General features: G+C 38.9%; 1 protein-coding gene across 10 annotated transcripts; it reads left to right on the plus strand.

The window, feature by feature from the left end:
• Positions 1-1,996: 1,996 nt before the first annotated feature.
• On the plus strand, positions 1,997-60,458 carry PPP6R3 (protein phosphatase 6 regulatory subunit 3). 10 transcript variants are annotated; one of them, XM_082760718.1, is made up of 26 exons: positions 1,997-2,107; positions 17,677-17,841; positions 18,251-18,360; positions 22,769-22,954; positions 26,995-27,227; positions 28,707-28,893; positions 29,601-29,738; positions 30,084-30,149; positions 30,607-30,719; positions 31,444-31,557; positions 32,249-32,378; positions 33,909-34,061; positions 35,303-35,452; positions 35,986-36,050; positions 37,123-37,238; positions 37,635-37,720; positions 40,391-40,477; positions 43,759-43,856; positions 45,902-45,956; positions 46,607-46,737; positions 47,838-47,956; positions 49,357-49,510; positions 50,694-50,800; positions 51,744-51,894; positions 54,308-54,430; positions 58,937-60,458. In XM_082760718.1, the coding sequence occupies exons 4-26, from the start codon at positions 22,943-22,945 to the stop codon at positions 58,986-58,988; spliced, it is 2,640 nt and encodes an 879-aa protein (XP_082616844.1). In that variant the 5' UTR covers positions 1,997-2,107; positions 17,677-17,841; positions 18,251-18,360; positions 22,769-22,942; the 3' UTR covers positions 58,989-60,458. The 10 variants fall into 10 exon arrangements, with proteins under 10 accessions (XP_082616844.1, XP_082616842.1, XP_082616843.1 ...); XM_082760716.1 differs by having other exon boundaries at positions 22,827-22,954; XM_082760717.1 differs by having other exon boundaries at positions 22,827-22,954; positions 43,810-43,856.
• The last annotated feature ends 11,631 nt before the right edge of the window (positions 60,459-72,089 follow it).

Genomic DNA, 72,089 nt, shown 5'->3' on the forward strand with positions numbered 1-72,089 from the left:
AAACAAACGAAACAGATACAATGAAAGAAGAGAGAAAGGACACAGCTAAAAAGTGGAACAGTCTATAGAGCCTTCTGGGCTGAGCATCAGCTGAAATAATGAATGAAGAAACAATGTCCCATTTAACCCATTTCACATTGATGGTCTTGAGGATGCATTTTTTTTTTACTTACTTATTTATTTCTTTTACTAAAATAAATATGCTTGCATGAAAAAGAAAACAAAACCAGGCTCTATGCCCAGAGGCCTAACTGCACAATTCTATGGCTCAGCAAGTGCATTGCATGCTGCTGTGTTTTGACCATATGTTAGTGACACATTAAGATCACATGCATCTGTAATTACTGCAGCTGTACTGACTTATTCAGGCAGAGTAAGATGCTCGTGTGCCTGACCCAGCAGTCACTAATCGCTTTCTAATAGAGGCAAACCACCAACCCCACAGCTTGGATAGGGCTTCTGTTCACAGAGGTTTTGTAAAATAAGGATGTACCACTATATGCTGAAGAGTAAAATGAGCAAGGGTGGCTCCTAGCAGTGTAAAGCTTGTTGTGACTCAATCCTTGGGAGAACCACTGAAGCCTACAGAAAGCAGAGGAAACTGTTGCCAGAAGTTGGTGAACTGGTAGGAAAGATGTAGGAACAAGAAGAAAGCTGACACTGCGTCCAGCCTTTTATGCAACTGGAATTATGAAACCAAGTACCTGAGCAGCTGGCAAGAGTTTCTGCTGTATGAGTGTGTGTCTGAAGTGCAAAGGTCAGGGCATGTGAGCCTGTTTGCAGCTATTATGTGTATGCTATGACAACAAATCTGCTGGCTCCCTTTTCTTTGGAAGCAAGCATCTTCACCTAGCTTTCACAGATGTATTATAAACCACGGCTCTCTGCCTCCGTTCAGAGAAAGCACATGCTAATGGAAGCACTCTTTTTTCTTTTTTTTTGCCCCCAGAAGTGTCACCACAGGCAAAGGTGCCCCAGAGGGGTGTCATGCCAGGGCCTTTGGGAAACGGGAAGGCTGCCCGGGGGGGTGAGGGGGCAGCGGTGGTCACCAGCAGCCTGGCCAGAGGCGGTGTGGGAGGTTGTGAGGGAAGGCAGCAGGCGCCCTGGCTGGGTCTGTGCCTCAGAGACAGCATTTGGGGCTTTTCTCTGGTAAAAAGTTTGTCAGGGCACAGGGCAGGAAACTGCAGTGGGCCCAGGGGGTGAGATGTGGTTTGTAGTGTCGGGTTTAGCTCCCTGATCGCCCTTTCTCCCCTCTTTTTACACTTTGATTTATTTCGTTGCGACGCCTCAAAATCTCGGGCGAAATTCACCCAGTTCCGGGTAAGAAAACAAACCCCCTGGAGAATGCGGGCATCGATCCCGCTACCTCTCGCATGCTAAGCGAGCGCTCTACCATTTGAGCTAATTCCCCGGCCCTGCCGCCGCTCCCTCCCCGCCCTCCCACACGGCCTCGCCCCACCCCTTGCGCGCGCGCCGCGGGCTTGTTGTCAGGCAGTTTGGCGCCCGTGCGGCGCGCGGGGGGGGCGTGGCTCCGCGCGCCGGCCAATGGCGAGCCGCGGGGGGCAAGGCCGAAGGGAGAGCGCCAGCGCAGACGCCCGCCCCTCCCGCTGTGGCCCTCCTGCCGGGTCCCGGCAGCTCAGCTCCGGATTGGACGGAAGGGGCTTTTTATTTTTTTTAAAAAGAGGCAGCCGCTCTTCTGATTGGTCGAAGGGAACGCCTGTCACTGCGACGTCACCGTGTTGCTAAGCGGGGAAGGTGGGAAGCGAGGCGCACCCGCCCCGTGCGCTGACTGGCCGACAACAACCCGAGAGCCCGCCCCCGCGCCCCGTCGCACCCCGTCACAACGCCGCGAGCGAGCGACTGACACCCGCGAATCCCCCAATCAGCGACGGCGCCTCGGCCGCGGCCCAATAGCAGCGGCGTGTGGGGCGGCGGGGGGCGGTTCCGGGGCGGGATGATTGGCAGGCGGGGCGGAGGGAGGGAGGGGGGGCTGGCAGGAGCTGCTATGCCCGCCATCTTGGAGCGGCGGTGATGGTGGCGAGCGGAGCCCTGCCCGCCTGAGCGGAGCCAGCCGGGGCCGTGAGGCGGCGGGACGCGCCTCGCCGAGGTACGGCGGCTCCGCGGCTCCCTCCCGCCTCCCTCCCGCTCCCCTCGGGGAGCCGCCGCCTCGCTGCTGCCTCTCCCGCGCCTGCCCGGGCCTGGCGCCTGCCCCGCTCCGGCACAGGGGGGCTGCGGGCGCCCCTCAGGCGGCGCCGGGCTCGCCTCAGGCTGCGGGCCTCGGGCGGGCCCCGCCGCGCGCTCGGAGCCCAGGCCGGGCCTGGCGGGACGCGGCCGGGGGGTGCCGCGGGCCTGGGCGCGGCGGGGAGGGCCCGGGCCGCGCCGGGGGGAGCGGTGCCTGCCCGCAGCCCGCCGCCGCCACGGGCTGCCTCAGCGGCCCCTCCAGGGGTGGTGCCGGGGGCCGGCCGGGTTCCCCCCGCGGCTCTGGAGGGGGTGAAGGGGCCCCCAGCAGCGGGGGAGGTGCCCGGTGCCCCCCTGCAGCCCCTCGTCCCGCTGCTGTTGCTGCACAACTTTACTCGCGCTTCGCTGCTAGCTCTCGGTGCTGACACAGAAACGCCGTGCTGGTACCTGCCTGCGCTTTCCTTCTCTAAACTCAGCTGCTCCAGATTCCTGTAAACATATTGTGTAGTTACTGTTTTTTCTATCTCTCTCTTTTTTTTTTTTTTTTTGGCAGCTTTTTCAAAATCAGAATTTATTAAGATTGTGGCAGTGTTTGGGGAAGCCTTAACTGCTGTTCAGTGCCTCTGGCAAAATCTGACTTTGACCCAGCCGGTTCTGGTGTTCTTGTTTTACTTTAATGGCTAAAATGAACCTGCCACTTCTCCTGTTCTTGTGTTACTTTAATGGTTAAAATCTTCTCTAAGCACGAGAGGGGGTTAGTGTTGTGTCTCATGTCTCTGTGACATAAATACAGGTGGGAGGAAAGTCAGGATCTGCCCTGTCAGGACAAATGTTATTTAAGTAGCAACGCACCTATTCAAAGTTTCCTGCTGTTCTAATTTAGGAAAAGTCTTGTGAGTGGAAGAATACAAAAAACTTAGGGGTGGTCTAAAAGTTCTAGGAGATCTACCTTGAAACATGTTGGCAACTTAAAAGTGAAAAGTTGTATTACTTGTTGCTTGTAGCAACACTATTTATAAAGTGTAATTCAGTAAAAGGAGTCTAAACGTACTCTAAGAGTATGCATTGTTTCTTTTAAATACTGAATGCTAAACTGGTTTAGTTTCCATGTAGTAAACATATTCAGTAGATTGTGAACTGTACAAATACCAAATCCCTTTTTCTTTTGCTGGCATGCTGAAAGGTGGGAACTCTCCCTGTTGCAGTAACTACCTGGAATCCCAAAGTTTTTAAACCGCAATGCGTATCTTCCGGACAGCGTGTATCCTAGTAGGAATCTGTGTGATTACTTAGCTCCGTGTTACTTCTTTGTGCTCTCATTAATGAGGCATAGACTAACTGTAGCTTGCGAGAGTCTTTATTATGCAAATCTAACAGAACACTACCGAATTGTTTCAATATATAACTTGTTGATGAGGCTCCATGCAGATGTGGTAGCCAGTTAGCATGGTAAGTTCTTCAGTTTGTAATTGTACATACTTGTTTAAATGCACTTATTGGTTAGTTTCCTTCATCTATGATGTTGCTTGAACATAGGTAATATGGTTTTATCTGCTTTCTGTATGAAAAACAGAATTCTTACGCAGTATTGAATGCTGTCATTTCTGAGTTACTAAAGGAATTTATCTTCTAATGCTAATGGAAGACTTTATTTTGGACAGAAGAACTGCTGAAGAGTTCTGTTAACAATGAAATTAAGGAAAACACTGAGCTGGAGTGAAACTTACAGTTCAGAAACTGAGTAAAAGCAGCCTGTTTAATGGTAATGTCTTTAAGCAAGGTAGAGTGTTACAGCTTCTTAGAAAGCAGAGTAGATTTATATGTAAACTGCGGTGGCTGTAATGTCTCTGGAATCTTTTAAATATAAATTAGCCATTGTTATTCTGTTACGGAATTAAAGATATTTAATAGTCTGTGTGCGTTTTCAGAGTTGCCTACAAACTGTTCATTGTACTTCTACAGCCTAGATACCAATCAGAGAATCAGATGATGATCAGAGAGTGATATTCAAGTGGCTTAAATAGAAGGGAATCTGAATTTAGCAGTATTATAGCAGAAAACTATGTATGTAATTTTAGTATTAACAGATGGTTAGAGTGAACTCTATTGCTGTGGCTCAACAGCTTTGCTTTTCTACTCAGCTTAAGCTTGAAGTGCACGTACTATGATGCACTAAACAGCTGGCTCAAAAACAACCAGTATGGGACTGAAACATTAGTCAGAAGAGAGAAATGCTTTGAAGAGCAGTTTGGTCCACTTGCCTTTCTCCCCACTGATGATGTCCTCTTTTGTCCAAGTCCTCGAAAAGCCTTGAAATATATATATTTTTTAACCTCAGGAGGTAGTTAAGAAAATCACTATATCATTATATTGAGATATTTCATGTTCTAGCTTTAGTGTTCCAGCACACTGTGCAGCATCCTTGTAGGTAGTAGGCTTGACAATGAATTTCTTACACTTAACTGGGCTCATTCACAGCCTTTGGAAGCTGTGATGGAAACTGCAGTTTCTGTTTGAGCAGCAGAAGAGGTGCAATTACGAATGTAGTGGTCCTATTCCATAAGCTAGGATGTTTTAAGCGTATCATCTGTCATCTAGGTCTGGCACTTTTGTCTATGACTGCTAAGATTTCCACGTATTGTATTTTACTTCACATGGCAGGTTTAGGAGTCCTGCATTATCATGAAGTAGACGCCACATCCATGTTCGTAGAAGACTGTGTGTTTGGTTGGGTTTTGTCAAGAGCAAGATGTGGATACGTTGTTTTTGGCAAAACTTTCCCCAGTAATAAAACAAGCAGGGGTAGAGGAAAAATAGTATCTTTCTTGTCCTAACTTTTGTCAGGTTGGAGGAGAAGAACAAGAGGCTTGGGAAATTATTGATCATGTTAGATAGTGATATTTTCAGGGTGGGAGGCAAGCCTGAAAAATCAACCAGAAAATATGTAGAGAGTATGAATGTAACATTGGAAGCTCTGCATCTCGTGTTTAAGCATTTTCGTGATGTGTCAATGTTCCAGCATCTGTTGTAGAAACCATATGCTACTAAGCAACTGAAGTAAAATGTTTTCCTGCCCTTGGATATTATGCGTAGCTCTATAGCTAGCTTGGGACACTTTTCAGGAATCTGGGTAGACTGAATTGATAGGATCAGGGTGACGTTTGGTACAAGCTGCTAACATCTTGCTCATGGCCCTTCTAGGCCTAATAGCATTTTGGTAACGGTACTTCATGCTAAATTGGAGGAAAAAAAACCACACTGTTATTGTCGAATACAAGAACTGTCAAGAACTTTTTTTTTTTTTAATAGCTTCCATAAGGTGCAGAGAAGCATATTTGAAGTGGTGTATGTAATTTGGAGGGTGTGGGGAAAGTGCCTGCAGTATGTAGCAGCCCTTGACTGTTGTTTTTGTGTTGCTCTTCCCTTGTGTAGTCCTCCCGTAGTCCCGTTAAACAGACCTATCTGCTCCTCTTCCACAGGACTTAAAAACTGGGGGTGCTCAGTGACAGGATTTGTGCCTTTGGCAAAGAGAATACCGCGAGGACTTGTTCATACAACTGTACGCTCTGTGAAGCTGTAATACATGGCACTGAGATGAGAGTGTATGCTGTCTCTGCCTCTAAATATAACTGAAAGAATCGAAACTATTATTTGATAGTACCAGCAATCTGTTGTTGCAGGGGGTGAGGGACTGAGTAAAAGACTGCAGGGTTATTTTAGGCTTTGTTGGCAAAATGGGTAAGAGCATCTGTGAAACCGATAGTTCAATCTTAACCAAATCCCCTCCGTGTTGTAAAGGGAGGCAGATTTAAGAAAGAAAAAAAGCAGAAACTGCCTGATAGTGAGATTTGAGGGTTAATTTACTTGGATGAAGTCCTGAGACTGTTCCTGTTCCATTTTGGGTGAGATGTTTCCAAGCGTTTGTACACAAGTTTGTATACTTTTGCAGGGCGATGGAGTACACGGCCTAGTGGTCTCCTTTCTGTGCCCATTGGGTCTTCTGGAAACTGAAAGGCTGTAGGCCAGCTCTTGTTTGTTGTGCCAAAAGATGCTTCTAAAAGCAAAGTAAACTCTAAAGCCTTTTTACGACAACCGAAGTCCCGGGTGAGACTTTGTGCAAGGGCCCTGTAATTCCCTGTGGGGTAACAATCGGGTTGGGATTGAGGATGAAAACTTTCAGGTGTTTTCAGCAAAAATTAGTGGTCATTTATAATGAGGTTATTAAACATATTCCAGAATATAGCACTTCCTGTTTTCAAAGCATCCTCATTGTTACAATGTCTTGAGTGAATCCTAGATATCATTTTATCCCTACACAGTGATTTTATCATACACAGTGCCGCTGTCACCTCCTTTGGCGGAGATAGCAGAATCTCCAACCAGATCCTTATATGCAAGTAAGAGTTTTTTGTGCAAACTTAGCTTCTTAGAGAGGTTTTTGGAGCAGATCTTCTAATTTGACAAACTTGTGACCTATAAAATCACAGAATGGTTTAGGCTGGAAGGGACATTAAGGATCATCCGGTTGCAGCCCCCTGCCATGGACAGGGACACCTTCCACCAGCCCAGGCTGCTCCCAGCCCTCTCCAGCCTGGCCTTGGGCACTGCCAGTGATGGGACGTCCACAGCTTCTGTGGGCAGCCTGTGCCATGCTATCTCCACTGGAGGAGGTGACAGCAGCACTGTGTAGCAGGGATTAAAAAAAAAAAAAAAAAAAGCCATTAGAGGCCCCAGAGCTGAACACAGGGCCCCAGGTAAGGTCTCACAAGAGCGGAGCAGATGGGCGAAATCCCTTCCCTCGCCCTGCTGGCCACACTTCTGATGCAGCCCAGGACAGGGTTGGCTTTCTGGGCTGCAAGCACATGTTGCCAGTTCATGTTGAGCTTCTTGTCAACCACCACTCCCCCAGGTCCTTCTCCTCAGAGCTGCTCTCAATTCATTCTCCACCCAGCCTGGATTTGTGCATGGGATTGCCCAGGCACAGGACCTTGCCCTTGGTCTTGTTGAACTCCATGAGGTCCACACAGGCCCGCCTCTCCAGCCTGCCCAGGTCTCTCTGGATGGCATCCCTTCCTTCCAGTGTGCCAACCACACCACGTATATTGGGAAGGTGCCTTCTGTAAGCGTACATTAGGCTCCTCTAGAAGAGTGAAGCATGGGACCCTCATCTGCTGCCAGGTGATGCACACTTGTCACTTACAGCAGTGCCCTAATTGAGAAGACAACACATTCACATTTTTCCTGTGAAATACACTGTAATGTTACCTTTAAAATAGACCAAGGGCTGTCTTGGTGTGTTCTTCATACTTATATGATGGTATTTTGATCGGTTTTCAATCTAAAATGCTCAGCTAGGAACTTCAGGACTGGCTTGATCTATAGTAGTTGACATTATTTCTTTCACTACTGCCTTGACAGACTTGTCATATAGCTGTGTCTTCACAACCCATCCCATCAGGAAAATATCTAGAGGATTACATTTGCTTGAGTAGTTCAGCTATTCACCAAACACCTTGAAAAAGATGGAAAGTCTCAAGACTGCTGAAATAAAGCCGTAGCTGTGGCAGGTATAGACCCGGTTCTGGGTGGGTGGGTTTCCTGCTGATGGTGGAAGTGGCCTGCATCTGCAGGAGAACTGCCTTGCCCTTTGCCTGCCTATCTTCCAGGTGGAAGTCTGTTTGGAAACTGTAACAGCACAGGGATTGCATTCCCACCTTCCGTGTTATGAAGGCTGGGTTTGTCACTGCTCATGGTGCTCCCTAAGGGTTCTCAGTGTTTTGGTAACTTTTTTCCTGCCTGTGAGCGACAGCCGTAGAAGTTACACTGAGCCTGGCTGCGAAGTAGGCAGTTCTTGGCTGGGGCAATCAAGCATTCATCAGAGGATCCTTCCGTGTGTGTACTTGTTGCTGATGGTGGGCTCTTTGTAACTTCAAACCACCTTGTATTTAATGGCAAAAAGATGTTGTGTGCTGAACATTGTGCTTATATTAAATTCATCCTATCTTTCCCAAAATCAAGTGGGTAGTAAAGGTGCCATTGGCATGAGGTCCTTGTTTCTTAATGGTCAGCATGAAACTAAAGGTGGCTCTTGATGCTGCCTGCCCTTACTGTAGTGATGAACATGCTGGTTTGGTTTTAGCAAGTGGGGCTTCAAAGCAGGGAAATGGATGAAGTTGTAAAGCCAAAGCAGATAGGGGTCTGGTAGTTGGTGAAAGGTGGTATAAGACCACTGCACAAGTTGGGCTCTGCAGGTTGTAAGAAAGAAGGTAATTGCTGTCACAGCTGTTAGTTGGCAGTAGCATTTAGCACTTAGCTGCAGGATAGTCATAAAAATTAAAACCTTACAATTGTTTTAATGTTACCGAATCCTTCCTGTTACTTTACCAGTGGTTATGGGATGCCTTTCTTCATTTAAAAAGGAATATATTTTGCTATCAGACCATGAAAGTTGTCTTATATCTGTAGTTCTTTACCTGTATTGTTGTCCAGGTCAAGACTGTCTCAGAGTCTCAATACAAAAAAAGCTCATAAACTTTGTAAGAACAATACTGTGTGACTGGGGACTGAACTTAAAACTTGTTCTCAACCTGTTACAAATATTTGATTGCTTTTATTTGTCAGTTGATGTGCCGGGTGCACAGTCATGGGTGGGGACAGACACTTTCTTCCCATGGAAGCATGTTTAAGTGTGCTCTCCTGCTGTCCTTGCATCTCAAAACATGTATATCTGAAAAAAGAACCTTGCCATGGCTGGGTGGAGTACTAGCTACACCTAACCTGGGTGCTTTGACTCAAAAAAGCAAATTATAAATCCAAATTAATCCCTAACTCTTTACTAACCAAATAGGAAATTATTTCTGAGATTGGACTTGTAGGCATGGGATATCAAAGGTAAACAGTCTTAAAAATAAAATAAAATTCTGCACCTCTCTGTGGTTGTCTGTGACAAATGACTCAAATTCCACAACCCCTGTAGGTTGCTTCCTATCTTTTGTAGTATAGGAAACACCTGTGTGTGTGTGACATGTTTTGCAGTATAGGAAACTGGCTTCCTTCTAGGGCACAACAGAATGCAGTGATGCTGAAGTTCTTCCATGGTAGGTTTTTCTTTGAACTACACTGACCCCATACTCCTTTACTCCACACTCAGATATTCTTCAAATTAACTCCAGCTTTTCAGAGAAACGTGCAGGCTGTAAGGCTGCAGACCAGAATGCAATGGAGTTGTTTTTTTCTCCCCTGAGGTTGTAGCCCTGTGCAGCCAAGAATGCAATTGTTAATGGATGTAGGAAACGTAACCGCAGCGCTGATCCTCACCATCATGACAGGGCAGGTTGCAGGTTATGTCGGTGTCTGTAACGTATTTGTTGGAAACGGTGAACGTTATGGTCATGGTGATGAAGGTGGTCTTTGGAAATGTGAATTAGGATAGGATAGTTGGGTTGGAAGGTGCCTTCGGAGATCATCCAGTCCAACTGCCTGACACTGCAGCATTGAATTGGTGACCGAGGCTATGTACTGGATCTACTGAGCAGCATGATGCAAGTAAAAATGATAGATTGATTTTACTGTCCATGTCTTTTTTAGAAAAAATGTCTCATCTGTATTATAGAAAACCTGAAAGAACAGCTAGTGAATCCAAGGTGGTGGTTGAAAATACAGAAATGAAATATGGAGGGGAAATAGATGGTGTATTTTTTTCTTTTTTTTTTTTTTTTTTTTTTGAATTGCAGCTAAACCTGCTTCAAAGCTTTGTTCCTAGGCTTTCAAGCATTTCAAGTTAATTTCTGGGGATAGTTTCAAAACTGTAATGATCCTTAACGAAGTTGCCTTGCTGCTTGTTGCACTGCTGGTGACTTAACTTTATGGGATGGTACTAGAATTTGCCAAAATCTTTGTGGTAGTATAAAAGACTCGGGTTAGAACTTCTGTAAACTGATTTCTGAGTTTTTAGTTAGCAGAAAATATTTTTTTGGGGGGTATGTCTTGTAATGCTGTTATGAAATGGTAAAGTATTTAAGTTCTGGGTTAGTAATTTAAATGGTTTGCTTCTTTTGAAACTCTTTTCTCCAAATGCGTAGAGTAGGCCTATAGGCCAGAAGCATCAGTGCTGCTTTCTGTAATTGTTTGCCGTGTGTTTGGGTTAATGTTAGCATTAATTCAGTGTTTCCTACTTACGGAACGTAAAGTAATGCTTATAGGGTGGAGTTGAGGCCTCTTCTTGCGCTGGGAGAAAACAGAGATGTGTTGGCAGCTAGAGAGAAAGCTGCTTGGAGGAAGGAAAGTGTGGTAGAAGTATTGTAGGTACTGTGTTGGAGCCTAGTCTTGAGGGGGAGAGGAGCTTGTAGAAAATCAGAGAGGAGACAGCCAACTGATATATTTCCTCAAGTATTTCAGTTAGGGCCATGGCAAGAAAAACTTTGTATCCCTAGCCTGTGGCATGTTGCTTGAAAGGGCTTATTTTATCTGCCTGCACTTCATGAAATTGCTCAGTTGATCACTTCAGTGTCAAGATTTGTGAGTATGAAAATAATCTCCCTTTGGAAAAAAAAAAAAAAAAAACTCTTCTAAATGACTACTAGATCTCTGAGGAGGGCTTGCCCTGTACTCTGCTGGTTGCTACTGTGACAGGGTTCTGAAAGGTGCCAGGTAGCAACTAAACTCTTCTAATGATCCAATGAGAAGAATTGAAACAGCCTTAAAAAGATTTTGAAGACCCCTGAGGAAACAGAGTAGGCTTTACATTTTGCTTTACAACTGTGGCTTTTTCATTTGACATAGGATGTGTGTTGCAGGTGGAAGAAGGTGCCTTATTCTGTTTGGCAGTGACAGTTTTTCTAATGGTGTCAAAATGGAAGAGTTGCATGGGGAAAGCATATGTTCCCTCAGTGGAGGCACTGACTGCACCTGTGTCTGGAAAATGTGGTGTAACTTCAATGTGCACACCCTGTAAAAGCATGGTGTGCTGAAACTCAGGTTACTGAAGTGGCTTGCTGTAAAATATAAATTACCTGGGGAGTAGGGGCAAGGGGAAAGAAGGAGAACTTAACAGCCACTTCAAACCTTGTGCAAGATGCCTTTTCAATGATTGTCCATTATTTTGTTGGTTTTCGAACTTCTTCTAGAACTTATTTTTGGTGATTCTCCAAAAAATAGCCATTCATTGAACATAGATAAGTGAGATTTGGTGGTATCTTCTAATTCAAAGCAGTTTTTCTTAGTTTGTTAAGTTGAATCTCAGCAAACTCAAGCTAATCATGCCTCTATCTGCACTTTCACTGTGTAGTTCTAAATGCCTGCAATTTACATAATGGGGGGGAAGGGGTTGTGCTAGTACTTTTATATTACAAAAGTTGGTAGTAAAATGCTTGTGGAGGATATTGAACTTCAGTTATTAATCCTTGTGTGGTAAGGTAACCTATCTATTTGCATCCAGTGCTTCACTGGCATTCTACATGCAGTGAAATTATTTTCCCTCTTCCAACTACTTTACTTCCAGTATATCCACAGAGACAGAAACACAGTTCTTTAGGCTGTACCCCTGTATATACGTAGTTCTGTGACGGAAACGAGGGTGTTTGTACTTGGGGTTAAAGGTTGAACTACAGCTATAATGTCAGCACTAAACTGGGAAAGAGTCCAAAAGGTGCTAAAGCCCTTGTCTAAATGCAGATACCAACATTTAGGTAAGCAAATGCGGTAAAGTAGCATTCCTTGTATCCAGGTGACTGCCACTGTATTTTATTTCCCTTGCTTGACAGATATGTTGGAATAAGTTTTTTTTTTGTTTTTTTTTTTCTTTTTAACTTTTTGCACTAGGGGCTGTGTTGATAAACAAGGAAACCGAAGGGATTGTAGAAAAAAGCATAGAGAAGACCCAAGCTTTTTGGTGCATAAATTCAAGATTAGGAATCCACTTCCTCAAGTGGAAGTAAAAATCAAGGATTTATTTTAACCTGCCTGTATTGCAGATTAAAAGAGGAAATATCTTCAGCTCTTCTTGTCGTGCTATCAGACCTGCACAGCCTTTGAAGGGTGATAGGGATTCCAGGCTTCGGTTTGAAAAGCAAAACATGTTTGTTGTGATATAGCCATGTTAGCCTGGGTGTGTGCGCAGGGTGGATTGGTTAGTTCTGTCTGTCCTCATAAGATATGGTAGCACAGAAATTAAAAAAAAAAAAAAAAAAAATGCTACTTAGGGGCTCAGCTCTTGATATCTTTATTAAAAGGCAGCTGACTGGAGCTTCATGAAGCCAAGCAGTGCCACGCTGCTGGAAGCTGCTGCCAACTTCTGCTTCTGAGCTGCAAACAACATTAACAAGACCAAGATGTTGCTTAAAAAGAAAACTTGTAATACTTGGTTATGCTGTCCATACAGAAGGAATACTTTTTGCTGCCCTGGTTAGAAATTACTGAAGCAAGCAGCTTTCTTCTGCCTCTGTATTTTCATGCACCTCAAAATTCGATTTGCATCCGAATTTAAAGGTTTAATCAGCATGGTGAAAAGGAGGATGAGCTTACCTGAACAGTTAAGGGTTATCCTGATGAAGTGGGCACGTTTGCGTTATACTCGGCAGTGGCACATTAGAAATGGCCAAGCCAGTTAGGCTTATGCTTTGATGTTTACAGTATGCCATGCCAAGTACAGATTTTGGTTCAAAATCTGCGTGACTGGGTAGCCTGCAGTTGTACTCAGGTTAATTAAGGCAAGCAAGGCATAGGTCTGAGTAGTGTTAATGCAACAAAGTGACTGACACAACTATATTGTCTTCTCTTAACGCTGCTTTTGGTACTATCTTAAACCTTTGTTTCATACTGTTGCCTAATGCTGGTAAGCATGTTCAAACAATAGGCTTCTCATCCCTTCCCTGCTTATTTTCAGCAGTGTGCCATTTGGTTGGGACAGAGTGAGGCAGATTAAGTGAAAAGTTGACCCAGAACCAGTGCAGCCATGATGGTAAATATGTTGTTGTTTTTCTCCTTTTAAGTCCTTTTTATCCCTGCTCATGGCAGAGGGTTTGGAGCTAGAGGATCTTTAAGGTCCCTTTCAGCTCCAGCCATTCTGTGGTTCAAAGTTTAAGAAATTGTTGGAGCATGGACAGGCAAACCCTTATACATGTACTTGTTGGGAGTACCGAAGAAGAGAATAAATGCATTTAAGAAAACACTTCTAAAATTCAAACTAACTGTAAGGCTGTCTCCTTAATTTACATTTTTTTCTTCAGCGTTCAAACAACCAGCGGTACTGCTGAAGCAGTAAGTTAGTAGTACTGGTTTGTGCATTTCTGGAAAAGTAGTGCAGGAGTCCAGGATCAGTGTTGCAGGTTTTCATGTACTGGAGAGAACCGTAGAACTGATACAAAATTGTGTTATTTTAGCCTTATGTCTTGTTCTTGTTTGTAACCAGATCTAGAACTTGTGTACTGCAGTCCTGCAGCAGCCTAATCCTGTGTAATTTGGGGCAGAGATGATAGAGATGAGTCCTGGTTTCCCTGTCCCTAACGGTGTTCCCTGCTTCTTGGCCACGCTCGCCCTGGTGCTTGGCAGACCCTTTGAGCTGTTCTAGCATGTGGACTTGGCAGAAAAACTCCTTCCCTGCTTCCACTGCCAGCTTCATTTGTCACTTCTTAAAATGCATTTTCACTCTGAAATGGCTTGGTGGAAGGTTGACAGGTGAGGTGTTGGGAGCCAGCAGGGAGGGACTGTGCTGCCTAGGGGAGGGTGGCACTGCTTAGTCTGCTGCAGCACTTGTCTGAGACCTGATGGGATTGTGTTTTTCATCCTTATTTTGGTCGTGAATGGTGACATGGGAGCATATATATGTACTCTTAAGCAAAATGCTTGGAACTGATAGTGTAAACCACTTTTAGTCCTGGCGTAAGTGAGCCATTTCTTAAAATGTTTAAAAGTCACCTTGGGTATTTAGCAGATTTCTTTTAAACTTGACTAGTTCACAAATTAGTATTCTGGGCTACATCAGTTGTACTTGCTTCTCTGCCCTTCAACCGTCTGTCCTACAGAATTCATGGTGGTGGACAAAGTTTTTAGGCCTCTTTTCTTTGAGGACTATCTTTTTCAATTTTTAAATACGGTTTTCTGGGGAGGAGATGTTGTTGATTTACTTCTGTAGTAAGCTGTAAGATAACCAGAGCTCTGAGGACATATCTGGATTTTTTTCCACCAGGCATTTGGAGAGAGATGGTAAGGAATGATGATGACGCTGTTTAGTCTCTTACATGATGATTTTGCACTGCTCTGCCTTGAGCATTCACACTTTACAGTCTATCGATACAAAACTGTTATTTCACTGGAAAAAGGAGAAAGATGTACCTTACAATCTTGTTCTTAAGTGCAGTGTTATATTAAAAATGCTTGCACTTGATCTGAATGCAGGATGTTCCAAATACGGAATAAAACTAAATGGCATAGTGGCACATTACTAATAATTAATTGTGATCCAAACACCTTCATTGTTCCCAAATTGATGCTGGGGCTCTGCTGGTTGTGTCAGGCTGCTTACCCCTGCGGTAAGGGTGAGGCTACAAAATCAGATTGGAATTTTTGGCAATGCCAACGCTTGGAACAAGAGCTACTGCTGTGTGATGATGTATTTATGAATGTTTCTTACATCACACACAAAAAGAGATGTTTACTTCAAGTGCACTAGGGCATACTTTGGGTATAGTAAGTTGTGTAAGTCACTGTTTTAAATGCAAGAGATGAATTACTGCAAGAGCAGCATTATTCAGTGCCTTGCAGTTGTGCACCCTGATTTAAAGAAAGTGCAACAAATGTTGCATTGGTCTCTATAAGCAAAGAAGAGATTTGAAGAGACCTCATTAGCTTTGCTGTGTGGTCAGTAAAGCTGTATGGAACTGTTTTACAAATAGACCGTGCCCCAGTCAATGCAGCATTAATACAACCTGTTTAGTCTGTTCATGGCAGCTGGTTGCAGAGTTTTTAACCTCTCTATCTTAAAATAAATAAATAAATAAAATAATAATAAAGTTCATCGGGTAATGCTTTAGGACAGGCTGTACCATGCTGTTCCATGTGAAGAGTGATGCCACTGTAGATAGCTGTGCATTGCTTTATTTCTCAGGTAAATCAGCTGAACGTATCACCACGTGTTCTCGTGGTTAGTTCTTATGGTTTTATGTTTGAATACTTTGTTAGAGCTATTGTTACGGTGATGGAGCCACGTTAAAGTGGCTGAGCTGTTACTGGACATGAGCTATCCCTGGAAAGCCAAAGTTAGTCCTATACCTGATCAACTGGTTGATTTTCTTATTCTTTTTGTTTGTTTATTTTAAGGAAAGAACTATTTCTTTTCCCTTTATCCATACTGCAGCCCCTCTCAGTATCTCATAACTCTGTTATTCTAGATTCTGGGATGGACTCAGCATCCTAACTGACTAGAGCAGACTTGTGGAACATCCTTCCCAGGGTATGCTGTAATATTTGCACTGCCAGTATCTTGTTCATTTGGATTACACTAGCGTTTTTTTCTCCGTGTAATCCTGCTGTATTGAATTCAGAAGCTGATTGTTCTGGTACTAGACAATGGTACTTAAACTAAAGTTTTCAAACAGAAGAACAGAGAAATATCAGAAAGCAATCTGTGCAAGGAGAGCAGTAATAGTGCCTTTCATTTGGATAAATTAATCTTTGCAGATTTGTACTGTATTGCCCGTGCCAACTCTTCTGAAAGTTGATTAAGCTAAACAGGCTTCCTATTTTGCTTTTACATGACATAATTGAGGAAGTGACGTTCTGTCCTGTCCTGGAGCTTTGCTTCTGAACATGTGTGCGTTTGTAATCCAGAAACAACAACCAAGACAACTTTGGTAAAGCAAACCAAATTCAGTACACTTGTTTACTTTTTCTGGCCTAGTAAGCCACTTGACTCACAAGGGATTGGCAAATCTACTTGACATTTGGACCTGAAGGTCTAAGGATGAAAAACATGTTTGACCTTTGAAAGTATTATGGTCAATGTATTACGCTGACCTTCAGTTCATGTGTATGTTGGTTACTAAAATAGCCTTAGAGAAGGCTGTGTTTGGTGTTTGTGTATGTCAGGGCTTGGAATCTTTGTGCTGTTAGCCTCACAATGGAAATGTGGTGACTTCTGTTTCCAGAATGGCTGGGTGGTAGCAAATAAGGTGATATTGCAAGCGGTGGAACATAACCAGCCCTAAAAACAAAACAAAACCCCTCATTTGTTGGATGATTGTTTAACTGGAATGCAAATGTTTATTCTAGTTAAGAAGGAATATTTTTAGTACATTGCTTTAGGTTGATATAGGCTACTAAATAATCTTCAGGGCTCAAGAAGCACATTTGAAGACTCATATTCTTTAACATGGGAGGTGTAAAATTAGATCATTCTCTTTTCTTTGCTAGCAGAGTGTTTGGAATGGTTTGGAGGTGTGCTTTTTTTTTTTTTAAGCTGAATATATAATCGTGACAAACTGATAGTAGAGCTTTTCAACCTAGGTAGATACAGACATGATCTAATGAACTTGTTACTATACTTGATATTCTTAGTTGGTGGTACTTTATCCTTTTTTTAAACAAACCTGTTAATATTACCTCATTCCCAAAAGGAATAATTCTCGTCTTGAAACCTGCCTCTTAAAGCAAAATCAAAAAGCCTCCTGTAACTGGTGGAGGGGGAAGGTATTTTGGTGTTAAATTTTTCTTATTACTGCCAGAAACAGCCATGCTAAAAAGAAGCATCAACTGATAGGATGCTTTTTCTTGCCTATTTGGTGTTGACTAAAGCACAGGCAGGTAAGCATTAGGCAGAGGCCAATTCTGGATGCCTAGTAATGCTCTTTAACATTTCTTTGCTTTACACTGAAGGAATTAAGCTGTCAAAATCAGAGGCCATCTTAGTGATGAATTGTAGGTGACCGAATGCTGTCCCAAAACAGCTGGTTACTTAGCAAGTCTCTATGTAGATTGTTTTATGTGTTTTTTTTTTTTTAAACTGATTTCAAATTGAAACTGGCTAAATTGTATGTATGTAAGGCAACATAACGGGCATTCTTAATGCTTGTATGTTTATTTCTGTACTACTTTGTGGATAAATCAGACCTTAATATATTTATCTATATCTGAAGACATGGCTTCAAATGAAATTGCTAATAGTTTTTTTCAGGTCTGTATTTATGTTAGATTCAATAGTCAAGTGCAAATTATAAAGGCAACTTTACTTCAGTGATACGAAAAATCTTCCTTTGCCCCTCAAAAGTGAAGGGGGATATTTAAACTTGCTAATAACAATTTTCTTTCAGATGACAAAGCTGCTTTTGTACTTATTTTCAGAGTATGGGCGCACTGGACTGACACTTTTCACAGCAAACTGTTTCCTCCTTCAGTTCATGTGTCTTATTTCCTGCAAAGCAGCGCTTTTGTTCATGCAGTTGTTGAACTATTGAACAGAAAGTGTTAACAACATTAAATTATAAAATGTCTTTTTTGTCGTTGTAGGAAGAAATCTGCTTCATCTAATTCAATCCTAATTCAGTCCTGCTAATCTGCTAATACTGTAGATTGAAAGATTTTTGCTGTTGCCAGGATATCCTGTAATGGGCAAGGAGCCTGAGAGAGTACAAATTCTGTTTTTTTAACTCTTTAAAAGCTTTTGTTTAACAGGTAAGAAACATTGCTATTAAACTTCATCTATAGCAGTATATTTAGCTTTTGCATCTATAAAGCCTTAGCTTAAATTTTAAGTGGTTCCTGAATGCTCTTAACTTTTTTTCATATCTATGATGTTCTCTAAAGGCATTCGTTTACCTGATTTCTGTAGGTTCACATTTGCCACCTTCCAAGCTGCTCTTCTTTTCTCAAGTTTAGAGTTCGTGGCCATTCCTTCCCTTTTCTTGCAGCTTTTTTCTGACTACTTTCTAGCAGACTGTTTTTAACTTTGCCTTTTAATCCATCTTGCTGTTACAGTACCTTCTTTTCTCACTACCCCTTTTTCTCCTCTTCCCTTTGGCCTTAGAATGAGAATCAAGGGTTATCTAGACACACTGTTGTGGTTATTCTATTTGTTTTACAGGGAACTTGTTTTAAAGTGTTTTGATTTTGTGCCAGGAAGTGTATCAGCTGCCCAGCCTCCAATTCTTTGAAGAGTTTCAAAGCAAATGTGTTCATGAACTGACATATTAGGTATGAATGACATTTAGCACTATAGGTTCTTGTGTCAGAGTATAATGCTGTCTTCTGCAACTGAATTCTTGGTATTAAACTACATTGTTCTGAGTATTATTTAGCTTTCTTGTTATAGTATTGCTGAACCCCCTTTTTTCAGTACATCAATAACTTCATTTCCATTCTGAAGATAATCAGAAGAGTTCAAAATACCAAGAACTCACTGAATTCCTTGACATGACTATTTTAAATGTGTAAATGCTTGGCTGTTGAATAGTTTTCTAGTAACTCCACTTAATCTTTCCTATTTGGGAGGGGGAGATCAGTGTCTAATTTGCAATCATTGTAGGTGATTAATATTTATATTGATTAACGCTTGTTAACCAGTCTTGAGATCTTGTAGGAATTTGACAAGGATGCAGTTGTTGCTTGATATAAAATTGCTCTTGTAACTTCATCATGAGCTGCAGATTTCAACTGGGCTGTTATGACCTCATGAATTTTGAGGAATTGGTGACTTTGAGTCAACGTGAACTACTTTGGGAGCTGTTTGTATACTTCAAGTCATAGAAACTGACTACTGGGACATTCAGCCATAATAGGTGTCTGTGTATATATGCACATGATGGGTATAATACATATTATGTAAAAATTCATATATTTGCACTTCTGGTCTTACACAAAAGTGCAGTTACTATAATAAATACGGGAGAGTCGAATGACAAATAAGGGTTTGCCTGTCCCAGTTGGGTTTGCCTGTCCCAATTCTTAGCTCCTCTGCAACCATAGCAGGACTCTTCTTCCCCTAGGAAGTGAAGAGGAATTACTTCAGAAGAAAGGAGTGGAAGTCCTTACTTGTTAGATAATTTCCCTCCTCATTAGGAGTTGGAGGCAGCTGTTTAAGAGAATGTTACAAACATTACTGCCTTGGTACTGTTTCCTAATATGTTTCTCTTCTGGTCAAGAAAAGACTAGACCACATTTCACACCAGTACCTAGTTACCTTCTGAAAGTATAGTTGTTAGCTGAGAAATATATATGCTCTAAGTGGGTGTGATGTCTGGAAATAATCATATCCATAGCATGATGTTAAATTGTAGAGAAGTCAATGAACTTGCTGAATTGTTTCTATTGTATTCCCAAACATAATTGGGTTACACAGGAGTTCTTGATAGTATTTGGAAGAAGCAGCCTTTTGTTTTGGTATGTAGGTGAAACTCTACCTGCTGAAGGTTCAAAACACTGAAATCTCACTAGGTTATTTACAAGGAATGCTCCCCCTCAGTTCCTGGATCTTACAGCTTAATGATGGTAAGGTCTTACAAAGATGTTTCCCCTTACACTGTTTTTTGTATTATAATCCAGTACCTACATTCCTTAAAACTCTACTGTACTACTGCTTTTATTTTTGATTGTTAGGTGTAATGTAGCTGAATATAGGATTTGTAACAGTAACTTGTATCTTTCTAGCTAACAATCTAATTAATTTTGAGTGTTTAATTGAAAATTTATGTAAAAATTGCTTATTGGGTAAGCCTGGTGTCTGTTGCATTATTCAAAATAATTTGAATAATGCAAGTAAGAAATAGTCAGGGAGAGGTTTTTACACTTCTTGCAGAAGATAAATGTGTCAGTTCAAACAGTATGTTTCATCAGTCCCCTTATTTGTGCCCTGAACTCCTAATGCAGAAGAAGCAATGTGTGTGCCTGTGCATGAGAAGTATTCTTGCATTCATCGAGTGGAAAAAGTGTAGAATTCAGTTAAGGCATAACTGTATATTAATGTAACTTACTATTATTTTATGGAAAATGACAGTTTTGGTCCAAGCTAGAATGCAGGTGTCCTATGTTCTTAGTGTTGTGTTGTTTAAATTGCCCTTGATTCCAGACTTAGTGCATACGTGCTAAGTTTTTCCCATATAATAGGTCTGGAGATGTTTTATGCTATGAGGAATTGGCCTCCTGCAAACAAGGGTCAGGCAGTGGTAGACAGCAGGTTTGCAATGGGTAATGGGTAAAACATGTGCTCTGGCTGAATCAAATTGGCAATTTAAAATGTAGCTGCTAGAGTTATTCTCTGTCAATTTTGGTCACTGATATTTCTGCCGAGCTCTAAATTTCTTCAGGCACGTACTTATATGTAGCTTTGTTTTGAGCAGATAGTACACTTCCAGTGCACTTCCAGTGTCAAAAAAAGGAATTTATAAATGCTAGTGTGGTATCTAATTAATGGCCCTGGCTTGGGGGAAAATAAGCTGGAAACGAAGTGTACTTAACCAATTGATACAGAGTTGAGCTGGCAGAAGGACATGCTTAGCATTTTAAAGAAACCACTTAATAACTCTTAAAGGTCTTAGAAATGTTGCTAAATTCTTAGTTTTATCATTAAAAGATTTTTGTGTTCCTCATTGCTTCCCCAAGCATGTTTCCTTTTTAAAAGGCTATAAATTGTTTGCATTCAAAAATCTTTATAAAAGCACTAAGAAATGTAAGACTTGGAGTGTTTTTGGGTGGCACCAAGAGCTACTGTTGTAGCTGCTCTTCTTGTGTCCAGTGATTAAGTTGTCTTTTGCTAGTTGCTACCCAAGAGCTGTAAAAGCCTGTGTGGCTGAAATAGACTGTAAAATTTAGGATATGTTCAATCATCAAAAAGTTTGTTGGTGCAAAAGTAACTGATTTGTTCATCTGCGCGCTTGAATCCCATATGAAGAAAATATAAAGGTAAATGGAGAAAAATGAGCTACATGCTGAATTTGGTGCTTGGTAGTTCAGTTTTTATTACTTCCTATGTAGCATTTCTTACACTTAATACGTTACAGAAGCTTCAGTTTAATGTCTGATATACTCCTAAGTTTTTCTTGCTTGTGTAATGAGGTCAGGTGTTTTTGTAAAAATGTGTGAAGTTCCTGCTGGAAGTATTGTGTATAAATTTCTAACATATCCAGCAGTCAAGTAAAACAGTACTTTTACCTAAAGCTTTACCTTAGTTTTATTTCTGTGCTGGTTTAGATGACCATCTCTGCTTTGTAGCTACCAGCCCTCAGCTGTTAGGTAGAAGCTACCAAGGTGGAATTAACTGCTGGTAAAGTATGCTTCTTACATTTCTTACCTAGGTAAGACAAACATGCTTAAGTCTTGAACTGAAATAAGCAGCTCTCTTAAATAGTTTTATTTACTGATGGGACTTTAAAGTAAGAAGCATGTTTTGTTTGAAGGTTCAAGACAGGAGATGGTCTCCAAAATTATCCCTGTAGGCTCATTTGACTAGAATTTACATGTTCATCCTATAGATTGAAAACAGGAATGTCTGTATTCAGGAAAAGTGTTTAACTGTTACATCCACTGGAAGCTGTGGAGAGAGTTGTTCATTTAATTGTAACCAGCTTTTTTTCCATGGAGATGTCAGCTAAGCATTTGGCCCTTAGAGACAACCACAGACCAGTCACTGTTTAACAAAATACATACAGTGTGGTTTTCTTCATCTGTACGAGAAAGAAGACAAAGCTTTTTTTTTCTTTTTCCTGGGGTGAAATCACTTCTAAGCTTTATTTCTTCCACTTAGCAAGCAGTTAAAATAGGAATTTCAGTTACCTGTATCTCAGAACAATTACAGGTTTTCTTCATTTTACCAAACTGCTTTCTTTCCTTACAGTTTTAAGTCAGGTGTTGACTATATGGAATATTACTTCAGTGTTCATTTAGAGAAGAATCTGTTAGAATATTAACTAAGGAAGGAAAAAGTGTTTTTTTTTTTTTTTCCCTGACTGATACATATTCATTAGGAACTTTGATTGTCATAACTTGTATCAAGTCAATGTAAACTGTCATGGGAAATCTTCCTGTGCATTTGAGGTCTGTTAGTCTTGGTGGGAGCTTTCAAAGATTATGGAAAGCTAACTAAATGTGAGTTGAGAGCCAAATATATGTAACAATTTTACCATACAATTTTTCTTTGCAAGTCAGATAGCTTTTAGTATTATCCTACGTTACTTTGCTTCGTGTAGTATCTAATCTTGATCGTAGTTCATATATGACAGTCTATTGCATCTTATGTTAAATCTTGCATTTTGAGATTTTGAGGCTCCTATTGGAGCTGGAGTTGAACATTGAGAGTAACACAACCCAGTTGACCTATGGAGCTGACCTTAAGTTAGCAGATAGTGAAATTTTGGGAGGAACATAGTAGGGACGTTGCCCACCTCTGATTTATGGGTATAAGCTTTAACTCTTGGCCTCTCTTAATGGGGTTGAAACTTGGAAATGTATGAAAATAATTCAGAACTTCAAAATTGGTAGGGTTTGGGAGAGAGGGGGGAGAAATAGTCTATGGGAAGAACAACTTTTTAAAACTTCGATTCAGAACTGTGGTAGGTTAATTCTAGATTATCATCAGTGATAACGCCTACGAAAATTCTCTTCTCTTCAGGGTTCCTGGACTTCCTCTTTGGCACATTTTATGGTGTTTATTTTTCCTTATTCCAAAGGACCTGGGCTCCTGTTGAAAAGTGATGGAGTAATCTCTGGCCGGCACCTGACATGTTGAGGGAGCACCCCCTAAAAGAGCTTGCCTGGGAGACAATTTGCGAAATTACGCAGTAACATGTTTGCAGTAGTATGCCTCTTTTTTTGTTGTTGTTGCTATTTTCCATTGTTAAATTTCTCTTGAAACAAGTAATTGAGAAATAGATTGAAGCTACTGAAGTGAGTTTTAGTCAATGCAGAGGGATTTAGGTCTGGAATTAACATCTTTGCAAGTAACCACTCTGTGCTACTTGTATTAAATGGGATGTGGGGGAGGTATTTGTACTTACTGGAGCTGTAGGGGGAAAAACAAATATTCTGTGACTCTTAATAATGCACTAGTTTTACTTGCTCACAGTGAGTCTGTGTGTAGCCCAAATAACCATAAGCCAATGTTCTTGATAACATTATGTAATTTGATTTAAGATAGCATGAAATCAAGTATTTTCAAATCTGCTTGTAAGTTCACTAATAATTCTAGTAGAAAAGATTCTTTTGTTTTTTAACCACTTAATCCTTGCATGGGCTCTCAGATGATTGTAAGTACTGATGTTGCAGTTGAAGTTAACTGTACCTTTTCTTCAATGATTTCTGGTTGATTCCTATATCTTTAAACAGAAAGCTATGTAATCGAGGGGCAATTATGTATGCTTACAGCATCTGACAAAAAACCTTTTGACAAAAGCAAAATAAGGTGGTTCTAAGTGAACAGCATGCAATAATTAAGGCAACAAGGAGAACCCTAAAAGCAATTACAACTTCTCTGTAGTGAGTATAAAAGGCTTACTCTAATTTTTAAGCCAAATACTGAAAGTCTTCTAATGAAGAGAATCATAAGAGTTTTCCTGGATCCTTGGATTTATCTCTGTTATCTTGACTATTATAGGGCTAAATTTGACGCTTCCCTGTTCTACGTAGCTGTGGTAGGCATGCTGAATCCACTTGACCTTAAATAAATGCTTAATGCTGTCCTAGTAGAACAGTTCAGTTGGAAGGGACCTTCCAAGGTCATCTAGTCCAACTGCCCGAGCACTTCAGGACTAATCAAAAGTTGAAACACTAATGAAGGTATTGAGGGCATTATCCAAATACCTCAAACACTGACAGGCGAGGGCTTCAAACGCTCTAGGAAGCCTGTTCCAGTATTTCATCACCTTCATGGTAAAGAAGTTTTTCCTAATGTCCAGGCTGAACCTCCCCCAGTGCAGCTTTGTACAGTTCCTTCATGTTCACTGGTTATTAGAGAGAAGAGGTTGCCTCTTAGGCTTCTTTCCTCCAAACTAGCCAACTTAAGTGTCCTCAGCCTCTCCTCATAGGACATACTTTCAAGCCCTATTACTAGACCAACTGCTCTCCTCTGGATACTTTCAGGGACCTTCTTATCCTTTTTATACTATGGAGCCCAGAACTGCACACAATCTTTAAGGTGGGGTTGCACCAATGCTAAATTCAGAGGGAGAATCACCTCTTGACTGGCTGTTTATGCTGGGTTTAATGCATCCTAAAATGCCATTTGCCCTTTGGCTGCCAGGCACGCTGCTGGCTCACATTGAGCCTGTTGCTGACCAGCACCCCCAGACCTCTTCCTGCTGAGCTGCCCTGCAGCCGCTTGTCTCCCAGTCTGTACCCGTGTTTGGCCTTACTCTGTCCCAGGTACAGCACCTGGCAATTTCTTTTGTTGAATTATTTGCCACTGATAATTGCCCAGTGCTCCCTTTGCAAGGCCTTTCTCCCTTCCAGGGAGTCAACAGCACCTGCTAGTTTAGTACCACCAGCAACCTTGCTGCAGACACGTTGCAGTCCTGCATCCAGATGGTTGACAAAAATGTCAGGTCTGGCCCTAGAATTGAGCCCTGGGGAATACTGCTAGTGACCAGCTGCCAGCCAGTTATGGTCCCATTCACTACGATCCATTGAGCTCTGCTGTTAAGCTGTTTCAACACCCAGCATAGCATGAACCTATTTGTCTTGAAGTTGGACAATTTGTCCAGAAAGATGCTGTGAGGAACATTATCAAAGGCCTTATTAAAATTAAGAAAGATTACATCTGCTGCCTTCCCTCTCTACACCAAGAGGGTGACCTTATCACAGAAGGAAACCAAATTATTAAGGCAGTACCTCCCCTTCATGAACCCATGCTGATTCTGCCTGATGATAGCTTTGTTTTTTAAATGCTTTTTCATCAGCACCCAGGATAATTTTCTCCCTAGCTTTTCCAGGGACTGAGATTACACCAATAGGTCTGTTGTTTCCTGGGTCTTCTCTCATGCCCCTTTTGTAGATGGGAATAACATTGGCTAGCTACCAGTCAGCAGGGACCTCCCCAGCCTCCTAAGACTTCTGGTAAATTGTTGAGATGGGTCCAGCTATGACATCTACCAACTGCCCCAGCACTTAGGTGAATCCCATCAGGCCCCACAGACTTACGTTGAGCTGATACGCTGGTCCTTCACAATTTTGGTGGCCACAGATGGAAAGTTGCTTACTCTTCCCCCAGTCATGGTCTTCTAACTCTGAGGGCTTGGCAGCCCAAGATTAGAGAATCATTTAGGTTGGAAAAGACCTCTAAGCTCATCTGGTTCAGCCTTTAACCCATCACTGCCATGTCTAGCATTAAACCATGTCACTGACCTCTACATCTACGTGTTTTCTGAAGACCTCCAGGGATATTGACTCAACTACTTCCCTGGGCAGCCTGTTCCAATACTTCACAATCCTTTCAGTGAAGAAATTTTTCCTAATGTCTGATGATCTGTCATTGCCATAAAAAACTGAGGCAAAAAATGTTTTTTCTTCGTAGTTACTTGTTAGGGGACTATCTGCCTCTTAGTTTGAGTAAGGATTAAATGTTTCTGTTTTAGGTATTGTAGGTTGTCATAAGAGTTGGTATAACAAAAGCACGGTTTGATTATTGTCTATAAACTCTCACTTTCTGCATATCAAATGGCAGTTTGCAGAAGTGTTCTTGCTCAAGTTCACTGATGTTCTCTGTTGGTAACCAAATGTCCACCCACCTGATGATGTTACTAATTTTCAGCAGTAAATAACACTAACTAAATCCTTCACACTTGGAAGATGGTTACTAAAGGAGCAAAAAATGGTTGTTTTCTCTCTGAGTACTGCTTAAAACTATGCTGTTTACAGCTGTAGGGAAAACTCTTTCTTACTGATATCTGGTATCTCTTTCAATCCACTTTCTCAAATTCTGCATTCATACAAGACTAGCTGATGCTTTATCAGAGGTTAAGTGTTGCCATGTAAAAGCCTCGTTTTAAAGGGGAGAATGGAGCAAATGCGTGTAGTGACCTTAACAAGAGTGAAGGGAAAGCAGGAGTTTATTGGATTTAAGACTGAAATATTCTTTTCTGATAGCATACCTGTCTCAGGAGCAGCTGCTTGCAAGGTGTCTTAAAGAAACAAAACTCATATGGAGTATTTTTATAAAGAAAAGTTAAATTGCTCATGCTGATGTTAACCTTCTGTGATGTTTCTTTACTTGGGCACACCGGCCTTTCAAGCATCTGCATAAGGAACTTTATTGTCCCTTTTTTTCCAAGTTTGTGGAGGGAGGTATGGTAAAATAGTAAGTCTTGCTCTGAAATTAGCTCCAACACTTCTGGTGTGTTCTGCCTGCATGTTAAATGATTATAATTCCTACACCTGTAGAGGTGTTCTCTTCAGCGACAGAGGTGGTACACTAGTGTGCTTATACTTTGCCCGTTTTATCTTCTGCCAGATCTAGTATTTGCTGAACGGGTTGCTCAGAATCTGTGGATTGGCATGTGCAAGTTGATCAGAAGCAGAGTAGCAAGAACAAATTTATTAAAAGTTAACCTTTTTTACTTTAATGCAGATCAGTGTTCTTTTCATGCAAGTAAAAACCCTGGAGCTGGCTAATTTTGAGTGTTACAATATACCCAGTAAATATTTATCAGTCACCTTTAATCAAGTCTGATTTTGAAACTTTGTGATGATCTTTCAGTATCTACTGTTGTGTTGTTCAAGTTCTAGAAAACTTCTGTGTGTGCAGGTCCCTTTGGGGTTAGAAGCTATGAAGTACTACTATGAAGTATTTATACTGCTTAAATACATGTGTAAGCTTAATGCTTTGTATATGTTCTTCTTATCCAGACCAGCATGTTTTGGAAATTTGATCTCCATTCGTCATCGCACATAGATACACTTCTAGAGAGAGAAGATGTAACACTGAAGGAATTGATGGATGAAGAGGACGTCCTGCAAGAGTGCAAGGCTCAGAATCGCAAACTTATAGAGTTTCTGTTGAAGTCAGAATGTTTGGAAGACTTAGTTTCATTTATTATCGAAGAACCGCCTCAAGACATGGATGAAAAAATTCGATACAAGTAAGAACTTGTATCTTAGGAAGGTAGAAAGAGGGGTGATTTACTCCAGTGTTAATTTGATAATGTTTTGAATTCCTGCATGCTGCTCTTTAGTATAGTACTGTTAACTTTTGAGTAAGCTTGTTTTGAAGGGGCTTTATAGAACTCTTTAATTAAATCATTCTAATGTTTGCATATTTTTTGAGTGGAAAACTCTTATCCAGAAATGCATCCAAAACCAGTTGCTGCCTAGAGAAAAAGTACAGAAATCAGAACTTGTATGAAGAGTCTTTTTGTTATTTTTTCATTTAAAAATAATTACATGTAGATAATAATAGATAATGTAAATAATAATTTTCATGTAGAAATAGTTGATTGAATACCCCTATCTGGGTACTATAGCTAGGTGCTTAGCCTTGTTTTGTTGACGGTTAGTAAGCTGTTTTGAAGATGCATTTTATAGCACTGTAGCACACCTTGTAAGAATATACTTAACACCGGATTGCTGGTGTTTTCCTTTGTGGAGCTAGAAGTGTAAAAATTTGGGTATGGACGTGATTCTTGCTAGATTGCTGAGAAGGTTCAAACTCACAGTTAATCTAAGAGATTGTATACAAGCACTTCTACCACTTTTGGCCTCTTTTACAGTTTTCTGTGCAGCAAGCTGCTTTTTCTTATGATAATATGTAAAAAGAAAAATAGAGTACCTTCTTATCTGCTGCAGTTCTCTGTTTTTGGTAAACCAAACCTCCACTGAGTGTTTTTAGCTGAGTTTAAAATAGCAGTGTCTTTCACTTAAAAGCCTTAAATTGCTGATGCTGTCGTAATTACCTCTAGCATGAGTGGGTGATAGTACTGCTTCATGACACAGGGCCAGAGGTACAATTCAGAACACTCAGTAATTAAGAGGCCATCAAAACCAGTAAGTTCCTGTATCTGGCAATACTAACTAGTTTTGCAGGCTTTGTTTGACTTTGGCTAGCTCAGTGAGTCTCTACACAGTTGCAACAGGTATAGAAGTATTAATCCTGAAGAGATTGATTTTAACTTTTTTAATGTAAGCCTTGTTATTGGAAAGGGGCAGACACTGGGGATGGAGCAATATTAATCTGGTACTACTAACCCGCTTAATTTCTTGGTAGCTAACTTTTTCCTCTTCCAAAAAAAGTTTTCTGAAATGAGAGGTCAATACTTGAACAGCTGGCTTTAACAGTGGATTTTAAAATAAAAGCCTGACCTTTCTTTTCCCTACGTCCCCAGTGCTGTCCTATTTCAGCTGAAGAATGTAGTAGTCCATTTCCTAAATGAAAGAATGCAGCTTGTAGCCTGAATGTATAGTTGTTACCTTGTAGTAGTTTGCTTTTTTATTAGTGCAGAGCTATTCTTGAAAAATTGGTCAGAAACCCTACCAGGTTCTGATTTAAAAGCTGAAGGTGTACCTTCTTTGAAGTATAAGTGAATGGAGATATACATATGTACACTTCTCTTCCTTTTCCCCAGATATCCAAACATATCCTGTGAGCTGCTTACTTCAGATGTCTCACAGATCAACGATAGGCTGGGAGAAGAAGAATCCTTACTTATGAAACTGTACAGCTTCCTCTTAAATGAATCTCCTCTAAACCCTTTACTTGCCAGTTTCTTCAGCAAGGTGCTAAGTATTCTTATAAGCAGAAAACCAGAACAGGTAAGTATTTAAAACCTCTCCGGTTTAACAGTTTCAGATTTGCCTGAGCTATTTGTGCAACAGTAACTGCCTGTGTGCCAGTGCTTACTTTCTGTCCTAGCTTAGCTTAGTATTTGCGTGGTGGTGTCTTCATTAAATTATTGTTAGAGCTGAAGATCACTGAACTGAATCAGTGGGAGTGGGTCTGATCCTTTGTGGAAGACTGTCATTAAAAAAAAAGGTGAGAGATGTTTGTAATCCTCATCCAGAAATGCAGTGCTCCTCTGTGTTTGTGTGACACTGCAAACAGCTGGCATGGCTGACTCTGGTACCTGAGCAAATCATTTGTGACCCTGTTCTGTGTTTTTCATTTTGAAAGTATATTATGTTAAGGTTTTACTATGTCTGCTTCAATCCCTGAGCCAGGAGTTGTGGGAATTCATACAAAAAAGGAAAAATGACTGTAGATTTTTAAGTAGTTTATGGTCAGCAGCCTGGACTGGCGAGAAGGCCCAAGACATACTCCACGTAGACAGATCTGTATTGTGCCACTTTAGCTGCTATGCACTGTTTTACCTTGCCTTGCACTGCTAAGTGGCAGAAGTATTTACAAAGTTCTCATTCATTTTCTCATTTTAGTAACTGAAAGAAACTGAAATGTACATGCTGTAGTTTACCATGTAAAATACAGGTAAACTATTGCAAGCTTCTTTCTTGTTAATTTCTAGATTGTGGATTTTTTAAAGAAGAAACATGATTTTGTAGACCTCGTTATTAAGCACATAGGGACCTCTGCTATCATGGACTTGTTGCTCAGGCTACTGACTTGCATAGAACCTCCACAGCCCAGGCAAGAAGTGTTAAATGTGAGTAAAACTTCTCAGATACCTTTGTTTGACTTGTGAACTGTCAAAAAGATGCTTTGTAACCTGTTTATACAATTTGTACCATTGTTCACCTCTGCCACCGCAGCAGGTGTTTTGGGAAGAGTTTTCTCTCGATAGTAAATAAATCTGTTTTTTTTTTTTAATGGTTCCTCAGAAATGCTAATTTTGCTTTTATCCTTTTTTTTTCTGATGTAATGTTAGTCCTTGTTTAGAAATATCAACAGTATGATTAATGGCAGCTTTCAAACTACTTCTTGTAAATCCTTTAACTCATTTAATTCATTCATTTGGTTAACATTCCTGCTGATGTCTACACTTTTACAGTGGCTAAATGAGGAGAGAATTATCCAGCGGCTGGTGGAAATTGTACATCCATCTCAAGATGAAGATGTAAGTATTGGTCTGCTCTTTTGGATACATCCGTGCAGCAGGTTGCTGTAAAATAGCATGTTAAAACTCTTAGCCTTACTGTTTTCTGCTTGCTTCTTTTTAATAACCTGATTTTGTTATTTAAGAGTGTGGAAGTCTGGGGTTGTGGAGAGCTGATTTCTTCCCTCTCCCACCCTTCCTTAGGATCTGCACAGTTTATCAGGTAATCCAAGTCTAGTGCAGACTAAGTATTGTTTGGAGATTCAGCTGTAATGCTTTGCCTTTTTAATAGTGAAAATCAATTGTCTCATGACTTGAGGTTTTTTTTTTGTCTTGCTAAGATTTAGATATGGCATAAAGCTATTGTCTAAAATGTCTCCTGTTAGGAGACTCTAGTCCAAGCTTCTTTAATGCAGCTTTTTAATGAAGAATTCTAGTCCAGCATGTTGTTAATCTATGCTTTATTTTTCTGTTCCAGAGACATTCAAATGCATCACAGTCACTCTGTGAAATTATTCGTCTAAGCAGAGACCAGATGTTACAAATACAAAACAGTTCAGAACCAGATCCACTGCTTGCAAGTCTAGAGAAGTAAGTTAGTTTGAATTTCTGACCTTTTCTCAGTTCATCAGAGCACTATTATTTAACTTCTGACCTTTGAAACTCTTTAGAGTTGCAAGCTTCCTTTTGCTCTTGACTTCTCTTGGCTAACTGTTATCTGTGCAATTTAAAATAGCTCAGCAAGTAAGTGGAGCCCACCTGGATGACTTCTTTGTTGGCTTCACTTAAGATTTCCTCATTCTAGTGTCTTGGTTCTGTCTGAGAAATGCTAAAATATTTCTTGCGCTGTCAAAGTTAGTTATCACACATGTAAACATGTGAAGGTTAGCTTGATACCGTGTAGAATACACATAAGGGACGTAGGCTTTGATCTCTCGTTTAAGTGAAGTTTGCTTCTACCAGAGATTTTTCTGTGTCACCTTCTTTGTTTTGCAGGTTCTAGGTTTAGGTTTACATGGCTGTATGATGTGCTGAGTCTTTTGATCTGAGAAAACTGACAACCAACAGTACCAAGAGGGATAGTTTTTTTTTTTTAAACAAAACAAAAAATAGATCAAGAGAGGGAGTAGGGAAATACGATTGGGGTAGTGATGTCATAGGGGAATTATTGTCCTAACAGCACCTGGTGGCTTGAAATAACAGACTTTATTTCATTATCCTGTTCTCTAATTTCACATGGGCAAACAGTAGCTAATTCTCTTAACAGCTGTATCCTAAAGAAGTGTTATGTCTGATGCCAATATTTTCTTTTCAGGCGAGAAATCATAGAGCAGCTGCTGTCAAATATTTTTCATAAAGAAAAAAATGAATCTGCAATAGTCAGTGCAATCCAAATATTACTGACCTTACTTGAGACAAGACGACAGACGTAAGTGTGTTTATTGCTTGTACTTATGGCTGCTTAATTTAACTAAGCTGTTGCTCAACAATAGTAAGTGAAGTGCCTTCCATGTAGTTATGACGGAACCATTTTAGTGGCCTTTTACAGGTGTAGTAGTAAAAGAGCAAGCTGTGTGATTGTTGTTACGAGCAGTGTTATTGCACTTCCTCTGGATGACTGGTCTTTCCACGGTGTTTTCCAAAACCTAGTTTAATTGCCACATGTCAGATAAGACTGATTTCATTTCATCATTTTTTTCCTGGACACAAGGAATAGAGTGCCTGTGTACAGTGTAGTGACTGGATATTCACTTTTTTTTTTTTTAATTTGGGATCTTCTTATAAGTTTGAGAAACTAGTGAACAGAGGCTTGATAGATGAGTGAAGCTCTTTCTCTGTCACAAAAGAAGGAATAGAACAGCCGTAAAGTTTAATCTCAATAGCTGAAAACCAAACTGGAGATTTTAAGCATGATAAACCTAAATATATTAGGCCTAGTGTTTGGAAGAATCTTGTTCTGCTGTTAGTTCACACTTGATTTATATTTGTAATCTCCTGGGTTTGCCCTCCTCTTAATTCTATTTTCATGCCTTTAGAACTGTGACACTAAGAATCATAGCTTTAGAGTTGTTCTAGAACTAGTTTGGATATTAATACTAGACTTTGCTTCTGTGTTTTAGATTTGAAGGCCATATAGAGATCTGTCCTCCAGGCATGAGCAATTCAACATATTCTGTCAATAAAAGTGTTTTAGAAGCCATAAAAGCACGACTTTCATCCTTCCATGAACTCCTACTTGAGCCTCCAAAAGTAAGTGAAATCTTTTGTTGCCAAATGAAATGAAGCAAGACCGTCAGTGTGTGCACATTTCCTCTGGACTTGCCCATAACCCAGAGTAGATCAGCTCTACTGCATGTACCATGCACTCCAGGCATGCTGAATTCTTCACGTTTTTTTAACTGACTTTTTTTATGGTAATCAACTTATTCATGTCATGTTGTTGCAAAAGATAAATATGACATGTTGAATGAATAGGGATTTCACCTATAATGCATTTATTTTTTTCCACGCAGTTGTTACCAGCAGAATTTCAGCTGAAACATAGTTCAGTTCAGGGTGCCCTAATGTGTAGGAGTAAAGGACCTGAGCGTCAGAGTGAAAATGATCAGAAGCTTAAAGTTCAGATAAGAGACAGGTTTGGTGGTGGTGGAAACAAGGTAGTGGTAAAGGCTGTTTTGGCCTAGAAAAGATGAGACCTTAAGCTTTCAAGTGCAGAAGAGACGAAAAATGCAAATAATCTTTCTTGTAACAAGATGTACATTAAAAGTAAGGTCATAAGATACTTAGCGTTCTCTGGTGATTGGAGTACTGAGCATTTGAATAAATCATTTAGTGAAGTTATTGACTACTTTTTTAAGCACTAGTTAAATGAGCATCTTATCCATGTTCTTAAATTTTGCCTTAGGTAATTGAACTGGCAGGTTGTCTGCCACTTTTGACACAAGGGTGGCACTGGTTAGGTACTGGATGCCAAAATGACATCCAGTATTGTGGAAGATAGTAGATTTCTAGGTGGTCTCTTGGTCCAAAAGTGCTTATGCTTTAATATAGGAAGAAAGACATTTACATAATGACTTTCCCTTGCTCCTTGCATATTTGTTGGTAGATTTTTAGCTCTTAAAGTAGTCAACACCAGATTTTCTGACTGGCTGATACTTAGGTGATAACAGGTCTCATCTGGCAGCCAGCTAAAATTTTGATGTAAAAACCACAGTGCTTATTTTAATACAAGGACCTATTAGTGCATGGAAAGAGATTCTTGCTGTTGGAAGTAACTCCTTCAGAGACTAAAGGTGGAGCTTCGGTGTGTTCTTCTAATGTTACACACAACTAAAGAAGTTTGTTTGAAATTGCTTTCAAGTATATGAAGCAATATGAAGTCAGAGCTGTTGAGGCATATAATGCATTTAGAGACTGTCTACCTAGTTGTTCTGCAAGTACTGTGGTAATGTAAACTGTAGCTGTGTACCTGGATTAACCACTGAGAAGTGTAAGTATTTCTTAATCCTTTTTAAGGTTGGATGGAATTCATCCACTTTGAACTCTTACAGCTACCGATCAGTTTTTAGTGCCATTGGTTCCGTGTGGCTGTCTTTCGTTGCCCCCTGTCTGTAGAATTAAAATAAACCATGGTGTTCAGAACTAAGTTGCTTTTTCAGTTCTTGCAAGATCTTGTTCAAAGACTGGTTGTGTACACTTTTAAAGAACTATTCTCTCATTGTGCATAGCAACAAGTTTTTTTGACAAAAAAAAATAATCTTTTTTTTTTTTTTTTTTTAGAAAAGTGTCATGAAGACAACCTGGGGTGTATTGGATCCACCTGTGGGGAACACACGTTTAAATGTGATTAGATTAATATCTAGCCTTTTACAGACAAATATGAGCAGTGTGAATCAGGAACTTATAGAGCTTAACAGCATAGGAGTTATACTGGTAAGAACTTTCTGCTGCCTTATCTTTGTGAAATGCTAATAAGATCTTATCTCTGTCAATGCAGATAACTTGTAATATATTTCCAACATAACTTTTCAGACTGTTTGTGTTCTGACTTCTAGTGCATTGTTTGAGAATTCCAGATACCTAATTTTACTGTTAAATTCATATGTCTGAAGCCAGTGTTTTCCTCTCATTGATTGAATTTTCTGCACCTTATACACGATTTTCTTGGAGTGGTTTTCTTAAGCTTATTTTTCATCTGTATGCTCAAGTTTTCAGCTGTGTTCAATGCTTCCCTACCTTTTTATCCTTTTCCTAAGATGTTCCCTCAAAACCTCTTTCTGTCTCTTAATATGTAGAACACTAAATGGGATCTTAGCATTGCCCTATAAAGGGACAGTTTATCCTGGTAGCTTGTATGCTTAAAAACTGTTTGAAAGCAAACTGTTGCACAGCAAACTCCTAGCCTGACATTTACACTTTGAGTACTTCCTAACTCAGGCTTCAACTGTAGCAGACATTCTAAGGTTGACCAAAATCTTCAAATGTTGGCATAATTTGACAAATACCTAGCAAGACACGCTGGAATTTATACTGTAGTTTTCAAATACAGTATGTGAACCTCTGCTTTTAAGCAGAGTTGCAAAACTAAAATAGCTTTTTCCGGTCAAAATTTTGTCTCTCAGCCTCAGTTTTGTCTTGTGTAAGATGTTAAGTATTCTCATACTTAACTGCATCTAGATTATCTGAGGTAGCTTTCTGTAATAGAAGAATAAAATTGGTAGATGATGTAAGGCATCTCACTAAGGTGAGGAGCACATTCCCAAAGGCTATTGTAGATACTGAAAGTCCTTGGTGAATTCAAAAAAGAAACTTAAGGACTAAGAAGGTCATAAATAGCATTTCTGACTTGGGAACTCTCAGGGCTGCAGCCAGCAGAAAGAATTAAGAGGGGAATATCATTGCAGCCTTGTCTTTATCTGGAAGTGCTTTATTGGTTGCTCCCAGGATAAATCTATTTGGGTTATTCTCATCCTGTATGATAGTCCTTATGTTCTGATAATAGCAAGCATGAGTATTAAAATTTGTGTAGGTCACACTTTATCATGTATGATGCTACTTACTGTAAAACTTGAAGAATTTGCTTGTGTTGCCATTCAAATTACTTGCTGGGGTAAGATTTAGTTCTGTTTGAAAGGACCCTGCTTTGAGTGAACCCTGTTGAATTTGTTTTTCAGGACATGTTCTTTAAGTATACGTGGAATAACTTTTTGCATACTCAAGTAGAAATCTGTATTGCGTTGATTCTTGCAAGTCCTCTTGAAAGCACAGAAAATGGCACAATTACAGATCAGGATTCCACTGGGGACAATCTTTTACTGAAACATGTAAGTTTTGTTTTCGGGAGGAGTTCGCTGAACGTTCCTCTCACCAAGGTATGGTAGCAGTTATTCTTTCATAAAGTAAGCTTGGGCTATATTTTATGTAGAATGAAGAATAAGACTCTTTTGGGTTTTCTTTACGTGTCAGTACAGGCTGTTAAACCCAGAAGTGCTGTGGAATGGATTCTTGCTGCTGTCAAAGTGAGCAAGTATGCAAGGTTGCAAGTACTTCCTCTTCTTGTTAAGAATTAAAATTGCTATTTCAGTAGTTGTACACTCATAAAATACAGCAGCTGCATTCAAAAGGAAGTTGTTGTAGTTGATGATTCAAAAAAATTGATATAGGTTCAACCTTCAGGTTTCTGTTTGGGATCTGTCAACTGCTTCTGAACTTTGAACCGTTTAATGAAAGTATCTATCCTAAACCTGAAATCAATTGTCTTATAAGACATCAGGATTTGTTAAAATCAACCCTGCAATGCGTAGTAGTGTTCCACTTAACATTACAGCTGTTAAGTATACTTTGTGTTTTTTCATAGCTCTTCCATAAGTGCCAGTTAATAGAACGAATACTTGAAGCATGGGAGACGAATGAGAAGAAACAGTGAGTAACTAGCGCTCTCATTTCCTGCAATTGTCTAAATAGAATTTGAGTTGCGATATGTATAATCAATTCAGAACTGAGCTGACCAAGAAATACTGACCAACGAATATTCTTGCGTTTGTCTTGTTTCATCTTAAGAACCTCTTCTCTGAAATATCCAGTATATGAAACACTTATCACAATACTGTTAGTGGTATTTGGAAGTACACTTTACTTGGTAATAAATTGAATAATTACATTCTAAACACATGTTAATATTGGGATTAAATCTTTCACACATACTGAGTCTTCCAGAGTTCTTCAGTTTCTCTTTTAGTAATGCCTGAAGTTCAGGTCATCTTTCTGGTATCACTTTAATACTTTTCCGTATCACCATTTCAGAATACAATCAAGTCTGTAATTCTTGCAGTGTATAAGGTTTTACAACTGTCTGTAGAGTTAAAACTTTATGGTATGTTTCTGTACTTGAAGATGGGTTAAGAGAATGGGGGAAAGAAGATATCTTTCTCTAGTAAGCAATTGAAAATTTTTAATAAACACATCAAAGCAAATCACATACTTGAGAGCAACGCACTTATGTAAAAGGCAGGACCTCAGCAGTGGAATTCCTCCTGAAAACGTGTGATTGTAAAAAGATGGAAGTTCCAAGCAGCTAACCCTGTCTGGAACTTCATATCAGGCAAAAAAAATCTTAGCCTTCACCTGAAAGGGTAAAGCATCTGTCTGAAGGTCTAGAAGCTAATTTTGTCTTCATCTTGATAATGCTTTATATTTTTTCCACATGCACAAATGTGAAAGCAGAAATAATTTGTTCAGATGCTCTGTACTTCCTTGGTAGTTATATGCCTGTCGGTCTTCTAGATTGGCTCAGTGTAATCTAGACATCTGTACCTTAAGTTCTCAAGTATTTTTGTGAAACTGTAGTTCTAGAATACTGCTCTTACATTTAGGAACTGGTAGGTTATAGGTCTTTCTTGTTTAACTTCCTGACCCTGGTAGAATGTTTTATAACAAAATATAGTAGCACAGTTGCTCAGAGTACAGGTATTTAAGTTCTTTTTCTTTCTTGCAGGGCTGAAGGAGGAAGACGGCATGGTTATATGGGTCATCTGACAAGGATAGCAAACTGTATTGTGCACAGTACAGATAAGGGCCCTAACAGTACGCTAGTCCAACAGCTTATTAAAGGTAATGTTAATACTCTTAAGCTTCTTGTTGTGTCTTCCATGATCAAATTTTTAGGAAATAATCAAACTTTAAAAACGAAAGGCAGTTTCTGGATAGAAAAAGAATATTTTGACATACTCTGTTTAAAATCAGTCATCCTTAAACATGTTTGTATTTTTCAAACTTTCCTGAATTGTTTCAGAGCTTTGAACTAAATGTAAAGAGATGCTGAACTGCTTAGTTTAGACTTTACAAGATGAACTAATACTTATGTCTTTAGGAGTGTGTGTTCTTCACATTATTTCTGATTGCTTTGTTTTTGTTTTTTTTTAAAGAGCACAAGAGAAGAACATTTAAAAATTAAGTGATGCTTTTGCTGTTGATTGTATTACATAGCTTTTTTGTTTCCTACTGTAGAGCTTCCAGAGGAGGTCAGAGAGCGATGGGAGACATTCTGCACAAGCTCTTTAGGAGAAACTAATAAAAGGAATACAGTGGACCTGGTAAGTTGTGCTGGATAAAGTTTGAAAATTGCTGCTGTTGGCTTGGGCCTCAATTTTTTGTCAGCAGCACAGGCAGTCTTGCCAAGTACTTTCCAAGTACAAATCCAAGAGGACAGGTATTGAGATAGCTCAGCAACTAGATGTATTTGACACTATGGGACTCCCATTCTTTAGTTTCCTTTTCAACTAAAGCCACATCATTAATGTTTTGTATGAGAATTTTGCTGTAGCTCAGTTTGTACAGTTCATCCCAGGCAATCACTACAAAGGAAGGTATTCTTAGAGCTTCAAGTTAGCTTGAAAGCTGCTGTCTCCTCTAAGAGTACGGACAAAAACATAACGAATTGATTTAATGGTAAAGTGCTACCTGCATTCCACTGTGTGTTACACTGCATACTTTTGTTTTGCATCTGTCTTAATGTTTCTTTTGCATGCAACAACAGTGATTACATGTTTGTTAAGAGCTAAATTTAAAGTGCGAAGAGGTTTTATGTAGTCATCTTGAATGTACAGTTTAAGAGTAACCACCATATCTTAGTTTGAACTTTTAAAAGCTTATTTTTAGCTGCAGTGATTGTGAGATGGTGGAATTCAGGATCCTGAGGGTTGGGAGGAAGGTGAAAAGTTGGGTAGTACTTAAGGACTAGGTAGGAGAATATGTATCCTTTAAGCCTAAAAACATTGTACAAGACAAATTATCCATGGTTGCCTTAAGAACCACTGTGTTGTTCCTTTCTCTTAAGGAAAATCCCCCTTAGGGATATTCACAGGAAATTAAACCAAAAATACTATATGCTAAATTTAATTATTTGCATAAAGTGCCTGTGCTGCTTTGGTAGTACAACGTGTTAGAAAATTACTAGTCAGAACAGTGAGGAGCTTGTTTTCTCACCTAAAGTTGCTGAAATTTGCAGAAGTCATTTCTACACCCCTTCCCTGGCATAATTATGCAGTTTATTCATTAGGGCGGTGTAATGCTAGTTTTTTCTTTAAGGTTTATGCTTAAACTACAGCATCTGTCAGAAAACAAGAAAAATAACTCGTGTTTTGGACCTTATGTCCTGTTGGTTCCCAAAGAGAGTTTGAGGAAGAAGCTGGAGTCCCGAGCTTGTTACTGTTACAACAGCAATGGCAGGACTTCTACCGCAGATTAGATAGTTAATAAGAAGCAGCTAAAACTATATAAAAACATTTTATTTGGTTCCCTACCCCAAGGTGCAATTGTAGAAGGAGTAATTATATAATGTTCTCAGACAGCATGCCTGCGGGGGGTATCCAGGGCAGCTCAAGCTGTATAGAATACCATGTAATTACACTCAAATGTGCAGACTTTACGAGAATATTTTTGTAAATACACTGAGCGATAATCTTCAGCAGACTTGGTCTGTCATTTGGTACAATGGTTCTTCTCCAGGCAGAATAAGCCCAGAGGTCATTTGGTGCATTACTATTCTTCCCACTTACTGACAACCCTAATGTTAAATTTACTCTGGCAAGTTTCCTTTGGAAATTCACTAATTCACTGATAAAATTCACTAATAAGTCAGGGCACTTCTAGACTGCAAATTGTATTGCAGGGCTGTATAAAATAAAATGTGCCAAATTGTGTGGCTTTTAAATAAGTGTTATACTAACAGAGGAAAAGGCATAAAAGTACAGTATACCTCAGGAAAGTGTTCTTCATTTGTCTATTGCATGTGTGTCCTTACTGTGGCATTGTACTAGGATATTTGTGGGAGCATAGAAAGGTGTCTGTCTTATGTGAAGCCTTGCATTTTCTCTGTTTAACTCGTCCTTTTGTGTAGCCTGGTCTCTTGTTCAAAAACAAAATTTTTAAAAAAGAAAAAGTTCGCTTGATAATTTGAATCACGAAGTTCTAGAGGTGTAAGAATAATGCAGTATAGCATTGTCCAGAGTAAATTGTCATCTATGGATTTGCTTTATACCAGTGGTCTTCCATAGAATATGTCTAAGGGGTCAGCTGTAACTACTGTTACTTTACCTAGTTGCTGTTCCAATTAAAATTACTTCTGGTGTGCTGTTCTGATAGAAAATAACTTATTCCAAGAACATGCTCAGCCACACTGCTACCTAAGGAACAAACTATTCCCACTGGTTCTATGTCAGATCACCAAAATTATCTATTTTTAATAGTAATATTTAAAACAGCTGTTATGGCAACAATTCCAGGTTCGCTTCTGCAAATAAATACTTATTATGAAATTTTGAAGGTGCCTTTTTGATAAACTTTTTTTTTTTCAAATACTGCAGATATCTACGTTTTCCTTTAAATTTTCTATGTTCTCTATTTTGGAAAGGAAGATCTGTGTATAATCCATTATTTTGGTGACTACCAATATACTTGTTCAATGTGACTTGTGGTAAAAAGAGAAAATGCAAATATTTTAAATAACCGTCCGTTGTAGTACTGGATTTTTATATGTTTAATCATTCTGAAGTACAGAAAAGCTTTGTCTTTTTTTGGTGTCTAACACATACAGGTTAATGCTACTGAAATATTTTAGGTACTCTTCTATGTGGTATAGCAGTTGAGAAAACTGCAAATAACTCAGTTTCTTGTTTAGATATGAAACTGAAGATTCAGGAATGCAGAACAAATGTATTTGAGTTTCTCATGTAATAAGTAAATGACTGAATTATTTTGTGTAGGTTACTACCTGCCACATTCATTCTTCCAGTGATGATGAAATTGACTTTAAAGAAACTGGCTTCTCACAGGATTCATCTTTGCAGCAGGTGAGTTGAAATCTTTTAACAGTGTAGTGTTCTTCTCTTAAAAAAAAAAAAAAAAAATGTGTGTATATATATATCTTTAGTGGAACTCATATTTTTATCACAACCAAATACAAATCTAGAAAGTTTAAACTAACTTAGATACATGTGCACGCACACAACTATTTTACCAAAATTGGAGGTGTGGCTTTTAACATAAGGCACAGCATCTCAGTGTGCTTTTCATTTTTTTTTATTTGATCATGCTCTGAATGCAGAATTCTGCTCATTATACCGAAGACACTTCATATGTTAGCTGTCTGGCTGAGCTGGGCATGGTTTGCGACTTTTCTTACTAGATGCAGCAGTTTGATATGTGATGGCTTCTGTTTTCTCGAAAATACAAATTGCTTTGAAACCAAATGTGGGTTTATGTTTGGTCTTGATAATCAAAGCTTTAAAAATGTTGACCCTTACTTTGGGGAAAGGAGGAAGACTGGCTATTCATTGTTACATGTTTTTAGTTTATGGCAAAATATCACACCGTCTAGTCACAACATAAATAACTTTATATACCCATTGCTATGTGGCAACTGTACATAGCTAAATGTTCCTGAACTAAATTTCTAATCAACTCGATCACTTATTTGCAGTTCAGTATGTGATTTTGACAGCTCATTTGTGAGTGTTTCAAAGATAATTATTTATCATTTGGTTTAACAAAAGAAATCTGAAAATGTGTAAGGAAGTTTCAGATCCACCAGTCTGAAAGCTTAAGGTAAAGCTATGTCCACCTTGAAGTTTTAATGCTTTCATAGTGTACTAATTGATACAGTGTTTAATATGGTGATGTTTGGAGTATTTTTGGGATGAGTGATTAGAGAGAACATAATGAATATTATTATAGATTCCCCTATACAAAGTATATTACCTGACTGGGTTATTAACCAAAATCTTATTTATCTTTCAGCTCATACTAACAGCTAAGTAGTACCTAGTCTAAGTCTGGCTTTGGTATTTCATGCATCTTTATAGTTTTCCTATAAGTACTTGCTTATCCAAGTTTGTTTTGGGAGTGGTGGCTCAAGTTTTCAGAATCTAATACATTTTTATCAAGTCCACTGATCTTGTGTATGTAAGGTGCACCTGAATACCAACACGATAGGTTGGATGCTGTCTGTAGCAGCTCTAGTGAGAAAGTAAGATCTTCAAATAACCCTGTGCTTTTTATGCACCCCCTTAATGATCCGGGTAGTTACTCTGCAAAAATTAAAATGGTCCTGTGCTGTTGTCTTTCAAGTTTTTCACCATTTTCTTAATCTATTTTTCAAAGCTAAGTGAAATATACTTTTTTAGAGTTGTCTTGCGAAGAAAGCAAGGTACTAGACAAGACAAATCACTGATGGGAAATGCATTGAAATTACTTAAAGCATTCTCCAGCTGCACAAATTCATTAATAAAGGTAACTGGCTCTACAGCTAGACTGCTCTAAATGGGCCAGTATTTCAAGGAGGAGACAGGAGGTACCCATTAGGAAATAGGTAAAGGATGAAAATACTAAGAAACCAATTTACTTTTTTTTGTCAAATACAAGTTTTGTCTGGTCAAATTAATTTTTGTCTTTAAAAAATCATTCTGTCACCCAGTCCTGGAAGGGAAGGTTTCTTGTGCCACTAATATTTCATGTGCTGTCCTTCTGTGGCACTAGAAACTTTTCCTTAAGAAAACGTTGTTCTGCCCTGCACCAGTTAGTACCACTTTGTCTCTCTGAATATATATTAGACTCCAGGACAGAACTGTCTTTTCTCAGACTACCATTTTGTAATTACATTTTATATACTGTCATAGACAATTTCTGTGTAGTGATTTTACACAGGTTTCATAATTCTGATGCCATGAACCTTGTGTCTTAATTTTCTGTTTATCCTGGTGACTGGTATTAGTGGCTGCACCTTGTGTAAGGAAGAACAGGTCAGTTTAGCTTTTCTTCACACAGGGGAAATTCACTGCCTTTCACTTGCATTCACTTTTAACATCCAGAATAGTGAAAATACTTTACAGGAAGAAGAGCTCAGTAACAAATATATATATATTAAAAAAAAAAAAAAAAAGAGTAATGGTTTTACTGGGACATAGTAAAACAGTAATTGGTGGTTTTCCTATATCAATTCTGATATACTGATTGTGTTGGTATGAAATCCTGAAGTTCTGAAAAGCCATCTCAGATATTACAATTTAAGATCAAAATATAAAGGAGTTCCTGCTTTGGCCTAGCTTAGCACAGTAACCCTACTAGTGCCTGCCTGAGGGTTTCTCACACTCACTGACAGCCCTGCTGGAGTCTTGCTTTTTATCTCATCCTTCTATGTTCTCTCTTTTTTCCTCCAGTTTTCATAATGTTTTAATCAAAACCTGTTGTGCTTTTTTAAATATTCTCTTGTTTTCTTTCCATATTCATTTTATTTTGCTTTACCACCTTCTTCATAAGTTTTACCTATATGTTGTGTCTCCTTAGCTACCTGGGCAAGGAAATAGGGGAGCTGATGTGACAGCCATATTTCCTAGAATATCTTAGCCTTGGCTGAATTGCACATAGAAATAACACTATTGAAAGTTCCTAGAGAATGAGTGCTAATTTAGTTCATAGTCCTGAGAAATAAAGAACAACAATTATGGTTTTGGATAGAAGGAAATGCCCATTTATACCTGTCTGCTGGCAGTTGATGCTGGCATCCTTTTAAAAACAAAACAACAACAAAAACAGAACCCACAGTTGTGACACTGCACTGGAATGTTCAATAACTTATTTTCTGTACTCTCCAATTTCTTCTGGATGTTGAAGAGACTGCTAGTGGGTATGCTTGAGTGATACTTCCCCTGATAAGCACAGGTCATGTTTATCATGTAGTTAAGTATCTATATTTAATGTACTTTTCTGTACTTTTTTTTTTTTGCTGCTTATAACTTAATGTTAATATTAACAAAGTCAGTTTTTTCTTTGACTTGGTACATGGTGCTGTTCCCCTGTATCTTAGGGGTTCATCTGGAAAGGCACTAGTTAGCACATGGTTAAATGAGAGATTTAATTTTCTTATCGAGAGCTGCTATTAGACTGGCTTTCAATTCAGTAAATGTAAGATTTGTAGTCAGTGTTACTATTTAAAACTTAAAGGTTGAGACATCCTTTTCCTGTCCCTTATGTTTAGATTAGAGAGACTTTTATTTCTTTGGAGCAAAATGGGCAAATAGGATTTAGAGTATTATTAGAATCATTATATCACTGTCGTTGGTCCTGGGGTTGCCAGGCCTTTTCTGATTATCAGATGCAACAAATGACGTCCAATTTTATTGACCAGTTTGGCTTCAACGATGAGAAGTTTGCTGATCAAGATGACATCGGCAAGTGAGTATATTGTTATATTGGCTTTGATTATAGTCTCTGGAGCCTCCCTTTTTTAGTGTATTTGGCTGTGGCTCTGGTGATGACAAATGCCAGCCTTGATTGATGTGATGCAGTTGCCAGTCAGTCCTGTCTTGTACCAATTGTGTGTGTTGATAGAGTGCTCTTAGAAAACCTCCCTGAATGGTTTACATCAGAAGGTAACAGCTAATTTTTTACTTCTAATGTTCTGACTGTGCCAGCATGAAAACACAGTGCTTGGGAATAAATGATAGCTCTGCTTTTAAAAGCCATATCTATCCAAGGACTTGGCATTGTTTGGGACACTTGCACTTGGAGGTACAAAGTCAGTCATTCACATCTCTGAGTTGGCGTAGCAGAGCAGATGAGTAGCTATTCTTTTGACTATGTTCTTTTCTGTAGGGAACAGTAAAAAAGCACGTCATGAATATACCTTTGTTTTTAAGGGTGAAGCAGTTAAGACATGAGAGCATGTCTTGGTCAGGTTTTAAAAATAACAAAAGCAAGAAAAAAAAAACACAAGAACAAACAAACAAAAAAAGACAAACTGCTCTGTTTCTTCAGTTCAAAGTAAATTGATGCCATAATAGGAAAGGGTAAGAATGGGAGTTCTTAATGAAAGAAGACTTGATCCTGATTTAATTAAAATTAATGGGTTGGGATGCAAAAACATTCAGATAAAAGAGAGTAAAAACATTACTTGAAGACTGTTTCTAGAAGGGTTTAAAAAAAATAAAATTAAGATCTTCTGTAAGACATGTTTACTATCTGATGGTTAACCAAAACTTGCACACACCTTCCAAGATGCATAGCTGCTTTTTTACACCACGTAATCTGGCAGTATAGATGAAGTTATGATAGGTGAGAAAACAGCTCAGGATATTGTTTAACTTGGCTAGAAGCAAGTGAATTTTGGCAAGAATGGGAGTTGGATTTCCTTTGTAGTGTATGATCTTGGTGGAAAGAAGATGACTTAAGTAAGCAGATCTCTTGAGATATGCAGTAGGTAGTGAGTTGAATTCAACTGTAGGTGAACTGCTTTTTACTTTTAAATTCATGCCTCTTGTGTAAGAATCAATTGCAGTTTAAAATACCTGTTTTCTGGTAACCCCTGTGGTGGGTGGGGGTAAGTCCCGTGGTAATGCAGTTGCAATTAAAATTTGTTCATTTAGATCACTTTTATCTCACTCCCTGCTTGGTGAGGATTAGAGGAAGACAGTAATGCATGCGCTGCCAAGTTCAGTGCTATATGTGACCAGAGAAAGAATATATTAACTCTTCTGAAAGTCTGGTAGTATCTTTCTACTCTTTCTCTGTTTGTTCTTGCTCCCCCCAGGGATTTGGTTTGCCTAATGCTATTTTTGGTCTAAGAAACCTCTGTAATTTGTTTGGTGAAACTGCTGAATGGCCCAGTGCATGAAGAAGTGCAAAGCCTTACTACTTAATGTTAAGTTTTGGGGAAAAAAAAAAAAAAGACTTTGATTTAGCGATTGGTTTAAAAAAAGAAATTCATTTTTTTTCTGTAGGAAAAAGGTTGATATTGCAATTTTTCACTTGGTTCTTCCTTTTGAGAAGGTCCGTCTGTATGTAGAACAGCTAAATTGATTATCAGATGTAACAACTACTAACACAGATCTTTGCAGGATCTAAAGACACATCATGGTAGACCATAGATTAGGCATTCATGAGGCCTGCTTTTTTTTCTAGTGCATAGAAGTCCAGTGTTTGAGATTTGTGTATACCACTTCAGTTACGCCAGCTTAGGCTAGTTGCGTCCACACAGCTCATTAGGGAGTAGGCATCTCTTATTTTTTTAAAAATATTTCACAACTAGAAAAATCATGTGAATACCAGGCTTCCTTAATGCAGAATTTGACTGTTCCGTTTCATGTTGGTAATTAGTGTGTCTTTAATCTCAGGTTTCTCATTTTCCTAGTAATATAAATGAAGACTTCTGAAAACAATGCCTTCATGTTGTTATGTCTTTTCTTGGTTTATTTCATACATGTGTTGTATTTTTTTTGCAGTGTTTCTTTTGATCGGGTCTCAGACATCAACTTTACCCTCAATACAAACGAAAGTGTAAGTGTACGTTCCTGTATTCACAGAACAATTACTGTTTCAAACTTGTGTGACTGCAAAGTTTTGATGGTGGTTATATGTCATCCTTTATGATGTATAATTGTTGGAAAGTAACTACCCTACCTTATTCCTGCATTGTGTGGATTTTCGAGCTGAAGAACTTTTTTGCTTCTCCTTGTGGTTGATACTAAGCAGAAGTGCTTCTAATGTGTATGTCTGGGTTCAAGAACAAGCTTGGGTCTAATTTGTGCACTTGTTTTATGGATAGAAGCTATTTCAGACTTCCAATGAGGTTGTGTTTAGAGACTGTTATTATAGATATTTGTTAGTTGAGATGAAATGAACATCACTATGGAAAATGAAACTGGAGTATTTGGTCGTCCAGCTATCCAGAAAGGTCTTTGACGTCATCCCTACATGCCATTCTGAAATGTGATGGATCCTCCCAGCAATTCCTGGATGATAGTGTACTCTCAGTATGCTAGTAGTTGAGTAAAACAAGCTCCACTTTATACTTTCTTGACAAGCTTTATGTTGAGATATTCTGGTTTTAGTTTTTTTTTTTCAAAATCACATATTTCCAAAATGTTGACTAACAGAAGTAGAATGATTAATCATAAATACAGATTTTATCTTTTCCCTATATGTAGGGCAATATAGCATTGTTTGAGGCATGCTGTAAGGAGAGGATACAGCAGTTTGATGATGGTGGCTCTGATGAAGAAGACATCTGGGAAGAAAAACATATTGCATTTACGCCAGAGTCCCAGAGGCGTTCCAGGTAGGAAATGTGTTTTTCATCCAAGTAGCACTATAGCGAGCCCTCGTTACTGAGCATGTCTTCTGGTTCAGGTTGACTATTGACACAGGCTGTCCAGCATAACTAGCCATTTCCATTTGGGGGGAGAAATTAGTAGAGGGATAGCAGTAGTGTCTCTTTCAGCCTTAACTTGCAGAAGATGGTAGTAGGTGTCCTGTTTACTCAGCTCTTCCTGCACCTCACCTTTTGTAGCTTGTTTCATTTTGCTTGTTCTTCTCCTATTCTCTGTCAGCCTGTTAGCCATTCTTGCTGTGGGCAAGGCAGTCCAGCTCCACAACTACATCGACATTGCTGTCCTCCCTACGGTAGTATTGGGGTCAGACTATCTAGCTCCATTGTTATGGTTGCCCTTAATTGTACTGCGGCTGTGGACAAAGCTGTAGGTAGCTACATTGAAGGGAAGGAGCTGGTCCCCAAAACTCTTGGGGATGCATCGTCTTCCTTAATGTCTTCTGGATTTTGTCCCAGGATAGTCTTGGCTTCTTTGACCTTCCATAGTGGCCTTGAGAATGTGTGTGGCTAATACCTTCTGTACATGATAAGTTATATTGTATGTTGGTTACGTTCTATTACTGCTTTCCTGTTAATGTTGGTTGTGCTCGCCAAGGAAGGGAGACATACCCATACAGTTCAAAACCATTATGTAAGGCAACAGACTGGAAAATACTTGGATTGGTTGTTAGATTTCCAAATAAACCAAGTTATGTTGTATTGGTCTTTTAAAGAGTTTTATATTTCAGTGATTCCACTTAGTGTGCAGAGATGAATGGTCTGATTCCTTATCTTCCTTTTCCTGCCTTCCTTTCCTTTTGAGTGGCAGGAGTTTTTACTTGCAAATGGAGGAAAAAAGCCCTCTTTACACGATCAAGTGGAAAAACCTTAAACCTTGTTTTTTGTGGGAGAAATGAGGGGCATGCCAACAGCTAATAAATTATACCTCCATTAATCTATCAGCAGTGATAGCTGTTGTAATTCTCTCTAGCTTCAAACTCTCCAGTATTTCATTGTGCCAAGCGTCTAATCCTAAACATGGAATGTAAACTCTCTCTTTGTATTTTAAGTTCGGGCAGTACAGACAGTGAAGAAAGTACTGACTCCGAAGAAGAGGATGGAACAAAACAAGATTTGTTTGAATCGCATACCAATACAGAGGACAAAATGGAAGTAGACTTAAATGAACGTATGTAGCTTTTCTCCCAACTATTTGAGTTACAGGAAAGTGTTACATCTAGAACTGTTACTTTGTAAGAGTTTTCCTCTTTTATTTTTTATTCTAATGATCTTAGTCATCTTTCTCACTGTAAAGACTGCTTTAATAGAGCATGCAAGTATTTGAAATTTGAATTCCTTACAAGTCTTGAGTCAAATTACTCTAGTCTCTCTAAAATTCATGTGTATATTCTTCAAGAGGAAAAAATGAGGAATCAAAAAGGGAAGAATGAAACTGAATTTACACATCTTGAAAGCCTGCAAAACTGATAGGTTATTAATCTCCAAACATAAAATATGATTCTTTCTATTACAAGTCTTTCAGACCGACATTTCATCTAACAACGGTCTAAAAGGCATCCTACAGAAGTCAAGTTAACTTAGTTTGGTCTGGTTTCATATGTGAATAATCTTGTTTAATCTTGCGTCAGTAAACTCTTATGTGGAAAACTGTTGTAATTGGCTTAAGAGTTTTCACATTCAAGGCACGGTAGACTAAATTGGCTTTACTTAAAATGGCAACATCTGTAGGTAAAAGCCCTGTGTTTATCTAGACTGTAAGGAATTAAAAATTAAAATAGAAGGAAAAGTTAAGGGTTTTCTTTTCTTTTGTCAGATTGGTGTCGTTGGCATCTGTGTGTCAAACAAGTTTTGATCCATGTGGGTCTCCTCCCATATCTGCCTGGGTTGGAATTTCTAATTGCTAGTCAGAGCTTCCTTTTCAGCCTGTTTTTTTGTATGTAAGTGTTAATGAAGAAAATGTTTCCCTTGGGTAGGTGAAGTATTTTGAATTGACCTATCCTAAGTTAGATGCTTCTAAGTCCCAGTTGCTCCAAAACGTAATATCCCAATTAATATTTTAAAGTTGTAAAAGGTTTTAAGCTTTTCTGAAACTTAGCAGTGCTGCTAGTGCATGAGAAATTAGAGATTGTCCATGAAGTTGTCTTGCTCATTTTCTATGTTGAGGAAAATGTGCATAGGAAACTGAAAAAGGGATGAAAACTCTTAAGATTTTTTTAAGTATAGAAATTAGTGTTGAAAATAATGAATGTTCTCATTAGGTTAAGGAATAAAGTGGAACAACACTTGTGATTAAATATAATTTGTGTTCTTCAGATAAGTGCCATTGATTTTTAGCTGAATACTGTGAGTTACTGTTTGTAAAATTCTGCCTTAATAGCAGAATTTCCCTTTTAGGGAATTCATTCAGTTTTTACTTATATAGAGAATTCTTTTGCATGTGCTTTGAAGTCTAGTTAAGAGTTTTGCTGCTCTTTTGGGAATGTGCCTATAGAGAATCAATGTGTTAGACATGTGTACATTCGTGTTCTTTAAATCTATTCCTAATGACCTTGCTGATGGCTTTTCTAGCGCCAAATTGGTCAGCTAACTTCGATGTACCCATGGAGACTGCACATGGCACCAATCTGGATTCTGTTGGGTCTGATGTGTGGAGTACGGAAGAACCCATGCCAGCAAAAGAAACTGGCTGGGCTTCTTTTTCAGAGTTCACGTCCTCTTTGAGGTAAGAATATTAGTGATACAGGGCAAGTGGGCAAGCTCTTCGTTACTAAATGTACCAGCAGCTGCTGTTTGGCATCATTAAAATGTATGTCTCTAACCAGGGCTATGTTGGTTGGCTTTTGGTGGAATACAGGGTGCATAGTGTTCAAAGATTACTGTGTGTTTAGGGTAGTATGGTGTTACTTGACTATACAAAGATATAGGCTTTTATAGGATGAGTGGATCCCTAAAGTTTCCCTTGAATATTGGTCACTGACCAGAATTGCGCTGTGACTTTTTTTAGTATAGGCTGAAGCCATGGAAGGGATGTAACTGTTGAATGTGAAGGCTGTAAAACATCTGTGATGGTTCTGTTTTGTCAATGGTATAATATAGATAATTGGTTCATCACTGGTGCAGTTCTACACTATTTTGGCATTACCTGACATACACTTTACTCTTTTGGATTAAACACTGCATTAAGAATAACTGAGGTCCTCTGTGTAGGAATCTAATAATCCCTATAGAGGTAAATTTTGAGCTGCCAAAATACTACCAGTCAAGAACTGATTTCTTCTCCAATCAGAAAACCTTTTCTGTCTGTCTTGCTCCTCGCTTCTGTCTGGGCCTTAAACAGCTCTGACATAAAACTTACAATTTTTTCATCATAAAGCAGTGAATTGTTTCATGTTTGAGGCAGGTAAATTGATAACAGGATTATAGGGTTTAGAAAACGAAGTCCTGAAGTTGCCACAAGTAGTGGATAGAAAAGACACTATTCTGTAAGTGGTGGGAAGTATTTCAAGTGGTCACAACTTGTCCTTTGAGTTAATCCAGAATGGAAAAACTCATAGCTATGCTGTATGTGCCATTAAGCAAACAAATTAGAGTAAAATACTTCTGTTGTTGACATTTAAGGACTGTGTTGGCAGTATCAGCAGAGAACTCTTTTATATCATCCAGGTTGCAAAGAGTGTGTTTAAAAAGTAGTTTAAAATGTTGGAAATACTACAAGGATCCAGCAGTCTTATTTGTCTGTGGCATCTCCATTTCAAATAAAAATAACAGTACTGCCAAACATAACCTCAGTCAGCTCAATTCGGGTGGATTTTGCATTAATTAACTTGTTTAGTGTGCCTTAGCCTTGCTTAGTTTCATTCAGCTGTTCAGTTATGTTTATAAAGCTTTTTAATTTGTATTTGAAGCTCAAAAGATTCCTTAAGAAGCAATTCTCCTGTGGAAATGGAAACAAATGCAGAGCCAATGGATCCCTTGAGTGCAAATGCAACTGGTCTTGCAACACAGCTAGAGAGTAAGTACTGTACATTCAGAAATGCAAGCAGATTGATTTTGATATTTTTAACTAAGAAAGATCTCCCTGAACTTAGGTATCTAGAGACCTCTCATCTGGCTCTGCTGCTCTGCCAGGCAATTAAAATAACTTGACAAAAGTTCTGAACTTCTTTTTTTTCCTATTTAAAACAGGAACCAGTGTTACTTTTGTCTCAAAAAAAAAAAAAAAAAAAAAAAGGTGTGCATATCATGAACAATGAAGCTAAATGTTTTCTGTTAGAGAAGTTTTATATGTGGCAACACTTAACTGAGCTGATGCCCAAGAAAAGTGGTAGCTTCTAGTCTCTTCCTATGTGGCAATAGGCCAGTAGCCTTGGTGTTCAGATTTCTCCTTCTTGCTCTTTGCTTTCCAAGCTGTCTTCTCTGTATATATGCACACACTTCTATTTATGTGAATTAATTAAAGGTTAAACCCATGTTAATTAGTTTTCCATGTATCTTATTAGCAAACAGAACAAGAAGTGCAGATGGGAAGTCCAGGAAGATTGGGCTTCCCAAAGGCTTGTCTGTACTTCAGAATTTGTTGGCAAATTTGTACAGTATGGACTGGTGCAATGAATCTGACTGTACGAAAAAAAGTATAAAAATCCTACCACAGGCTTGTTCAAGCAAACATCTTGCAGTAATCCTTGTTGATGTAAATCACTAACTGGCTTGCAAAACGAAAGCTGTAATTATGGAATATGACTTCTTCCTTAATCTGTAAAAAAAAAAAAAAAAAAAAAAAAAAAAAAGTTTATGCTCTACATATGCGTATAATGGGGATTGTAGAAAGATGATTCTTAAGGATTCAAGAAATGCTCAAAACTGGGGAAAAACATTCTGTTTGTTTTGGCTTGTGTGTGTGCTCATGAAATAGAAATGTAACATGTCATATACTAAAGTACTTAGTTTTATTCTAGCCCCAGGAAGTGTTGCTATGGAGGCCAGCTCAGATGGAGAGGACGATGTAGAAAACACAGACAAGGTAACTGAAACAGTAATGAACGGCAGCATGAAGGAGACACTGAGCCTTACTGTAGATGCTAAAACTGAAACGGCTGTTTTCAAAAGGTGAGGATGTACTACTTTTTGTCTTTCCACCCATTTTACAAGTGCTGTTGATAGAACACTCATCAAAAAGAGTTAAAGTGATAATTCCTAAGGCCTTAACTCTAAACCTTTTTTCAAATGTAATTGTTTTGAAACTTTACTTTCAATCAGTTATTAGAACGTAGGATCAAGCTTTAATTTTCACTGGAAGATTATTAGTGGAAGATTGGCTCTATTTTTGATCCTGATGAACATTACTGCACAATTTTAATGCACATTTTAATGTACTTCTAAGCTACAGCCTTTTAAACTTCGCATGGAACTTCTGGATTGGAATTCAGTGTCTTATGCAGGTGGTTGGAGGAGAGAGATTGAAGGCCAGCCAGGCACTGCCCTTGAGAGTAACTCATTGGGAATTAGAAACTTCAGGTTTATTTTTAGTATGGAGGAAGGAGCATTTTTGACTGCACAACACTTATGAAATCAAATGGCAGTTAGAGAAATTGAACCAAAGCAGTTAGAAGAGGAATGTGACTCTGGAGTTACATAGCATGAAACCTTAGTGACTTTCTGACTTAGTAAACGATGTATGTATTCTCCAGTTTATTCTTTGTGTTTTTGTTTTTTTTTTTGGGAATGCTTTTTATGGTCTACACTTCTGTTGTTCCAGTGTAGTGGATCAGTTATTCATGGTGCTTTTACACATAAGCTGCTTTAATTCTGTAATTTCTGGTACTAGTGCAAAAAAACCAAAGTTAATATAAGGTGGAAGCATATCATGGCAGTTGCTGCCTCTCATCATAGAATTACCTGCTTTTGGTATGGAATAAGGACTTGTATCTTTGTAGTTAAAAGGACACAGAGGTGGTAAAGGAGGGAAAATGAATCTATGATCTTGATTTGGGACGGGAAGGGGAAGTTAAGTGTAAAAGGAGGTTGAAGGAGTGAGGTCTTTAATGTGGAGACTGTTTAGTTCTGATGCAGAGGTGTCACCTCATACTGATCCAGATATCATACGGCTTTCCTTAAATTAACTTTTAAATAGGCCTAGACAGCAAATAACTTAGTATTTCTTGGGGGGGGGGGGGGGGGAAGGGGATCTAAAACACTACATAAATCTAAATTAAGAAAGGATTTCAACAGTGAGTGGAGGCCACACTGTCCTGCATACCTGGCAAGGTGGATACAGAACTTAAGTCTGAGAGTACAAATCTCTTCTAGTAGAAAATACATAGTTGTGAGGTCAGTGTTGAGGAGAAGGGAACCATTGTAAGGACAGTAGCTGACTTGTTGAAAGCTGCAAAGGGCAAATGTTTTTTGAATTTTCTCACTCTTCCTGTTGAACTAGTAGGAGACAATGAGAGCAGAGACAACCCCTTAAAAAAAAAAAAAGGTTCTGGTGGTGGTGACAAGTATTTTTGAACAAATACAGACTTTAAAGGTAAAAGATAATAAAGCAGATAAAGATAAAGCAGATGGGAAACCTGTTGCTTGGAGAGCTGTATTTTTACAGTCTGCAGGTATAAGGAGACATGGGGGGAAGGAACAAGAATTCATTGAAAGAGAGAGGATCCATTGAAAGGAAAACTGAATAGGAATCAGTAGAAGATAGTGTCTTTAAAAATGTTCCCAACTTCTTAAATAGATTCACTGCTACAGATGAAGATGGATGTTTGTGTCTACTGTAGAGCTACCTTATATCCATCTCTTGCAGTTGTATGGTCAACTTTTCATGTTAATGTGCTAATAGTGTGAATGAGACAGAAAAAGGTGGGATAGTGTTGCATAAAAACTCTGGTTTAGTGGCAAAACACGAGTATTTGTTTCCTAGTGCTAGAGTACTGTTTTTTTTTTTTCACTGAATTATGTTCATTTTCATGTCTGAGAAGAAGCTGATGAAATAGAGCAGTGGTCCTATGTGGCATAACACGTAACATCGTACGTCACTGTATAGTCATTAGGTAGTTCATTAATACAGACATTGATGAGTTAGTGATTCTGCTGACTTGTTTCATGGGCAAACTATCAATGCCAGTTTCTAAGGGAATCTTGAATTTTTTTTATACTTTCTTCTTTCTATTTTTGCATACTTCTGGCTTCAGAGTGTTGAAATCCTATCGGTATGTATAGTAAAGGATTGTAACTGTGATTGCTACCACTTCAGGCTTCACACACATTCCTTATTTCCTTTCTGATCATATTTGTAATCATTGTATTTCCTGCCTTCTTATCCAGTCGATTTCCAATGGTTTTAAACACCAGTGCATTATTAGGTGTTTGTGAAGTCCAGAATCATGTTTGATCTTCATGTTTCAGTCATAATTTAAAATCCATTTGCATGTGAAATACGAACCCTTTTCCCAATTTTCTACTGTTGCCTGAAATTTTTTGTAAGTAAACTTAAAAATTAAATATCTTGTTTCCTTTTACTTAGTGAGGAAGGAAAATTGTCTACCTCGCAGGATGCTTCATGTAAATATGTGGTAGAGGAGAATGCAGAGGTTGTGGAAGAAGCTACTTCAGCTTTGCAGCCCACTAACAGCAGTCCAGAACAGAGGTAACTGCACTCAGAGATATTTTCAATCACATAAGTAGCAGCTTGTATATTTTTATAATAGGACTGATCTAAAGAGACCACCGAATTCCTGTTAGTTATCAGCTCTGAGTTTACTTCAATCTAAACATGTGCTTGCATCTGTTTGTAAGATTCTTACAAGCTATACTGTCTGTCCTTACTCTGACTCTTGAGTTGAAACCTATTTGCCTTTCAGGGTATTGTAAATATTCCTTCTGTTTTGCGATATGTATCGATTCATTGTACTAATTTGATACAAAAACTGGAAAAAAGGGGGGGGAATAAGTTTGTCCTGAAAAGGTACAAAAGTATGCTTCAAAATTCGAAAACTGTTCCATTTTTGATTCTGTATTTTATACTGCAGGACAGCTGGGGGCAGTCTATCAGTGCAGCTACGTGGAAAGGAAATGCTGCCTTAAGTCATGCTTGTTTGGTTGTGATCTAGTCAAATAATTGCTTCTATTTTTGAATCAATTTCTGTTTGCACCCGTGTCTTTATCAGGCATTGAACTGAATACTTGTAGATTTGGAGATAACTTTTCAAAGTATGTAAATAATTTGTTTCAAATAAAGTTCTCTGGAAATACAGAGCAGCCTGGATTGCTCAGCATATGTACTGGAGGAAAGAAGTGATGACATTTTTCTTGACTAATAGTGCATGCAGTCTCACAGAATAGTCATTCAAGAGACAATTCTGAGGTGACAACTGTCAAACAGAGAAAGCTCTTGCATAAACTTTTGTATTAGATCATCAGGTAGGACTGCTTTCTCCAAAAAAAGGCATCTGAAGATGTTTCTCCTGTTCCTTTTCCTGTTGAAATACTTGTTCTGGTGTGGTTTTTCGCCTTACAAGTTACAGTGGTATGAAACATAACTCAAATATTAGTATGGTTTTATCAAAATTAAATTTACATAGTGAGATCAATTACCAAATACTAGAAATACCTAATGCAAATGTTTCATATCTGGCTTAAGTTGGGACGGGATTCCACTTGGTCTTAAAAGCTAAATGAGTTGAGGAGCATAAAGCAGGTGAGAAGAATTCCACTTCTAAACGCATTCAGTGAAAACCCTGCTCTGGAATTTAACATCAGAGCAGTATCTGGTAAGAGGTACCTTCCATCTCCTGCTGTTTGGAGGCAAGGATGGTTTTGCACTGTTCTAGCCTCGTTCCTCGCAAAATTCTCACCAGCACAAATGGCTAGATTTGACCTGCTGAAGGCAGAAGTGTTGTCATTCAGCCAGTCCACACCATCTACACAGCTCAGCACAAGGTGGGGAGAGCCTCGTTTCCTATTTCTTAGTTTCACATAGACTCAAGTAGTACTTTGCAACTAATCTCTAGGCAAGAGTTCACTGGCTCCCTATGAGAGCTAATGGCTTGTTGCACTTCAGGGTGTCAGAATGCCACAAGCTAGAATATTGGTATTGAGGACAAGGGTTGGTATGCTGACACTTATTAGTTTAGGGGTGCCCAGAGCATTATTCTGAGAGGAGGGAGCATTTTGCTTAATTAAAAGCAATTCCAGGGGCTACTTTTCCTTGCATTATAAACAGAGAAATGATTCTGAATCTATAAATACATGAACATGTATTTTGATAGTTATAATAGTTCAAAAGCAGTTTTTTCTTGTATAGGTTTTGAATTGTTATTAGAGAAACATTATTTCTCACAAATCTTGTGGACAGTAATTATTTTTAAGACTGCAGGTGCTATATTATACTCTTAGTTTTCTAGTCAGGAAAAAATTGAAAGGTTTTGTAAGCAAAGATTTAAAATATAGCTCTACATATAATACAACAAAGCTCTACTACATATTTTGACTATACTTTTTGCAAACTAAGAAGGGTGCAAGCCTATTTAATCAAGTTTAGATACTGTCTTTTTGGGACATGTTTATGAGCTAATATGTTTTACCTCTGGTACTAGATGTTATGCTAGAACACTGCTACCTTTTTCTGTAAGCCAGAACTTTCTACTCTGCATATATTCAATGAACTTTAATCAATAAATGAATTCTAATTGGAAAAACCTGTATACTTAGTCAAAATGGGAATCCTGGAAACTCAAGTCTTTCGTAGCCAGCATGTGAATACTAGGTGACTGCCTTCTGAGTAAAGATGCTTCTCTAAACCAACAGAGGGCTCTCAGAGCTAGCAGTTCCTTGGATTGCTTTTGATTACGGGAAATCTTAAGGAACTCCTTTCCTACAATCTGGCTGGATGCAGTGAAGCTCAGTACTTTCTCTAAAGGTGGCTGTCACAGCAGATCCTCATATAAGTGCAGAACAAGCGTCTAGATAAATTTAATTGTGCTTTTGGGGCTCCATGCATGTATGACTAGTGGGAGGAGTCACCTAGGTAGGTCTTTGGCTGGTGGCCAGCAACATCAATGTCTGCTAGGAGCCCTGTTATGTCATGGATTTTTTCCAATCAGTAAATAATTTACTGCTCTTTGAACTGTCAGAACTCCTGTCCATGCAGCACTTGTTTGTTACCTTCCAGGTTTATCTAAAGTGTTTAACTTTGTCTAGTGCTGTCTCTCTCTTTATCTAATGTGTACATATTTTTTTTTAAAAAGTGTTTTTAGTGCTTAACAGCCAAAGACTTAGCTAGGGGGACTCCTGCTGGTCATGTGCATGTAGAGCACGGACCCAAGAGTGGCTTCTCTGTGATGTACACCATCAGAGAACAGGAGTTACAGGTAACTTTTCTTGTGTAGTTCCAAATGGTATTTATATTCTCTAAAGGAATCTTCAAATGTATTCAACAGACTTGCACTTAATGGAAGTTGAGAGTTTTTTGCTTTTGTTGTTTGCAACTCTTGATGTTCTTGTGCACTGATTTGATCTCTTCCTTTGTGTTAATCCAGAGTAATTGAACCCACATGTTTACACTAACTTCTTACCTAGAACTGTATATACTATTACAATTTTTACTTTTTCAGGTTTGTTCTTTATCTTCCCCATACTTTCTGAACCTCTCGTGCTAATGGACTGAAACTCAGAATATTTGTGAAACATCAGTTTATAGATTACATTAGTCACTAAACCAGTTATTAAAAAAAACTCTTGTTTTTACCTGTTATGTCTTTTCTTGTTTTCAAATGCAAGCTTAAGTACTCCTGATGTCATCTGTTGTCTCACAGAGTAAGATGTGGAGAAGTCTGAGTGCTTTTTATCAGTGATTGATTCTCTCAAAGAGAGAACAGCATCTGTAGAGATTTGGTTTTTAGGTCAATAAAGATCAATCACATTTCACTGGTGTGCTGAGTTAACTAAGTACTGTGCCTAATTAGACAATAAGGATTCCAGATGTGTTGGATTTCAGAAAATGATTGGGATGAGCACGTAACTAGCTTGTGTTCCGTTCCCTCTTTTGAACTCTCTGGAATTCCACTCCGAAGAGTTTTATTATACTTACAAGAAAACATTATTTTCTTGGCATCACTGTGAGATGAATGTTAGAACCTTGTAATCTGAACTGTAGAAATCAGTAGGTATTTTGGAAGAAATAGTGCAGCTTTCACTAGTGACCAGCTGTGTCTGAAGAGAACGATGTCTCACATTGGAAGGGACCCACACAGATTGTCTAGTCCAACTCCTAGCTCTGCACAGGACCACGTAAAAATTAAACCATACGAGTGTTGTCCAAATGTCTCTTGAACTCCAGCAGGCCATGGTGCAGTGACCGCTTCTCTGAGGAGCCTGTTGAAGTGCCTGACCACACTCTGTGAAGAACATTTTCCTCATATCCAGCGTGACCCTCCCCTGCCCCAGCTCCATGCCATTCGCTCGGTCCTGTCACAGTCCCCAGAGAGCAGAGCTCAGTGCCAGTCCCTTTGCTCTCCCTCATGAGGAAGCTGCAGGGCACCCCTCAGTGTCCTCTTCCCTAGGCTGAACAAACCCAGTGACCTCAGTTGCTCCTCATATGACTTCTCTCTAGATTTTCACCATCTTTGCCTTCCTTTGGACACACTAATAGTTTTATATCCTTACGTTATAGCACCCAAAACTGCACACATTACTAGAGGTGAGGCAGGGAGCACAGTGGGACAATCACTTCCCTCAACTGGTTAGCAATGCTGTGCTTAATGTACACCAGATAGAGCTGGCCCTTTTGTTTGACAGGGCACACTGTTGACTCATACTCAACTTGCTGTTGCCCAGAACTTCCACATGCCTTTCTGTTGCACTGCTCTTCAGCCTCTTGTCCCCCTGTGCAGTCTGTACATACATCCAAGATTGCCCTGTCTGTCCCAGATGCAGAATCCAGTGCTTGCTCTTGGTAAACTTCATGTGGTTGGTAATTTCCCAGCCCTCTAGTCTGTCAAGATCTCTCCACAAGGCCTCTACTATTGAGAGAGTCAACAGCTCCTCCTAGTTTAGTTAATTTAGCATTGTCTGCAATCTGGGTATGTGGGAGGGGAGAACATACTTGGGATGCTTCCTGTTTCTTGGATGCTGACATTCTCTTTTGACCTCTTAGGACTGATCAACGCACCCTTTTAGGAGAGACGTCTGTTAATGGCCCTGTATGATACGTGATGTCTACTGCCTTGGCTGAAGAAATGAACTGATACCCAGGTGTTTGAGCATTTCTTGAGGATTTCATCTAGAGCCTGTTGAAGCCAGTCACTGCTGCACTAATTTCGCAAGGGATCAGGACCAGCAACATTTATATTCTAGATTTTAAGACATTGTACAGAAATTCATAAGTGTAAAAATATTGCACATTGAGAAATACCAATAATTTTTGCGTATGTTTATATTGTATTGTTCTAAATAATGGGTGGCCTGTGAAATAAGATCCTGCTACCCATGTAATGATGACAGTAGTGTTACTATAGTTAAAAATGGCTGTAAGAATAGTTTTATAAAAAAAGTGAATACACAAATCTAATGTATTTGAGACATAACTATTTGACAATTAGTGTGACCAAAGTATTTAGCAGTTTTTCATACATTTTTCACCTTGTAAAAAGAAAAAGGAAAAAAAACAAAACCAAAAAAAAAATAAAACAATTCATGTTTCTTCCAGGTTGGCGAAGAATTGTAGAACTGAAATGCCCTATAAATGTTATTTTGGTTGTTTTAGCTTACGAAAGTGATTTAAATGAGAATTTTTGGTGTTCAACATTTTACAACAGGTTTTTTAATTGGTAATTGTTTTCTGTATTGTTTAAAACAGATCAAAAATGTAAGTCTATTGGTAGAGATTTTAAGTATTTATTGCTACAACTTAGTTGACAAATTGATGTTACTGTAAAGCCATATGTTCTGTTAAGTCTTGTTTGCTTGAAACAATACCTTACAGGTGAAACACTAGAATATTTGAAGTGCACATGGCTTGTTGTGTTTAAGTGGTTCACCTGCCTTTTAACCCATTCACCAAGATTTACTTTAATACCAAGCATTATACAATGGAACATTTCAGAACAATCTGCGTATTTAAAACGCTATAATCCTCTTAGACAAGTCAAGTAAATGAAATGCCCGTGCTGCTAATGTAATTACAGTACATGCATTTTAAAAGTATATAGTGTTCTTTTAATACAAATTTTGGCAGCAGAGCATGTTAATTGTTACTTTCACTGTACTGATCTGTGTGAGGCTTTCATTTGTATGTTCTAAACCAGTTTTTTTCACAGCTGGTTTGTGTATATATATATAGTGATTATGGAAACTAATTCTGTGTAATTTATAATTTTCTATGTCATTGTACAATTCCAACAGCCTTCTCAAACAAACAGAAGCAATATACTGTATATTGCCACATTGTCTGGTGAAAGGGTTAAAGTATTTCACCTGCACTTTTAGATGCAAATCCATTTTTATTTCCTTAATAGTTATATTCATTTATTTTTACATCATTTGTTTTCCTGACCAGTATTTAAAGCCAAAAGGATACTCTAAACAATGGCCAATGATTTATTTTAGAAAGCGTCCCAAGCAACGTGCCTAAACATTACATTGCATACAGAAATAATAAATAATTAAAAAAAGTATAATGGCATTGCCCTTACTGCTTTCTGTCTTGCATTTTCTCAGCCAGTTTCAGTGGCATTTGTCCTTGCATATTGTTTCAAACTGATTAGTTCTCTGTAAAAGGAGGAAAAAACACTATCCTAAGTGGAATCGGAAATATTGCCTCTTTATTTATACCTTATATATGATGGAATTGAGTCAGTTTAAGTTGTTCCTTATGTTCAGATTGCTTCTAGATCACCTATGTTCTCCCTTCTCATTCTGGATCTGAGTGGTTGTGAGTGCTTTCCTGTGATGTATTCTTTGCATCTCAAAACATGAATTCTGAAGACTTTAATTTAGATCATGATTGTTTACTTTGTATGTGACATACAGTCATCCACAATAAGAAACAAATCTTGCTTAGCCATTGAGTAGATTTTGTCTTGTTTCATGAGATTCAACTTACTCATTTATTCAGGCTTGTGTGATTGTCTCAGTATTTTACCCAGTGCCAGCAAGTTTTTTTTTTAAAAAAAAAAAAAAAAAAAGCTGCACACTTCGTTCCCTTTAGCTTTTCAAGCCATGGTTGTAAACTGCCTTAACACTCTGCATGAGAAAGGTCGGGTCTCTGATGTGGTGGAGTAAATTTCCAGCTCATCAAAGGAGTGTTCTGGTGCGGGTTTAATGCAGCCCAAAGAAAGTAAGCTCACATGAGTTGTTACCTACTGTTAATTAGGAGCTTCCTTGCTCTGTGCTGGAGGAACAAATTGCCCTTAAATTTATATTAAGTCCAGAGAACAGTGGTTGCAAACTATTCATGCATAAACATACGTGCATTTTCCGCTTCTACCCCTCCTCGTATCAGAGCTGAGCAGGTTACTCAGAAAAGTCTTCGCAGATAACTCAGCATTGAAGGAAACCTTCATATGGTAAGGCCCACCTAGTGGGAATCTCCAAGTACAATACAGAAGCTTTGACTGTAAAATTTAGGTGAAAGTTAATGGTCACATTTGCATATGAGGGTGCTTGGTGCTCTCATTTGAGCTATGCGCTACATCTTTTTTTCTGTGGCATGAGAAAGTATGGACTATAAACTGCCTTTTCTAAGTGACTAGGTTACCAGTTCTTTCATCAAAAGGAGAAGCAGCTACTTCCAAAATACACTCTTGTGCCAAGCCTGTGGAGAATAATGAGGAAAGTAGTGTTGGGGTAGTGTGACAAGGTCATATGGAATTTAGATCTCCCAGTGACACCGGAACATTTACTAGGAGCTAGAAATTATTTATATTCACAAATGTGCAGTGTAACCAAAAGGTTAGAGGAAGACAACAGGAAAAAGGAAGGTCCCTCTCCATTGCAATTCCCAAATACTGGCTTGAAGGAAGTAAGCAGAGAAGTGTACAAAGTTAACAAGTTTTGAGGGAGGGGAAGTGGGCTTGTAATTCTTAGGATCAGGCAATCTCCTCTTTTTGGTCATTGCAACATTTAATTGAACTAGAGAGAAAATATTAAATCTTTCTGCATGGCTAACTGGCTGCAAGATAATGGAGTGCTGCAAACAAGAACCTGAGGATGGCCCTGCACTCCTGAGAGAATATTTTTTTTTTAAATAGGCAATGGCCTTAATAGCTGTGTCTTGTTATTTATGGGGGAAAAAGATGAAATTAGGGCATGACTAGAGTTGCATTAGAAGAAGAAAGCATACAGTAATTGAATCCTCTAAGTTGCTAACATGAATACAGAACTGTATGCTGTGGGATGTGTACTTTGTACCGAGATTTGACCCTCTGGAATGTAAAAATTCAGAAACTCAAATATTTTTGTTGCTAGACAAAACAAAACAAAAAAATAATTCTTAGTTTTCTATTTGCATATACTATCTTAAGAAACTAATGTTTCTCTCTAGACTTTTTACAAAGACTGCACATTTAGTCTTTGTTTAAACTTGAAGGATGCAGGCTCTGATGGTGTGGCATGTTTGAGACCAAAAATAGTTAATTTTTAGGATTGTTTTGGAGACTGTCATAACATGCAACTATATATTGGCAAGGTATATCAAAGGTCTTAGCTGTAGGACTTCATATGGTCTCTGTACCATTTACTCCAGTTTTCATTGGAACTAGTATTTCTCTGCTTGAGTACTGTGACCTTTCACTCTTTTTAGACAGGAACTTTTTTGATCAAAGTAGTCTCTGAGGAATTTCACTTCAGTCTTGGTGTAGTCTAAGGTACTTTCCCATGGAAGTGCGACGTTCCTCCTACAGCATTCTGTTTTGCATGGATCAAGAACAAAAACAACAACAACAACAATAGTAATAATAATAAAACCCTCATCCTCTTCTGTTGGTGGGGTTGACTGTTAAGTGTAATGGGGCAAGAATGATTTTTGTTAACCAGTGTAGTGCACTAATGTGTTCTTCTAACCGGAGAATGTTTAGAAGCTCAAAAATAAACATAGGCTTTTCTATTGGCTACAAATTTTCTGTTCAAGAGATATAAAGGGAGTAATTAATGATTACTACTCAGCTGACAGCCTTACTAGGTCTTAAGCTTACTGAACATATGAGCAAGGGCTGCTCATTACCTTCTTGCTGAAAGCAGCGTCATTAGTGGCTGCAGATGAAACTGATAAAACACTGCAGTAAATAGTTGGTAGAGTACCTGAAACAAACTTCTTCCTGCAAGACATAAAGGAGGCAGGCAGCACTGTCTGTGTCAATACTGCCTAAATACGGCTCAGTGTAAAAGAGACTTGTGTCCCTTTTGTCTAAGGGCTTTGTCAGGATAATTGCTTGCAGAACTTAAGAAAAGAGAACAGTGCTAGAGATACGATTTTTCTATACTCAAAAGGAGAAAATTACAGCCAGAGTGACAGATATATGATTCCAGCTTTTAATTATTTTTATAGTAAAAGTAGCTCTGGCTTTCAGTGCATTAAGAATCCTGGCAATGTTGTATTTGGCATGCTCTTTTGCTGGATGTCTCATAGAAGATAGCACAAAACTAAGATTCAGGACACTGCACAAAGATACAGTGATGTGTTGTAAGAATTACAAAAATGACATGTTCAGGATGCTGCAGGCTTTTATGAAGTAAATGTTCCTTTATCATACAAGTTAGAAGCTAAATAGAGGTGAAAGCTGATAAGTAAAAGCATGCATGTCTAAAGCTTGAAGAGACCTCTTCTGTGAATCTGTACACCAAAGGATGTGGAATTTCACTTCATTCCTACTGCTTTATGAGCCCAGTAATTTGCCTCTGATTGTATATAAAGAACATTAACTATATTAATTGTTTGCTTTAAATAGTTCTAGAAAACATGCTTTACTACTAGCAACTACAAAACAAAACAAAACAAAACAAAACAAAATTGGAGTAATCTAGTTTGTAATTGATAATAGATCTAAAATTCTGATGTGGCATATCTTTTATCTATTAGGGAGTTAGATGTAACTGAAATAATAAAAGCCATTTTTATACATATCTAAAGACCCTCCCTCCCCTGACAAGCAGGGTGACCCAGAGCACATTGCACAGGATCACATCCAAGATGGTTTTGAATACGTCCAGAGAAGGAAGCTCCACAGCTTCTGTGGGCAACCTGTTCCAGTGCTCTGTCACCCTCACAGTAACAGAGTGTTTTCTCGTATCTAGCTGGAACTGTCCATGGTTCAGTTTGAACCCATTGCCTCTTGTCCTGTTGCTGGGCTCCAATGAAAAGCGTCTGGCCTCATCCTCTTGACACCCTCCCTTCAGATAGTTAAACACATTGGTAAAATCTCTCGGTCTTCTCCAAGCTGAACAGGCCCACCAGCTCTCTCAGCCTTTCTTCACAGGAGAGCTGCTCCAGTCCCTTAATCGTTTTAATAGCGCCTTCACTGGATTCACTCCAGTAGCTCCATATCCCTTTTGTGCTGGGGAACCCAGAACTGGACACAATGCTCCAGGTGTAGCCTCGGCAGGGCTGAGTAGAGGGGAGGATCATCTCCCTCAGCCTGCTGGCAGCACTATTCCTAATACACCCCGAGATATCGCTGGCCTTCTTGGCCACAAGGGCACAGTGCTGGTTCATATTGAACCTGCTGCCCACCAGTACTCCCACATCATTCTCCACAGAGCTGCCCTCCAGCAGGTCACCCTCCAGCCTGTCCTGGTGCTTGGGGTTTTTCCTCCCCAGGTGCAGGACCCTGCACTTGCCTTTGTTGAACTTCCTGAGGTTCCTCTCGGCCCAGCCCTCCAGCCTGTCAGCCTCCTTCTGAATGGCAACACAGCCCTCTGTGGCATCAGCCACTCCTCCCAGCTTTGTGTCATCAGCAAGGGTGCGCTCTGTGCCATCATCCAGGTCACTGACGAGTAAATTGAACAAGGCTGGACCCAGCACTGATCCCTGAGGGACACCGCTCGCTGCAGGCCTTCAACTAGACTGCACCGCTGAGCACAACCCTCTGAGCTCTGCCATCCAGCCAACTATCAGTCCCTCCGCCGGTGGTTTTACTCAGCTGGGCAGGTGAGCTCCACCACAACCTTCTCTCCCTCCCCCTTCTTAAAGGGAAAGGGAGAGAAAATACAATGATAAGGGCTCAAGGGTTGAGATAAGGACAGGGAGATCACTCAGCAGTTATTGTCATGGGCAATAGACTCAACATAAGGAGATAAATATTGTTTATTACCTCTCACTAATAAGCTAGAGCAGCGAGAAACTCAAAACAAATGAAAAACACGCCAGATGGAGGTGAGGCTGCCTGGCCTATAGTTTCCTGGGTCCTCCTTCTTGCCCTTTTTGAAGACCGGAGTGACACCAACTTTATTCCCATCCTCATACACCTCTCCTGTTCTCTGTGACCTCACAAAGATTATGGAGAGTGGCCTAACAGTAACATCTGCCAGCTCCCTCAGCACTCATGGGTACATCCCATCAAGGCCCATGGATTTGTGGATGTTGATTTTACCTAAATGACGTCTGACCTGATCCTCCTCGACCAAGGGAAAGTCCTCCTTTCCCAGACTTCCTCTAGTGTCCGAGACTCCTGGGGCCTGATCTTAGCAGTGAAGACAGATCAAATACAGCTTTCAGTAAGTCTGCCTTCTCTGTACCCTTCATTACTGGGGTACCCACCCCATTCAGCATCGAGCCCGCGTTTTCCCTGGTCTCCCTTTTGCTGCTGAGGTATTTGAAGAAGCCCTAATGCTGTCCTTGACATCACATGCCAGATTTAATACCAAGTTGGCCTTCTTTATCTCATCCCTGCATATTCTGACAACATCCATAAGTCTAAGTTTCTTGTTTACTAGTCAGAAAATAAATAAATAAATAAATAAATAAATAAATTTTAAGTGATCTCTGAGTTTGGACAGCAGTTACATAGATAGCAGTATGTTCCATTTCTTTCTTAGGCAGCTCAACAGGCAGCTCTGTTAAGCGACAGACGAAAAATACAAACCGAGAAAGGTAACATAAAGAAGCAGAGACAAGAAAAATGCTAAGGAACTTAGTAATTATCCTGTGACTTAGTAAATATCCTAAGTTGAACCGTATAAACAAAGTGCTTCAGACGAATGTCAGTTCCAGTTTCAGAAACACGCCTCTAACAGTATGCTCCATTTCAGTTATTAGGACTAACTTTCCAGGGTGAAACCACATTTTTAATGCTGTCTCATGGACTTGTGAGGTATATTTAACTTAAATTTCCCGTGTTTGCCAAAAAATAAAATTTATCTACATTTTCTGATGTTATTCCTTACTACAATCTATGCTTGCTTGTTGTTGTCTTTGTCTCTAAAAAAATCTCCAGAGCAGGCCTTAGCTTTGTAGTTTTCCACTCCCCTAGTACAAACTGGTGTTTATCATCTTGTACTTCAGCTGTAAACGTTCCTCTAAATCCGAGCCCATACATCCATAAGAGTAGGAGTCCTAAATGAAGACTTAAGTGTGTGCTATCCGGGAGGGGTTTGCAAGTATCTGAATTCAACATAAACACTAGAGAAGATGAACTACTTTTTAGTGGTGCTGCTGGGATATAAAAAACAAAACCAACACCAACTTACCAACCAAGCAAAAACTCCACATATTTATCTCACAAATACACAGGCAAAAGCTTGGGGCTTATTTGGAGTTCCTAGAGGTGGAGTGCTGATTTTATGCGATCAAGAAAACAGGAAGCTCATCCCTTATAAACACATTAATGCTGCCATTGCAAAGGTGTTAGGTATTTATCAAGTTATCCAAGCTGACAAAAAAAATATACCTGCAGAGGGTATTTGGACCATTCTGGCTTCTTAGAAATATCCATCTGAAAGTAAAATAATACATTTTCTGACATACTGAGTCATAGGTGAAAGTGAGCTAATGTAATGCTCCTCTGAGCTCACAATCAGGCCGCTCAGATCGTTTGAGCATGTCATGAAGTTGATGTCAAATCAGCTGATGTCAGCTGATAAAATGAAAGTTAACACCTGCAGTTCTAGATGTGATTTCGAATTTCTACCGGATCTTTGATTTTTTACTGGTTAAAAAACAAACACTATTGGTTCATACGGACAAAAATAATCTAAGACATTGAATCTGATTCAGAATTTGATGCCTTAGTATGAGTAAGAACAATACTTTTTATATCTTTTACAAGCTCTTTTGTGATTATTGTAATATAAGTTATTATTATTGAAATTTACTAATTTAATAGATTTAATAAATTGTCAAAATTTATTACTTTGATAATTATTAATGAGTAATATCATGGCAAACTCCAAAATTATGATTTTCATGAGTAGATCTGAAACTTAGCTTTAGAAAATTTAGAATGATGAACAATAGCCATGACCTAATAATAATTTGAAGTGGGATTAAAAAATAAATAAATAAATAGGTAACTTTTTGAATAATAGGAATATATCTGAAATCTGAAAGGAGAAAAAGCTTGTTGAAGTGCTGTAAAACAAGAAGGACCACCAGAGCTGTTCAAAGACCAGATATTCCCTTTAGTTTATCTATGCGTTTCTGTGTGCAAGTTGGGGTGAGTTGTCCTTTACTGATCCTGATACAATATGTAAGCTCTACATTTTTACATAGTCAGTGAAGCTGTGAGGCATAAGGTCATACATCAGCTGAACATAAATCAGTAGCTGGAGGAGTCAGATAAAAGCAAACATATTACTGGGAAATTTACCAGAGTATTTCCTGTACTTGTGAAAAGGTCAGCTGTAGAACTTGAGGGCAGCTTTGTGTTTTTTAAAAAAATGTACCCATTTGGACAGAGAACATAGAAAGCTATGTGCATTATAGAGATCTAGTAAGTATAACTTATGAAAAACACTACTACAAATTTTTGGTTAGCTGGTAGATAATTGAGGTGAGAAGTAAATGTTCTGATAGGAAAAAGACTATTGCAAGAAAATAGAAAACCTTGGTCTCCAAAGCTGCATTTTCATCCACTAGATTCTTGATAACACACTGTCCGTCCACTTATATTGACACAAAAAAATAATTATTGTTCTACTTACAGTTAAAGTTTGCCTACAATAAAATGATGCAAAAGCCTGGAAAGTTTGTCTTCCTGATAACAATTCCTTGCAAATTTCCAAAACAAATACAACATGGATCTTTGAGTCATCTGTTTTACTGTGAAATACAGCTTGTAGTCTAAATTGATTAGATGAATGTTCTGTTGCAAATAATCTACATCCTGTAGATGGGGTTATCAGACTATATGCAAATGAAGGAAAACCCATTTTTTTTTAAATTTATCTAAAATCAAATACTTATTTCAGAATGAGTGACTTGGAAATACCTGATGTCATATTCTCTACTGTGCAGTTCTTTATTTTTGAAAAAGAAAATAAACTTTTCTATCATTTATTGTGATAAAATAATCTTTGATAAAATAATATAGGAAAGAACACCAATGCAGACAACAGGCAAGTGATTTAAAACAGATGTGAAATTCCCTCTATGTAGAAAATTATAGGCACTGGTGATGACATTAGACGCATATGACTAATCACAGTTAATGCTTGCTGTTGCCAATTAGACTTATTAGCACAAGCAATTTGAGCACAGGATGACATTACTTTAATTACTGTAAGCAGCTTGTTCATTTATTGAGTAGTGTGCATTTAGAAAAGGGTTACTCTATCTACAAATTAATCATAACCTTCTTCATCATTAGAAATTCAGGAAAACTGAGGGAAGAAAGACTTTACCATGGAAAGAGAAAAAATTGGGTGATGAAAGTCTGACAGTAATTTTAGTATTTTACTACTATTTTATTTTTTGATAAAAAGACAAAAGCTATTGTATGATTTCTGTCTGAAAGCTGTACGAGTGGGATAAAATTGCTACCATTAGAGTTAAGGCAAGACATTATGACCATTAGGTGGTAGCAATGCAAAAAAAATCTTGTGAAGATGTACAGCAAAAAATAAGGCTGAACATATCTAGAGGAAAGAAAAAAAAAAAAAAAAAAAAAAAAAGCTGAAAAAGAAACCCAGAACTTATTTTCTACTCTTTTATCATATGAAGATTCACTCCATTTTTTTAGTCATCTGCACATGCTTCAGTTCCTTTGCACATGGAAGAACTTTTTTCCCCCTTTCTGGAGCAGTGATTTTTTGTGGTAGACTGCCACAGGTTGTTCTCGGGATGAGTATATTTCTGTTCAGAATGATCTCTTGTTTCTCATTTCTGTGCTGAAGACTATACTGTGAAGATTTCTAGCAATACATACCGAAGTGTTAAAAGGCAGAGGTATATACACAGCAGCAACCCAAGTGAAACTGTAAGATTTCAAAAAATGAAAGCATTTGACAAATTCTGTCTGGCTTGTCTGGGACTTGCTGATTTGTTGTTGGTTGTTTTGCTCTTGTTTTGTTTGTTTGTTTGTTGTTTTTAAAACAAGGTCACCACTTAAAAGTTTCTTTGCTCTGGGTGCACACAGTGTGCAATATTACCTGAAAATTTACAGTGCTTTTGTCAATGACTGCGATCACAGCATCTGGTACTCTATGATGACACTATCAAAATAGTCATGAGACAAGGATGAGGTTGAAGAGTGAATGTGAAGGCTGCTGTATTTTCCTGGCTGCAGAAATATATTTTTATTCCTCGTGAGTTCTTTGCATAAACTTAAACAAAACAAAACAAAAAATCAACATCGACAACACCACCACCTGCAGTGTTTGCAGCCTGAAGGGTATGAATACTACAAGGCATATTTGCAATGACAGTCCTATTAGCAAACATCAGTGGGCAGTAAATTTTCCATTGTTGTTTTGATTTCTTAGCCATGGAGATACCATTGCATTGCCAGTGAGCAATTCTGGGCCACAGAAATTATTTCAAAGAAAGAAGGACTTGGCCAGTGTTATTCCAGGAACAAAGCCCAAAGGAGGAAGAATTAGCACTTCAGGCTGCTGGGTAGGAAAGGGCATTGAGCCGTTGGCTGGAGAAAAGAGAATCCCTAGAGAAATGTGGAGCAGCATATTCATTTCAACATTGTTCTTCACTCACTGTGAGCATCCCAGACGTGAAACACAGCTTTGCACACATTTGCACACAAGATGCAATGCTGTGTGTGAGGAATCCAGCGACCTCCTGACCACTAATTTGCATCCCTCTAATAATCTAATTCACATTTTGATAAGATGTGGGGGAGGCAAGAAAGGAAGGGGCAATCATACCGCTGTAGTTTAAGTTGTTCATAAATACACAATTCAATAGGGAGGAAGAAGACCTTGCCAATGTTTTTGATATTTTGTGATGAGGTACAATTAAAAGCATATTTACTATGCAACTGGTATTCTGCTCTGATCTGGCCAAGACTAGCTATTACAGCTATCCCAAGCAAGCATTATTCTCTGTCACTGCTGGTGGTTCTTTCCATTATCCTGCCAGCTACTGTATTCAAATTGTTGGCAGGATCCTCTCGCTGCATTTATCTAGTTTGAAATTTAGATATCCCTGTCTGCTAAGTGTGGAGAACAGGCTCAAACTCTGCTAGTCCTGATCCTATCCTATTATTCTTTGGCATGCCTTGAGAAATAAATTAACTAATTTTTATCAGGTTGCATTTGCACAGACTATGGGGCTCTTCCAAAGACAGAAGTCACTGTGTGATCTCCAGGCTTAGACTGATAGAAAGAAGTAATGTAAAAAGACAGAATTGGTTTTTGTTCTTGTTTCGTGACCTGAGGTTCTATTTTGGCTGACTATAGTAGTCAGCAGCACGTTATTCTATACTTACCTTATGCAAATAATTTCTATAATGAATGCATTTCCCGGTGGTGAACTACCCACCTCACTCACATTAGAGACTCACAAATGCTTTTTACTCTATCACACCTAGTCACAATGCTCATGAAGCAAATAAGGAGCATTCAGCATAATTATATTTCCATAATACTGATGCTTCTTATGTTTCCTTTGTGATGATCTTTCCAGAGTCTTCTGCAACCCTTTATATTATTAATACAATTTTCTTTGGCTAGTTTCTTAAAGTAAAAAATGTAAATAAGCCTGTATGTTTTAGAACAGTCTGAAATATCTTAAGGCAGCTTTCATGGGGAGCTGCAAAATGAGGAATGCTTGCAAACTAGAAGCACAGAGTAAACAAGAATATGTAACTCCCAGTAAAAATATTTAAAAAGTAAGCTTAAGTGCAAAGCATATAGATATTGTTCAGAGCAACTGAGTAATTCTGCGCTAGCTGTTCAGTCATCCAGTGATCCCATTCTCATTTCATGTCAGTGTCAAGCTATTTGTAAACATGCTGGCTCAACAACAGAGTCCAAGCCCTGTTCACATACATGTTCAACTTTCTTTGGCTCCTTAATATGCACCACCCTATTGCTATTCCCATGGGCCAGCAGCTACTGTCTCAGCCTGTATCGTACAGGGCCAACCTGACCACCAGATAGTACTCAATAAAAGATTTCCTATCAAACTGTAGCGTGTAGATACGTTAATGTTCCATAAGACTGTCTAAATTCCCATCCTCTGTCTTCTCTCTCTGTTTCTTAACTGTCCTGATTTAATTACAGAAGTTGATTATAGTCCCATCTTAGGAGACAAGGAGTTTATCATTGGTAGAACATTTGGATACAAGCCTGTAACCTACACTGTGTTTCTGGGCGTCTCAAGGTACCTTCACCCTGATGAAGGGGATCCTACTTCTCCATTGACTTTTAAAACATGGTTATCAATTATTGATGTGGAAAAGGCTGCACATAGAAAGGCAACAAAATTTGTACTCTGAACTGAAATAGGAGAGCAAAAATGGAAGTAATCTGCACCATGTTGCAAAATGACAATATTGAATAAAAACAGGCAATATTCTAAAGAATAAATAACATTCTACATAATATTCTGAAGAATACTGTTCTGAAGAATATAGAATAACAATAAAAGGTACTGAGAACAACAGCAGAGATGATCAAAGGTAAGAAACATTTGCATATATAAGATAAATAGAATTTGCTTTCTGTGCTGAAAAAAAGTGACTGAGAACATGATGAAGAGATTTAAAATCATGAAGAGGAAATGATCAGTTTTCTACACCACAAGAAGTTCATTGAACTAAATTATCAAGCCACAGATTTAAAAAAAAGGAACTACATAACTAAATTTGGAACACTGCTACAAATTACTGTGGAGGGAAAAGCTCGGACAGGTTCAAAAGTGG

Source organism: Aythya marila (genome assembly GCF_965140915.1).
Source record: "Aythya marila genome assembly, chromosome: 5".
Lineage (NCBI taxonomy): Eukaryota > Metazoa > Chordata > Aves > Anseriformes > Anatidae > Aythya > Aythya marila.

Bases quoted from the DNA above. Each gene is read 5' to 3' on its own strand.
- PPP6R3 (XM_082760718.1), top strand. The intron at 28,894-29,600 runs GTAAGTATTTAA...GTTAATTTCTAG, and splicing joins TAAGCAGAAAACCAGAACAG to ATTGTGGATTTTTTAAAGAA. The intron at 50,801-51,743 runs GTAAGTACTGTA...GTTTTATTCTAG, and splicing joins TCTTGCAACACAGCTAGAGA to CCCCAGGAAGTGTTGCTATG.